This window comes from Puma concolor, chromosome A3 (genome assembly GCF_028749965.1).
Source record: "Puma concolor isolate L17-30 chromosome A3, mPumCon1.1.hap2, whole genome shotgun sequence".
Taxonomy (NCBI): Eukaryota; Metazoa; Chordata; class Mammalia; order Carnivora; family Felidae; genus Puma; species Puma concolor.
In genome coordinates, this window is record NC_141669.1 from 139,968,155 (window position 1) to 140,031,007 (window position 62,853).

General features: G+C 63.3%; 1 protein-coding gene and 2 long non-coding RNA genes across 5 annotated transcripts; 1 reads left to right on the plus strand and 2 right to left on the minus strand.

The window, feature by feature from the left end:
• Positions 1-21,469: 21,469 nt before the first annotated feature.
• Positions 21,470-24,307, minus strand: LOC147582869 (uncharacterized). Its single transcript, XR_015249589.1, has 2 exons — positions 23,334-24,307; positions 21,470-23,201 (listed from the first exon to the last, which is right to left on the minus strand). It is a non-coding gene; the product is annotated as an uncharacterized LOC147582869 (long non-coding RNA).
• Positions 24,308-32,467: 8,160 nt separating this feature from the next.
• LOC147582870 (uncharacterized) lies at positions 32,468-34,799 on the minus strand. The gene is made up of 3 exons (XR_015249592.1): positions 34,431-34,799; positions 33,334-33,849; positions 32,468-33,024 (listed from the first exon to the last, which is right to left on the minus strand). It is a non-coding gene; the product is annotated as an uncharacterized LOC147582870 (long non-coding RNA).
• Positions 34,800-34,821: 22 nt separating this feature from the next.
• Positions 34,822-58,004, plus strand: SLCO4A1 (solute carrier organic anion transporter family member 4A1). 3 transcript variants are annotated; one of them, XM_086702658.1, is made up of 12 exons: positions 34,822-34,954; positions 44,856-45,718; positions 46,740-46,830; positions 47,720-47,841; positions 48,041-48,152; positions 51,283-51,437; positions 52,671-52,866; positions 53,811-53,976; positions 54,067-54,239; positions 54,507-54,571; positions 54,987-55,135; positions 56,852-58,004. In XM_086702658.1, exons 1-12 carry the CDS (start codon positions 34,881-34,883, stop codon positions 57,014-57,016), a joined length of 2,331 nt encoding a protein of 776 aa, XP_086558784.1. In that variant the 5' UTR covers positions 34,822-34,880; the 3' UTR covers positions 57,017-58,004. The 3 variants fall into 3 exon arrangements, 1 of the variants encoding a protein (XP_086558784.1); XR_015249591.1 differs by lacking the exon at positions 56,852-58,004 and having other exon boundaries at positions 54,210-54,320; positions 54,987-55,123; XR_015249590.1 differs by lacking the exons at positions 54,987-55,135; positions 56,852-58,004 and having other exon boundaries at positions 54,067-54,320.
• The last annotated feature ends 4,849 nt before the right edge of the window (positions 58,005-62,853 follow it).

Below are 62,853 nucleotides of genomic sequence, written 5' to 3' on the forward strand. Positions count from 1 at the left end.
GAGGGGCACACCTGCTCCGTGGGTCCAGGGATTACTTTAGAGCTGGGGAAACTGAGGCCTAGGGGGCCCCTGCATAGCTCCTGGGCTGAGGCCAGGATGCACCTCTCTCCGGAGAACAGCGGAGCCCCGGCCAGGACACAATGGGGGGCGTGCAACACAGCTCTCACCGGCTGAGCCCCTGCGGGACACGCCACACCCCCGGCACTGGGGTCCCCGGGCCAGAGGCTCCGCCCCCTGCTCAGAGTGGGCGGGCCCGCGGAGGGCGGCCTCTGGGGCCTGGCCCTGGGGGCGGGGCTTGGGTGCATCTGGGCCACCACTCAGCCCTGCTCCAACCCCTTTCCCGGGGGCGGGGGGGGGGGGGGGGGGTACCTTGCCGGCCCATTAGGAGCCTGGGAGCCTCGCCAGACCCAGCAGCCGCCTGGAGGCTCCTCTGGGCCCGGGCCCCACGGCAGCGGCCTCCCCTGCCAGCGCCGCTGTCCTAGCTGTGTTGTGGAGGCAGCGTGAGCACGTCCTCAGGCAGCCACCAGTACAGCCCCTCTCTGGCCCAGACAGGATGTGGCCACGGCCTCCCCACGACGGGGTTCAGGTCCTGCTCCAGCCCCAGTGCTGCCTGCTGGGCGCGCTCCCCCTCCTCCTGGTGCCTCAGTTTCTTCCTCAGCACAACGGGCAGCAGGACTCAGTGAACAAGACAGACAGAGGAGGTCACTGCTCCCAGGGGTCACGTCCTAGTGGGAGGGGCCAGGGAGCAGCTGAGATAATGTCAGAAGGGACTGAGGGGCGGGTCAAGGAAGACCCCTCCTGGGGAAGAAATGTCTGAAATGGTGCCTGAGCCCCGGGAAGGAGCAGCTACAGGGCCTCATGGGGGGGGGGGGGAGGGGAGGGGGGAGTGCGGGGGAGGGGGGGGAGCACTGCAGAGGCAGGAGCAGCAGGTGCAAAGGACCTGGGGTGCGTGGGACGGGATGGTGGTCCTCGCCCAGGAGGGAGGCCCTCACGGCTGGTGACAGGTCTCAGGGCCCTCGTGGGTCCCGGTGTGGCGCTGGGTCCTCCGGGTGCTGTGGGGCGCCCAGGCGACAGGGCCTGGCCCCCGTGTTCATAAGACCCTCTGGCTGCTGTGGGGAGGGGCGGGTGTGCGGAGCCAGAGGGCAGTGAGGAGGCCGGGCTTCAAGACCATCTCTCAGGAGACGTGGTGGGACGGGAGGGGAATTTCAGATGTATCTTGGGGGCGAAGCCGCGAGCTGCAGACTGACGGGTGTGCGGTGACGCTGAGTTGGGGGACACCGAGGCATCGACGGCAGAGCCTGGGGCAGCCGGGCCCGGAGGGCTGGTGGACAGGGCCACCTGGCCTCACCCAACCTGGGCCGCCTGCCGGGCCTTCACATGGGTGAGCCGGTGACCGAGGACCCAGACAAGCTGGCACGTGGGTGTGGACGGGGGTCATAGTGCACGGGTGATCTCTGAAGCGTCAGGACTGTCTGAGGCCATGGGGTGCGGACGGCTGGGAGAAGAGGCCGAGCCCTGTGGCCTCCAACCCCGTGACCCGAGGAGGGGGGCGGGTGTGGGGGGAGGGCCCAGAGGGGTGCATGTGATGTCAGTAAGGTATCGTTACTTGGCTCAGAGTTTGCTGGTCAAGAGACGGTAGTCACCTGCCTCCGTCCAAAGCAGCAGCGGATTTGTTCCGGGGTCACCTGTGGAGACTCCCCCCCCCCCACCGCCCATCATCTGCAAAGGGCAGCCGGGGCTCGCGTGAACACACTGGGCGACTTTGTGGGCTGGATCAGCGCCCAAGCGGACCTTTGCTCGCCTCTGGTGTTCTCTCCCTGTGAGGCCCGGGGGGCGACCCGGCTGGTTAACCTGACGGCGGAGGGGGGGGGGTCCAGCATCTCAGTTCCTGGTCCACAAACGAGCAGCCTGGATTCCTGAGATTTCCAGGCTCCGCCTGCCACGCAGGGCACCCAGTGTGCGGTTAGCAGAGTACACAGAGGGTCTCCATGGCGAGGAGGTGGGAGGCGCACAGCCGGGCTACCCGTGTGCTGACGCCCGAAGCCCCCTGCACACCCCGCACCCCCTTCCCGGCCAGTCCGTTCGGCACATCTTTCTTTCGGGCCGGTGCCCTCAACCCCACAAAGGCCCCAGTGGGGTTCGAGTGAATCAGGGAGGCAGGACCACAGGGTGCCCTCCTGCCCGCAGAACACTTCCCCCCGGAGTAGATGCTGTGACCGTTGACCAGGGACAGAAGGGGCCCTTGGCCTGTGGAGGCGCTGGGCTTGGCGGCCGCACTGCCCTGGAGAGGGATGCGGTTCCCCGGGGGGCAGTGGTTCTCAAACTCCCGCGAGGCGCATCCGGAGGACTGAGCTCGGCAGGTCTGGGGCGTTGAGGATGTGCCTTTCCATGATGTCGCTGGTCTGGGACCCCGCTTTGAGGACCGCTGACTTGGGGGTTCCTGCCCTGCCTGCATACTAAATCACCCGCTGAGCTGAGGAGCACAGGTGCAAGCCATGTGGTCGTGCGTGCCGTCTGGTCCCACGCAGCCTCTACGAGGGGGGGCCGGTCAGGGCTTCCCGAGTCGGGTGGACCCAGCAAGAGGGCTTGGTGAGAACGGATGCCCCGGCCAGCCGCCCAGAGCCCCCAGGGAGCACCGGGGGTGGGGCTGTGGACCCGATTATTGGGGGATCCGTGGGATAAACTGAGACCCGGTGGGAAACACAGGTGGCCGGACAGTGCCTTCGCCTGCCAGCATTGCACACGCACACACGGACACACACATGCACACACACGCAGAAATACCTCCCACACACTGCTTGTTTCAAGCGTCACCCACCTACCTGTGCGCAGGTGAGGAGGCTCAGGGAGGCCGCTGGGCCCAGGAGAGGCAGTCTGCGGCCTGTGTGATTGGCAGTGTGCCAAGGACAGGGGCACCACTGGGCAGAGGGGGGTGATTCCTTGCCCCTTTCCTTAGAATCACCTCTCTGACTTTCACTTGGGTTTATTAATGTTTGTTGAAGCCCCCAAAGACAATGTTGCCTGTGCTGGGGTGACCGTACCCGCCTCCCCTCGGCCCTGATATTAACGATAAAAGCCCAGCAGGAGAAGAGGGGAGGCTGGGGACATCCGTGTCCCAGGCAGCTCCTGGGGCCCCCTTGGGCGGGAGGCTCGGGTCCCGAGTCAAAGCGGCCGGCAGCCCCTTTGGGCGGGCCCTGCTCATGCCGGGACCGTGACCCGACCCGTCCATCGCCTGACGTCCGGCAGACAGCGAGTGCTTGAAAGCCGCCAGCACCCCGGGCCTTGGACACAAAGCTGTTGTTGGTGCCAAGCAAGGCAGAGGCTTGGCAAATGACCGGAGCCCGGATGACGGGCACAACACGCTCTCACCCCGAACTAGCCTTTCCTGCGCCAGCTCTCAGCAGCGCGGGGGAGCCAGTCCCGGCCTCCGAGGGGCGCCGTGCGGGGCGGGGCTGGGGTGGGCGTTAGCGGGGGCCCCCCGCCTCTCCTCCTCACCCCGTGGAGACACTGAGACAGACGGCAGAAGTGAGGGGTAGCCAGTGGGCCGCAGAGAGACAAGAACCCGGGGGGGCACCGGGCCCCTCGCACCCTGCCCTCACCTGCCCACGGCCACCAGGTCACCCACGGAGAGGTCCCTCGGGGCAGGTAGGTGCCAGGTCCCTGCCAATGCCGGTGGTGGGGCAAGAGAGGGCCTCCCGTGGGCGTCTGCCCTGTGCCGCCCTCACTGTGACCACGGGGCGGGCCCGTCGTCACACGAGGAGACGGGGGCTCCCGCAGGCCGGACGGCCCCAGCCCGGTGGAGGCAAGGACACGTAGCATGAGGACAGCGGTCTCGCCCGTTGTCCTCTGGGTGCGGCGCCCATCAGGACAGGAGCCCTGCCCGGGGCCCGCTCCCAGCACTCACATCTGGTGCAGACGAGCAGTGACAGTGGCCCTCCAACAGCCAGGGGGGGAAACGGGGCTGGTGGGGCCCCCCTGCCCGCCCGCCCCCACATCCTTGCTCTGGTTGGGCGTGGGTCCCGGAGAAAGAGTTGCATTCGGCTGTGGTGTGCTGACGGGAAGGCCAGGCCGCATGCACGTCAGGGCTCTCTCGGCCAGCTCAGAAGGCCATAACTGGCAGCTTAAACGACAGAAACCCCTCCCCTCACGCTTCCAGAGGCTGGAAGTCTGAGACCACGGTGCCCGTGCCATCTGGTTCTTGGTGACGCCTCTTCCTGGCTTGAGACCGCATTCCGCTCCCTGTGTCCTCAGATGGCCCCTCCTTGGTGTGCATGCGGATAGAGTGACCCATCCTACAGGGCACAAATCCCACTGGGAAGGCCTGTCCTCACGACCTCGTCCTCCCCTAAACACCTCCTGAAAGCCCCACCTCCAAATACCATCACGGTGGAGTTGGGGTTTCAACATAGGCGCTTTGAGGGAACTTGGCCGGGGGCAGGAGGGTGGGGAGATAAACATTCGGCCCATAACAGATTCAAAAATCTTCAACAAATACTAGGCCATGAATCCAGCAAAAATAAAAATAAACCAACCTAACCAAGTGGAGTTGTCCCTATGGTGTGTGGCTGGTTCCGGACTCAATACTGCAGTCACCCTACCAACAGACCAAAGAAGAAAACCCATGAGAACATCTCAGTAGATGCCGTAAGAATATTTAACTTCTCTTCGCGATGAAAACCCTCAGCGCACTCGGAAAGGAAGGAAGCCCCCAACCTGATTAAAGGCATCTACAAAAATTAATAACGGTAGACAAGAAACCGTATGTATCTAACGTCATTTTATTAAATGCTTATTTATTTATTTTGAGAGAGAGGGAGAGGGACAGAATCCCGAGCAGGCTCCGTACTGTCGGCGTGGAGCCCAACACCGTTCAATCCCCTGAACCATGAGGTCACGACCTGAGCTGAAATCAGGAGTCAGGATTTAACCGACTGAGCCCCCCGGGCACCCCGGTAGCTAACATCGCTTTTAATGGTGGAAGGGCTTAGACAGTGTAATGAGGCAATGACGAGCCGGGGGGACGCCACATTGGCCGGAGAAAAGACACACACCTGACTCTTCCCACGGGTGACGTGAATCCGTATCGAAAGTCCCCAAGAACCGACAAAAAGCTAGGAGAACTAATAAGTGAGCTTTGCAAGGTCCCCAGATACAAAGTCTCTGTACAAAAATCAGTCCTATGTCTGTATACCAGCAACGAGCAATTGCAAACTGAAACTTAAAAACAGGGACGTCTGGGTGGCTCAGTCGGTTAAGCGTCCGACTTCAGCTCAGGTCGCGATCTCATGGTTTGTGGGTTCGAGCCCCCCCGTCAGGCTCTGTGCCGACAGCTCAGAGCCTGGAGCCTGCTTCAGATTCCGTGTCTCCCTCTTTCTCTGCCCCTCCCCTGCTCATGCTCTATCTCTCAAAAACAAACATGAAAGAAATTTTTTAACAAAAACAGTACCATTTACAACGGCACCAAACACAGATGAAATACTTAGACTTAGTAAGTCTAATGAAACGAGTGTAAATTTTGTAAGTTGAGGACCACAAAACGCTATTATCGAGGTCAGCTAAAATGCACATAAATGGAGAGATGAACCATGTTCATGGATCGTTACCATGTTCGTTTCCCCCAAACTGGCCTATGGATCCAATGGGAGGCCGAAAACTAAAAATGAAAGGGAAAGCACAGAATGTTTTTGTGTGGAAGTTGGAAACCCAATCTTAAAACTTACAGGGAAAGGGAAAGGAGCTACAACCACCGAAAGAAGGGTTTGAAAAGGAAGAACAGGGGCGCCTGGGTGGCGCAGTCGGTTAAGCGTCCGACTTCAGCCAGGTCACGATCTCGCGGTCCGTGAGTTCGAGCCCCGCGTCGGGCTCTGGGCTGATGGCTCGGAGCCTGGAGCCTGTTTCCGATTCTGTGTCTCCCTCTCTCTCTGCCCCTCCCCCGTTCATGCTCTGTCTCTCTCTGTCCCAAAAATAAATAAATGTTGAAAAAAAAATTTTTTTTTTTAAATAAAAAAAAAGAAAAAGAAGAACAAAGCTGGGAGATTCTAACCTGATTTCAAGTCTTACTGTCAGGCTACAGTCATTACGAGCCTGTGGTATTTATGACACGATAGACACGTGGACCCACAGACACGTGGTCAATTGATTTCAGTGAAGATTCGAAGACAATACAGCAGAGAAAAGAGAGTCTTTTCAACAAATGGGGCTGGAACGATCAGATATTCATACGGAAAAAAAAAAAAGAAAGAAAGAAAAGAAAAGAATCTTGACCGACACACTGCAGTGCATACAAAAATTAATTCAAATTGGTTCATTGACCTAAACAGAAAGTCTGCAACCATAAAACTCCTGGAAGACGGAAAAGGAAATTCTTGTGACCTTGGGTTAGGCAAAGATTTTAGATATGACACTTAAGAGCAGTGATCCATAAAAAAGCAAATTTGTAAATTGAACTTAATAAAAATTAAGAACTTCAGCCTTTTCTGTGGCAGTTGAGACAAGGAACAGAGGAGCTGACGGGGAGAAAACATTTGCCCTTCCCATTACCTGATAAGGAACTGGAATTCCGAATGTATAAAGGGGTCTCAAAACTCGGTCATAAACAGCCCAGCTTTTAAAATGAGCAACAGATTTGAGCAGACGCTTCCTCCAAGAAGGTATATGGGCGGCAAGTGAGCACCTGAAAATATGTTCAGGATCCTTAATTATCAGACAAACGCACGTTAACGCCATAGTGGAGATGCCAGCACACGTGGGAAGGCTAACTTCGTGTTCGTTTTATTTTAGTGTTTAGTTTTTTTTTAAGTTTATTTATTTATTTTGAGCGAGAGAGAGAGAGAGAGCATGCGCGGAAGGGGCAGTGAGTGAGAGAGGGAGAGAGAATCCCAAGCAGGCTCGGCTCCCGCAGCTGACAGGCATGCAGAACACGTGAGACGCGGGCATCCCTGGTGGGAACAGCCCCTTTGGAAAATAGTTCGGCTTCTTGCCCAGCCGGGCCCACGCGTGTCGCGCTGCACACGACAGCCCCGCTCCTCGTGAGTCGAGAAGTGAAGGCATGCTCACCCACATACTCACAGGTGGGTGTTTGCAGGGGACCTATTTCGCATCACCCCGGGCTGTAAAGGACCCCAGTGTCCTGAGAGTGATTGGGCGAGCAGGCGGCCACGTGACCATGCGGCGACCTACTGACCCACCAGGAAGGAGCAGGCCACCGACGGGCGTGATCATGGCGATGGATCACAAAAGCGTCACGCTCGCTGGAAGAGGCCAGACCCACGATCCCGTCCAGCGCAGGTCCTCTTACACGACATTTTGGAAGAGACAGAACCACAGGGACGGACAACAAATCAGTGGATGCCGGCCCCCGGGAAGAAAGGGGATTCATCGTAAATTAGTTCAAGGGGGTTTCGGGTAATGGATCTGTTTCCTTTCCTTTTTTTTTTTTTTTAACCTTGTTTTATTTATTTTGAGAGGGAAAGTGCGAGCGGGGGAGGGGCAGAGAGAGAGGGAGAGAGAGAATCCCAAGCAGGGATTTGAGCCCCCAACCCGGGGCTCAGACTCACCAACCGTGAGATCACGACCTGAGCCGGAACCACGAGTCGGACCCTTAACCGGCTGAGCCACCAGGTGCCCCCGGTCTCTGCCTTTTAATGGGAATGTTTAACCCATTAACCCTTGATGTAATTATCCACTGGCTGAGTTTAGGTCTGTCGTCTTCTCCTTTGTTTTCTGCCTCTCTCCTCTGGGTTCGTTTATTTGTTGTAACGAATATGTTGCTTAGCATGGCACGGTCAGGCATTCGCCGGCGTTTCGGCTGTCTCTTCTTCTGTCATTTTCACTGTCAGTACCCTGCGTCTTTACCCCCTCCCGTAAAATAGAGTGGGCTTGCGGATCCCGGCGCCTTCCCCCCACCCCCCGCCCTGGCCCCGCTGGCCGTCGAGGTTGCCGCCCGTGTGTCCTCGACGAGGGCTGACCATCTGGCCGCAGTGCGGCCATTTTTTCAAAGGGGGAGGGAAGCAGACTCCTGTGTTTACTCAGGGAACCACATTTCTGTTGTGAAGGCGGCTCCCCCCACCCCTCCCCTCCCCGGCGCTGCTCGCCACCAGCCTGGGGAGCCCCCGCGCCATCTCGGGAGCAGACGGTCTGCGGTGGGGGATTCTCTCGGGCTTCTTTCACCTGGGATGATCTTTACCTTCATTCCTGAAAGAGGTAGTCACCGGAAATGAAACTTGGCCAAAGCGCTTTTCTTTCCGCATTCCAGGCGCCGCTTGCCTGCGCCTCGTCCCCGAGACGTGCGGCGACTGAATCACCGGACGGTGACTGCAACGTGTCGTTTCTCTCTAGCTGCCTCCAAGACGTTTTCTTTGGTTTTCAGGGATTATTATGTTTCTCAGTGTGGTTTTCTTTAAGTTCATCCTCTTTGGGATTCTCTGAGCTTCTTCAACGTTTTGACGCGTTTCTCTCACCAAATTGGGGATGTTTCCCGCCACTATTCCTTTGAATCCCTTCCCCACCTTTCTTCTCTCCGCCTGGACTTTCTGAGGTCGTGCCCGCTGGCCCCTGAGCCTCCACTCAGCTGTCACTTCCTGTCTCTCTTCTTCAGATTGGGTCTTTTTTGTTTATCTTCAAGTTCACTGGCTTCCTCTTTCATCCTTGTTCTGCTCTCAACTCCATCAGGGGGTTTCAGACCTTGCATTTTTGGATTCGAAAATACTCATTTGATTTTTATGTTTCCTACCCCTCTGCTGAGAATTCTTATTAATTTCTTATCATACAGTGTGTGTGTGTGTGTGTGTGTGTGTGTGTGTGTGAGAGAGAGAGAGAGAGAGAGAGAGACAGAGGTCTCACAAAACACAGTCCGGATGCCAGCTGTAAGTACCTGGTCATACCCAGGGCTGGCATCTGGCCATCCATCGTCCCTCCTCCTGAGGATTGATCTTTTTCCTGTTTTTTTTTTTTTTTTACATTTATTTATTTATTTTGAGAGAGAGGAGAGTGGAGGGGCAGAGAGAGAGGGAGAGAGAGAGAATCCCAAGCAGCCTGCATGCTGTCAGCACAGAGCCCGACACGGGGCTCGATCTTAAGAACTGTGAGATCATGACCTGAGCCGAAATCAAGAGTCAGACGCTTAACCGACCAAGTCGTCCGGGGGCCCCCATTTTCCTGGTTTCTGTCGAGCGATTTTGTTTCACATCATGAGCACTGGAATGCCGTGCTGCATAGATGCCGGGTCCTGTTTTAATCCTCTGGAGATGCTGGCATTGGTGGCGTGGAGGCGGGTTCACCTCACCTTCTGTGAGCCTCACACGTGCACCCTCCGGGGCTGTTCTGAGGTGGGTGCGGGGCCAGACACGGAACTAGGGGACCCTCTTGTCGGCTCCCTCCCTCCCCGGGTCCTCGCCACCCCCCCCCCGGCCCGCAGGAGCCCCTCTCCCTGGAAAGGGGGGGTTTCTATCACAATCAGAGCCTCTCGCGTGGCCGCGCTGACCCGAGGCCGGGCCTCGCCTCCTGGGCAGAGCCGCCGGGAAAACCCAGAAGTTCTGCGCACTTCACCGCGTCCTCGGCAGAAGTTTTCGTTTGCATTTTGCGTGGATTTCCGTTGTGATTAGTGGAGGGATGGGCTGTCGCCCAATCCGCACCTTGGCCGCGTGGGAGACGCCACCTCTGTGCTCCTTCGAGGGTTTCCTGCCCGTGACGCTTGCAGGAAGATCTTTCTGAGGCCCGAGGGCGAGTGAGCGTGGGCCCCCGCTGGGTGCGGCCCCCCCCACCCCCCCCCGGGCGGTGCTGGCAGCTCAGGCAGGTGGTGAGGACTCTTCCTGGCAGTTGGCTGGAGCTGACCCGCAACTGGCGGGGAGGCTGCGGCCAGAGGCCGGGTCAGGTGGAGTGGGGATCGGCCCCCTCGTGTCCACACGTCGGGCCGGCATCCTCAGACGCGGGCAGCCCGGAGCGGCACACCCACGGCCGTGGGGACGGGAGGCGCAGGGCCGGACTCGGAACCTGAGCTGGGGCCTCCGGACCTCGTCCCCGCTCCGTCGTCACACGGAGGCACTGCCCCGGCCCCGCGTTCTCTGAGCTCCTCCAGCCGCTTAGGCCGGCTGAGTCCTTGCAGGGAGGACCCGGTCTCTTCGGCCCCACGCCGCCGCTCCGGGGCGGCTCGCTGATGGCGGGGCCGGTGAGCTCAGAGCTGGGGGGCGGTCTGGCCGGACAGCGGTGACTCAGTGCAGAGGAGGAGACGGGAGGCAGAGGCGTCGCACACACACGGGGCAGGAAGAAGGACGTGAGACATATGGAGCGTGACAGCTTAATGGCCTTTGGCTAAAGCGTCCCCTGAGTGTGCCAGCGCGGGCGAGGCTCTGTGCGGACGCGGACGACAATCCCCGTCACGTGGCGGCCGGGCGGGGACGGTGTGGCAGCCACAGTGCGCACACACGTGCGGGCCGTGCCCCCCCTGTAGGACCTGCCCAGCCTCCGAGGGACGGTGGGCAGGCCGGGACGGAGGGCACATCCGGATGGGGGTGAACCTGGCCCCTCCCTTCCTGTTCACTACGATGCCCACCTCCCCTGCGGGCCCCTCCCTGGCCCCCACCAGCAGGAGCCGGGAAGAGGGGACAGCGAGGGCCCGCGGCCCCAAACCACACACTGGCCATCTGGAGGCTGCAACCTGGGCCACCCACACACTACAGTCCCTCCAGATCTGCTGTCCCTTTTTGGGGAGAATAGTGAGGTCAGGAAGGACCTGGGCATCCCCCCCCCCCGAGTCTAGAATAAGGCCACGTCCCCCGGGCAGCGTTCCCTTGGGGCCAGGGCCGTCCTTCTCCACAGCTGCAGCCCCGTCAGCCCCCATCAGCACCAGCCGGCATCTGTCCCCCAGTTGTCGTCACCCTTACTCTTGCCTCCGAACTCAAGGCCTGAGCATCCGGCTCCCGCTGGCCCGTCCGCTAGCGATCTCAGGGGCGCCCCTCAACCCGTGTCCCAGCCCACTCTGCCAGCTCCCGCACCCCCCGTCGGGGCTCCCCCGCCTGGGTCTCCTGCGGGCGAGAGCACCCCCAGGCAGCCCTGCCCCCCTTCCCTCCCCCCTTGTCACGGACACACAGCACCCCACCCCGCCTCTGGGTGGAACCCTCTGATCTGCTCTGATGAGATCACTGGCTGCCCCGGGGCCCCGCCAGTGCGTCTGGGCCCCCTCCCCACGCCACCCCCGAGCTCCCCTCTGCAGCCCCCGAGAATCCCGTGCCTCAGCGCCCCTGTCTCCTCTCTGGGGACCCTGGGCCGGGCCGGCTGCACGGTGTGGGTCTGCTCACGGGTAGTTACGTTCTCACCTTTGCGGTGACCGGTGACCAGGGAACTCCCCCGCCCCCCACAGAGCCCTTGGCACACCTGCTGGGGTCACACAGCCCGAGGGGGCCCCTGTCCTGATCCAGTGTGACAAACCACATTCCCTTCAGAGACCCATGTGTGCCGACTTGAAACCTTGAACGGTAGAGGGGCAAGTGCGTCCTAAAGGTCAGCTTTCCAGAGAGTGCTTCCAAATAAAAGAAGCCTATAAAACAGGCTCTTTGGGATTTTGGCAGGAAGCTCTCGTCCCAGGGGTTAGCTGTCTTGGGGGAGAGGGGAGAAGGCAGTGTCTTGAGAATTCTCAGGTTCAGGATCTCAACGAAGAGGTCAGCCGCGGACTGAGGACTCACAGCGTGGTGGGGGGAGGTCACATCCTGGCAGCGGAGAGGCTGGGGGACCCAGCTCCTCTGGGCCGTGAGCTCTGGAGGCCAGGTGGGAGGGCGGGGCCCACGTTCAACCACAGACACGGAGGGACTGGGCGCTCGGGCCGCATAAATGTCACTCCATTCGCTTTTTATTCGCAAATACAAAGTAAGGTCCTATTATGTGCCAGATAATGTCCCCAGCAGGAAACAGTAGGCACAGACCTGATGGGAACAGGAAGAGTTTTGGGGTACAGGGGCGCTGGATAATGGAGGCCCTCACCCATGCGGGGTGAGGGGAGCTTTCCCCAAGGCCAGACCTACGTGTGCAAAGGCCCTGTGGCAGGAGACGCACCATGTACCCAGAGCACGTGTGGGCGAGGTTGGAGGGAGGTGAGCCCCCAAGGCCAATATTTGCTTCAACCAAAGGATGTCAGCTAGGCTGCTGCAGGAGATGCTTGTCTAGCAAATGCCACTGTAAGACCCCCAGGGCCTCCCCCGACAGCCCACCGGGATCAGCCCCCAGATGTCCCAGGGCCTGCCCCCAGACCTCAAACGTTGTTCCCATGACTACCACATCACAAGCACCGAGACTCAGGTTGTAAGATGACCTCGTGTGTTGCTCTCAGAGTCTGTGGGCCAGGGCTCGGACAAGCCACACAGGGACCTCCTTCCTGGGTGGGGGTGGGCGCTGAGCCACTAAAAGGGCCCAAGTTCCACCACGGTCCCACCAACTGGCTGGGCTGTCTGTTCCTTCCATTTCCAAGGTCTGTGCTCAGCAGGAGCGTGATTCTTCAACCATGTGCCCTGGGGGTCAGGGGGACACCCAAGGGGACACCTGTAGGAACATGTGCCCCCCCCCTGAGGTTGGCCCAGGACCAGATTGGGACCGGGGACCCCCGGCTCAGAGCCTGGACGCGGGAAGTGTGTGCACAGCAGGCTGAGCCAACACAGGTCAGACTCTCCTGCAGCCCCCCGCCAGGTGTCCCAGGTAAGCGCCCCTGCCCCACCAGCCCGGGCAGACCTGTAGGTCACAGCAGGTCACACACTGCCCATCCTGGCCCAGCAGTGAGGGAGGCGGAAGGAGGGCAGGGTCTCAGCCCAGGGTGGAGTCGGAGGGCAGGGCAGTGGAGAGCGCGGGGTGGGGGGAGGCGGGGCGGGTTGGGGGGGGCTAGGGGGAAAGCCCTGCTGGCCTTGATCCTGGAGGCACAGGCCCTGAAGCGGTTTAGGACTCGGGACTGCAGGGTGGCGGGGCCTCCAGGGCGCTCCTGCCCCACCAGCCGCGTCCCCTGGTTTCCTTTCAGTGCCGGGCAATGCTCCGAGCCCCTCACTCCTCCCCCTGCAGCAGGCTCTATGCTCAGCAGCCCTCCTGTCCTGGACGGTCCCCAGGGCCAGTCCCCTGCACCAACAGTGCTCAGTGTCCAGAGCAACCCCAGTGTAGCCAGCTCCAGGCACCGACTCACAACCCTGTCTGCAGAGGGTAAGTTCCGGGAGAGGCTCAGGGGCGGGCAGGGGAGAGGCAGGGTGGGACGGACAGAGGTGGAGTGGGCGGGTGGAGAGGGAAGATGGAACTGACGGACCCTTCGGCCCCGGACACCTGCCAGCTCCCGTCACGCCCCCACCTGGGACCCTGTTGGGGTCCGATGTCCCTCCCCAGCCACCCCTGCACTTCAGCATCTCTCGGAGATGGCCTGTCGTCCACTCCTGGGGTTGGCACTTGCCCAGGCTCTGGGCCAGGTTGCCCCGCAGGCCGGTCCTTGTCCTCGCGGGGCAGGGACATACAGACCCAGCTCCATATCCGGCGGGCCGCAGGGGTGAGTGGTCAGGGAGCCCAGCGGGTGGCTGGGGGAGCCCACAGTGGCCCTTCTGAATGACATTTCTCGTACTTACCATCCGCACTTCTCTGAGGTCACGCTGTGGCCTCCTAATAGGCCGGTGTCCCAGGGAAATTCACACTTTCCACTTTGGGGAAGTGCAGCGAAAGCGCCCTCTTCCAGAAGGTTCTTCCCCACACCTGTGGTAGCAGCCTTCTCAGACACTCGTGGAGGCTCGAGCCTCGCTGCCTTGATTTCGTGAGTGAGGAACAGAGCACTTTCGGGTGACACCCTTTTCTAAACGTGACCGCTCATTGGTTGGCCTTAACGCAAGTGCGAGACACCGTCTGCCATCCCGCCACTGGGGCAGACTCTCTGAGCCCTGCTCCGCCCAAGTCCCAGGTCATTTCCCGCTGAAGACCCGGAGGGCCGCCGTGTGTCCATTGGGCCGCACGTTTAGGTAATTTCACAAATTCATTTCCTCCTTAAATACCATTCAAGGGACCTAGCAACAGTCACCTCCCTGAAGGGTTCCTGATGGGTTACACGGGCCTCGTCCATCCTGCCCGTGCCCCGTGTCACTCGGCCCCAAATGCAGGGCCAGCCACGGCCGCGTTTGAACGTCCACTGCTCCACGTCACTCGCCTGGAGAATTATCGTGGGGGCGCGAACGCTGCGTCTCACGCTGTGTAACGATCTGGGTCGGGGCTGAGGGCACATGTCCTACCCCTGCCTCCTCGTGGCCTCCTCAGCAGAGTTCTGGGCTGCAGGCCCAGTGGGGCCAGGGCTGCTGGGAATCCCTTCCCCGCTGCAGAAGACCTTAGTGGAGGGGCCCCCCTCTTACGGTGGTGGACTGGTTTTGCCTTGGGGATCCACCGCTGCTCCTCCAGCCCACGTATTACAGGCTCGGCTGCCTGGCTGCCATCCAGGGTGGGCACGTGACCCTGGGGGGGGGGTTGATTCGGGGACTGCATCCATGTCAGTGAAATGGGTTCTTGAGGACAGAGCTGATGTGGGTGGGACAGAGAGAGGAGAAATCTCATCTTGGCAGTACATTTTAAATCCTTTTTAAATAAAATGTTTATTTTTGAGAGAGAGACAGAGCATGAGCAAGGGAGGGGCACAGAGAGAGGGAGACACAGAGTCCGAACAGGCTCCAGGCTCCGAGCTGTCAGCACAGAGCCCGACGCGGGGCTCGAACCCACAAGCTGGGAGATCATGACCTGAGATGAAGTTGGACGCTCAACCGACTGAGCCACCCAGGCACCACACCTTCTAAACCCTTGATCAAGCCGTACCTGAAATCAGCATGCCCTGACCTTCCGGGTTGTGTTTTCCGCCACCTGCAACCTAGGGAGGCCGGCCAGCCTGTGTTCAAGCTGAAGGGGGCAGGATGGGGCGGCGTGGGCTCGCTGGGCCCACGCCAGGCCGCGGAGAAGATGCCATGACCCCATCGTGAGACAAGCCTCTGACAAATCCAACTTGAGGGACATTCTGCAAAGCACCGGTCCAATCCTCCTTACAGCTGCCAAGGTCGCCAAAAACAAGGAAAGTCCAAGAGTGTCCCAGCCGAGAGGGGCCCAAAGAGACGTGGTGACCAAGCGTCATGTGGTCCTGGCACAGAAGGAGGACAGTGGGACGTCAGCAAAGCCCATTTCCCATCACGGGTTCACACGCTCCTTCCCTGTGACAGACGTACCATCGTGACCCAAGACGGGAGCGGCAGGGCATCTGGCTGGGGGCACGTGGGGACTCGCCACCCTCTCTTTGCAGCATTTCTGTAAATTGAAACCCTTCTAAAATTTTCCATGTGTGTTTAAAACAGGAAGGAGAAAAATAAATCACAACTTGAAAATTTACTGAGGAGATACGGTTTCGCAGACACCAGCGAGCCTTCGGTTTGATGTTACACGTTTCAGCTCTAGAAGAAGGGAGGGGCTGGGAGGCGTGCGGCTGCCCCGTGTGGGTCTGGAACTTTGTTACGTGTGCAAGCAGTCCACGCAGCCACAAAATCCCACAGCGAGAAAAATACAGGTTCCCGGGCCGCCCGAGGATGAACGGGCAGGGGTTGTGTGGGCAGACACGCAGTCGGGCTTGAGAGCCCTCGGCCATGAAAAGGATGACGGTTTACCTTAACGGCTGTTGTATGGAGAACAGCCAGGGACAGGAGGTGGGTGAGGTCGGGACCCCCACCGACGCCGGGCTGGGGCAGGAGAAGCCACCTGAGAAGGCACCCCCGCCCCGCCTGGGGCCGGCAGGCTGCCGGTGGCCTCTCCGGGCCGGCATGCGGGTCCCGGCTCGGTGTCCCCGAGCGGCTGTGGAGACGGGCCCGTGTGGGTGAGGACCGGGTGGCAGCTGGCCGGTGTGGACTGCCCGCCTCGCTCAGGACACCGGAGGATCCGCGGGGTCGGCAGGAGTGCGGCATGAGGGGCCGTGAGGACCGTGGCCTCCGTCGGGGGCCCTGCCCAAAGGAAGACCCTGGCAGCCCCTCTGGCTTCCGCTGCACACGTGCAGGCGCCCGAGCCCCGGCCCCGCAACCGGGGACCACGGCCCAGCCGTTCCCCCGCAGCCCTTCGGCTGGGAGCGGAGGGCAGGCGGGATGCGGGTCGAGGGCAGGGGGCGGCCCGGTGCCGGAGTGCAGAGGGCAGCTCGCCAGTCGCTGTGGGGTCTGCTCCTCGGACCCGGAGGGGCTCCCTGCCGCTCGGTTCGCGTCTCAGGGAAAGGAAGGGGGTGGGGAGCGAGAGAAGCCCACGGACACCGAAGCCTTTAGGAGCCGAATCAACAGGCGGGCACCAGGAACCTGCCGGCCAAGCCGGGCAGCGTGTCAGTCACCCGGCGCCGGGTAACGAGCGTCCCCGTGGCGGGTGGGAGAGAGCATCTCCTTCCCGTTCCCGTCCCCCTTAGTCTTCCGGGACCGGCGGGAGCCCAGGGCCCGTCCTCGTCAGGTGACGGCCAAGCACGAGCACACGGGCCAGACGCCCACACTCGGTCCGGGCCTTGGCTTCACGGTCACCAAAACTCCGCGGGCTGGTGGACGCGGGGGCCCCCCTCGAGGCCCCTGCTCACGGAAGCGGGTGATGACGCCGCACGACCTCTATCGGGGGCAGAAGGGAGCCTGGCGCAAGGATAGAGCGACTGGTCAGCTATTTTGAGGCCCCCGCCCCAGCGCAAACCCGGCCCAGCGATCTGACGTCAGTGGGAGCCCCCGCCCCCGTGGCAGGGAGGTCCTGAGGCATCGGGCCAACACGCCTCAGCTTTTGCCCTACGGGTCCCCCCGGCCAAGGTGCTCAGGAGCCGGGAGCTGTGCGAACCCCAGTCACCGAGCCCCCGCCTGCCAGGCCCGCGGCCACCACGGCATCACAGTAATTGCACCGACGCTAAACGTGGAAAGATTGCTTTCCGGGAAAACTGCTGATACCCGGGACTCTGGCAGAGACAGCTTGAGGGAGACCGGCCTCCCGGATCCATACGACACGTGACAGCTCAGATTTTAATCAATTTTCAACCCTCGACACGAAAATCATCTTGATTTATGAAATCCCACGAGTCAGGTCTTTTCCGGACAGCCCGGCGTCGCGAGCAGGGGCGTCCTCCCAGGCGGCTCCGCCCGGTGCGAGGCGGCCTTCACTCCGGCCCACACCCTCCTGGGGGCCCGCCTGGCCCCCGGGGACTGATCTCCAGACGCAGCCACGCAGCCCAGGCCACACTCACACCGGGCCTGCGTGCGAGGACGCCGCTTCGGGCTCTTCCCTTCCGTCTGCGACCTCGTGTGTGTGCGTGGGGGGCGGCAGTGGCCCTGAGACAGACCCCAACCTCAGGGGTCACTGCCCAGTAGCTGAAAGATCTCCGGTTGGGGGAAAATCATTGTCTCCAACCCCACGGACATGGACAAATGAGTTTATTCAGGGCTGTCGATGAAGATCTCTAGAAAACATTAGCCTCTATCCCTTTCAAACCGTATAATTACACGCGATCTGCGATCGTGGGTCACCAGTGCCAGACCCTCAGCTAATTATTTAAATGTGCAGTTGGAACCAAAGTTCAGAAGCCTCACGTCACCGTATACCCAAATCCGCCAGACAGATAAAATAACAGGGACACAGTGAGTTATTTTATTGCTCTGGGATGGTGAGTCCTTTCCAAGCACCACAAAAGGAAAGACTCATATATTTGACCACATAAAAACGTAAAACATCTGAATGGTTAAAGTTGCCATAAACCAAAATTAGAAGCAAATGGCAAGCCAGGAGAAAGTGTTTCAATATATGTCACAAATGGTTAGTAATAATCTTATAAAGCAATACATTTTTAAAAATTTTTTTTAAATGTTTCTTTTTGAGAGAGAGAGAGAGACAGAGCATGAGCAGGGGAGGAGCAGAGAGAGAGGGAGACAAGACTCCGAAGCAGGGTCCAGGCTCTGAGCTATCAGACCAGAGCCAGACGAGGGACTTCGACTCACGAACTGCGAGATCATGACCTGAGTGGAAGTCAGATGCCTAACTGACTGAGCCACCCAGGCGCCCTTAAAGCACTACATTTTTAAAGGACAAGTGCACCCACAAGAAATGGGCAAAAGACTTGAACAGGCAGTTCACAAACTGCACTGTGGCCAGTGAGCTCATGACCAATGCTTCACTTCGCTGGAGTGAGAGAAATGCCACAAAAGCATCGATGGCGTTCAATTTATCTTCTGGCAAACAGTGTTTTAAATCATAAAACCAATTCTGGCCAAAGAACAGAGAAAAGACCCCTTATGCCCTGCGGCATGGAGGCTGGGGTGGGGGCAAGGCAACGGGGCACATTTAGATACAATGAACCGAAATCCTAATAAAATTCATAGAAATATGTCCGTAAAAAATGCATTCCCGCGGGAAGATTTGCATCCAGCACCGTCGCTCCACATAGCACCTGAAGCTGGAAATGGTCTCCGAGCATAAGCAGGTTGTGGGAGAATCGTACACAGCCACTGAAATGCTGTAAAAGAACGCTCACTGACGAAGCATGTAACCCCGAGCACGGCCGAGTGGGGTGAAGAGAGTTCCAGAAACAGTGGGCAGATGCGCACGCAGTTCTGTAAGAGTCGGACAGGCGGGCGGCCCAGGGCCCAGGGCCGTCCCCACCCGTGCCCGGGGTGAGCAGCGGGCCTTCCTAAACTTACTCGCGGCAAATCAGAAGAAATTACAAGACAGGCCGGTCAGTGTCCTGCTGATGACTCCCCTATCTGTTCCCACTGACTTTGTTCTATAAATCACGTCCAACGGAGTTATTTAGGATCGTAGTGCAAGGAGGCACACACCCGAATGGGGCTGCAAACACAGGGAAGACGGGCATCCGCTTAGCAAGCGGGTTATTGTCATAACAGAGGAGGAAAGAGCCGGGGCGCGGTGGAACAACCATTACCATAGTCCTCTTGCAATTAAAACCGATTTTTTACAAGGCAATGCGAGTGATGGAGAGGTAAATGATGGGAACGAAGACTGTTCACCTCAGCACCAGCGCCCAGCGGGTGGGATTCAGGCTCCGCGCTCACTAGCGATGGACTCAGGGCGAGCCACCTGACTTCTCACTTTATCCTCATCTGTGACACCACAGAAGTGATCGTGTCTGCCCCCTCGATGCACCTCACAGGGTTGGGATCCGCTTTGGAAGGACTTGATAAACACCCATGCTACGGCTAACCTGGGTATTGCTGCTGTATGTATTCGAGAAGAACACAGCCTCTTTCCAAGGGAACGTTGCTTGGCACGGATCACACAGATCCAGGCGAGGCACGTACGTATCCTGGAGCCACAACGCCGCGGCACCCGCTTCCATCAGAAGTGCACACGCGGGCGCGCCACTGTGGCCGCTCCCGCAGGCGTGGCGGTGCCGTTCGGAACAGCCCCAAAGTGGTAGGAGCCCAAGTGCCCGCGAACAACTCAATGGGTAAACTGTGCGTGTTTGGACAATGGCCTACAGCAAAGCGAATGAATGAGCGGGGCCCCTCCCTCTGGGCAGCAGGCGTGTGCATCATATGCCTGGAGAGAGCCCGGCGCTGGGGGGACCCGGCTGAGCATTTGCCTTCCCTTCTACTCTTTCTCAAACTGTCAGAAAGGTAGCGTTTATATGTAGAGAAGACCCCTAACCATGCCCAAGTTGCACGCACAGCCTGTGAGAGCCAGCAGAGAGGGGGTCCAGGCCACAGGGGAGGGAAGGTGCCAGAAGGAGGGCCTGCAGGCCCCACGGGGCCCTGGGCCAGACCTCGATGCCACGCCTCCCCGAGCCAGGATGGCAGCTCCGCAGGGCCAGGTGGTGGCAAGCCCTCGGAAAGGCCCAACTGGGCACCGGGAAGGGTGACGGCAGCCATTGTCCACACCCGTCCTGCCGCTGCGTCGAGACGCACACCTTCGAGTCGGTGATGAAAACAGCAGCACAGCCCAGGCTTTCTTTTTGAAAAATGTTTGGTTTGGTTTGGTTTTTAAGGCAAGACTGAGGCATTTGTGCTGCCTTTGCTGTAGGGACTGTGGGGTCCGGGAGTGTCTGCGCCTGGGGTGGGTGGGGTCAGCTGGAGCACCTGCTTTTCCCCCTGCTTTGCTGTGTGTTCTCCCCAGAGAAGGGCGGGCGCGGGATTCCAGAAGGGACCGCCCCGCCTCCTGCGCGCAGCGATCTTGCGGTGTGGGCGGTGGAAGCCACGCGTAGGGAACCACCGGTGACCGAAACCCCCGCAGCGTGCAGCCAGGCTGCCGTCCCCCGGGGTCCCTGCCCGCGATCCGGGAGGGAGGCGCGGGGAAAGCCAGCTGCCTGGAATCCGCGGCGTGGAGAGGCTGCCGGTGCCTCCCGGGGGCGTCCCCAGGCTCGCCGGCCTCCAGGGGGCAGAGGAGGGCGCGGCGCCTCGGTGCACCCGGGACGCCGGAACTTTCCAGGGGCTCCCCGGCCCCGCTGGACGCCCGTCCCGTTGCAGCCCGCGGGCTCGGAGCCCCTTTCCGGACCGCGGGCGCGGCCCCTCGGTTTCCCGCCCGCCCCCGGCCACCCGGGGCCGCACGCGAACGCGGCACAGGCCGGAGTCTGGCGGCTCGGCCCCCCGCGAAGCCCGGGGAGTTTCCCAGGAAGGATTTACGGCTCCTCAAACGTTTCCACTCCAGCTCCGGGTCACAGTCACGGTGGTTTCACTGTGACCCTGCGTCACCTGCCGTTTCCTGAGCGCGGAGGCCTGGGCTGAGTCATGCGGGGTCACGGTGCGCCCGGAAGTGGCCTTGATGGGAGGGTGACGAAGCCAAGCCGGGACCTTCCCCGAGGGGGCGGGAACCGCACCCCCACCCACCCCCGCCCCCGACGCAGGGCTGCGAGCCCCGCAGGGGGATGGCCTCCTGCCCAAGCCCCACGCAGGCACTGGCCTCCCGCTCGGTGGGCTGGGGGGGGGGGGCCTGGGGCGGCACAGGTGGGGTCGGCTGGCACGAGGTGCCCCGTTCGCGTGCGGCTCCGGGTGGCAGAGGGCGGGTGGGGAGACGGAGGCGCGGTGCCCGCGGTCCCCGGCTCGGAAAGGGCTCCGAGCCCACAGGCTGCAACAGGACGCGGAGGGCAGCGGGGCCGCTGGAAGGTTCTGGTGCCGGACCTGGTGCCCGCGTCCCGGGCGCCCTGAGGCCCAGGCCACTGCACGCGGCTGGTCCCCGCTGCGCCAGCCTTGCTGTTTGCAGTTGGCTTCGGGGTTTGCAGGAAAGGCCTCCAGCCCCTGCGGCGACGGTGGCCGGACTCCCTCTCGGGCGCGGGGACGGAGCCCTGCTCTCCCCACCCCGCCCCCGGGGGTCGCACTCCGGCACCCACGCGCCGGCTCTCCAGAGAACGCACTCTCTCCGCGGTTCCACTAGGTGGCGCCGCAAAACCGCCGGGCTTTGCTTGGGTTTTTTACACTTGGCGCACCCGGAATGAAACAGTCCAATAAAAATATAATGGAGCCACGTGGGTAATTTTTACATGAAATGGGCGAAGTTAACTGTAATAATACGTTTTATTTACCTGGGCTGAGCAAGATCTGTCTTAAGGGAAAAGAGAAAGAATATCTTATTTAATCCAACAGAGCCAAAACTTACCACTTACACATGTGATCAATATAAGGAATTATTGGTGGGATACTTTCCTTTTTTTCTATAAGTCCTCAAAGTCCAGTGTCTTTGTTACACTTACAGCACTTTTCAATTTACTCGCTAAACTTGTTATCAGATATGATTGATTGTACTTACATTTCATAAGATTTATAGTCCAAAAGGGACATTTACCTAAGTTGTTCCAAACATACATAAAAGTTTTCAGTAACTGAACTGTCATTAAAACCTAAAAAAAAAAATTTTTTTTATTAATGTTTATTCACTTTTGAGAGAGAGGCAGAGACAGAGCAGGAGCAGGGGAGGTGCAGAGAGAGAGAGGACCCAGAATCCAAACCAGGCTCCAGGCTCCGAGCTGTCAGCATAGAGCCCGACGTGGGGCTCGAGCCCCCGAACCGTGAGATCATGACCTGAGCCAAAGTCGATGCTTAACTGACTGAGCCCCCCAGGCACCCCCTGTCATTAACATTTTTAAATCTGACCTAATTAAAGTCAGATTAAAGCACTCTGTGGTTGCCGGATGGGACTGGGGTTTCAAAACCCATGTTGCCAGCCCCCCGCCTGCAGGCAGCCCACCTGGGTTAACGGCCATAAGGTGACACTCGGTGTTCTGAGGGATGAGCAAGGACTCCAAGGCCGCGTGAGCTGGCGCACCAGGCCGACCCGGCCGCTCTCGGAGACCCACTCTGATGGGGAGCGGAGGACGCGACAAGTCCTACAGCGAGGGTCCCGGGAGCCCAGAGCTCGACTCTTCTCTATTCACCGTGCTTCTGTGGAGACTCCATGCCCCCCACCCCAGGCCTCTGCCCCCAGGAGCCGGAACAGACAAGGACCCGGATTCTCTCCTGGAGCTTCCGGAAGGAGTTCCATCCTGTGGACACCTGCAGCCCGGTGAGGCCGGGTTGGACTTCGGCCCTGGGACCGTGTGTCGTTTTCAGCCCTGGGCTCGCGGTGATTTGTCACAGCAGCAACAGGAGACTCACGTGGCCTTTGAGGGAAGGAGCGTGGGTGCTGAGTGCGGGGAGGTTCCCGGGAGCGTGGAGGGTTTGAAGCAGGAAGAGATACAGTCTAAGTCTGTGTTTCTTAACTGTGAGCACCTGCTGGGAGGGTGGCCCCAGGACCCTTGCGGACGGCTCACGCGGCCCCTGCCCCTGGTGGCACAGCCTCCTTTGCTCTCCCTGCAGCGCGGCTGGGTCCCCATCTTACAGATGGGCAAACTGAGGCCTGCCTGCGTACTGGCCCTCCCCGTGGGTGCTGGACGGCAGAGCAGCTCAGACGGGTGGATGTCACCCTGCAGGCATCCTCGGGTGCCACGTGTGCCTCTGTCAGCCGGCTTTCTCTTTCAGTATCAAACTTGGCCTCGAAGCCCCTTGCTCGGGGGCCCCCGTCAGGTTGCTGGGGTTGTCCACAGCTCCGCTCATCAGGTTCGCGTGCTGCGTCCAGGGCTGAGCTGTGCATAACTCCTCAGTGGCTTCTCCTCAGGAGCGTTCGGGAGCCTTCCCCGGAACTGTGCGCCATGCGACACCCACGTGGGCGCGACAAACACGCGGGCCAGCGGCAGAGAGACAGAGGGGGGGAGGCGGGTGTCCAGATCAGTGGTTCCTACAGAAGCGAACGACCTGTGCCGGGCGGCGAGCTCAGTCAGTGCTGGGCCTGCCCCTCCCGGAACCCGCAGCCTCTCTGGGCTGCTCGGCAGCTGTATTTTCTGTTCTAATGGTTCAACTCGTATTTAACCTGCTATCGGTATTTACCTGACTCTCAGGTGCGTTGAACACAAAGTTTGCCTAGGGAGGGCTGGGGCAGGGATGTGCCTCCTGGCCGTGTTTTAGTCACTTCAGGCCGTCACTGGGGGTTCCCGTGCTTTCTGGAAGGAGTCCGCTTAGAGTCTCCACCTCTCACAAAGGACCGAGTTTCTCTTGAACAGACTGGCTTGGGTCCACGAGCGCAGTCTGGGACACAGCCTTCCCGGCTGCCCCAGAATGAGGAAATCGGTTCTAATAAAGGCTACCGGGTGGGGCTCCTGGCCGGCTCAGTCGGTGGAGCATGCCACTTTTGATATCGAGGTCGTGAGTTCAAGCCCCATGCTGGGCGTTGAGCCTACTTAAATTAAAGAAAAAAAAATTATAAAGGTTGCCAGGAGTCAGTATTTCTCCTCGCAGGCTGGGACCAACCTGGGAAATTCCTCTGTCAGCCTCCCCAGGGCAGAAACTTCCCTTGCTTCCTGGCCTGGTAATTTTCCAGAGCTGCAACTTTCCTGTCAAGGGGCAGGAAGGACATTCAGCTGCTGACAACCCAGCCAGAAGTCGCAACTGCCCAGAGTGGGATCCGGGACGTGACTCAGCAGCATAAGGGAAGCCGGCAGAGCAGGGTCAGAGGCAGCTCTTGATGGGAGGCAGGGGCCGCCGGCTGTGGGGGCGGGGTGCCGTCCCAGGACGCATCCAGAGCCATGGCAGGTGGGGCGCTGGGAGGTCTGGCCGTCCCCCCCTCCCCCCCCCCCCCGCCACCTTCAGACCACGTGCATCTCTGGCCACACATGAGCATCACTTCCCAGGTACAGAACATTCCGGGGGGCAGGCCCAGGTGGCCAAGAACTCAGGACCCTGGCCGCAGGCGGGAGAGAGGCCAGCAAGACGTGACTCCTTCCCAGCTCCCACTGGCGGGAGAGCGCAAGGAAACGGGTATCAGATGCTGCCACCCTTCTCAGCCCCGAGGTCTCAGGACTCCCACCCACCGCGGGCAGGCGGCAGGGGCTCCGTGGCCGAGCTCTGCCCCCGTTCCCCCAGAATGAACCTTGAACCGGACCCAAACCACGCCGCACCAAGCGAGGGGCCCTCCTCCAGCTTCAGGCACAAGGCAGGAGGTCACCTCCGCCCGCCAGGGGCCCACGTGGAGAGCGACAGGATGTGGCAGTCTGCAGTTTGGACGGGAGACCTCAGGACTCGTGTGCGGCTCCCCAGCTCCTCCTCCCCTGCCCTGGCTGCACGGCACCCAGAGGGGCTCCCGGGGCCGAAGCCCGGGCCCGGGGACCTGTTCGTGTGGGCCCGTGCCGACCGCCCCCCTCAGAAGCGGATGCTGCCCCTACGCGCCCCTGAGCGAGCCTCGTCTTCTACAAAACCTCCCGGCAACTCTGCATTTGGATATTTTTAAGGGCAGTTCTTTATTATTATCCAAGTGTGTGACTATCAAAAAAGGGAAACGCCGTCCACACCACACTCCTTCCAGTTTCTCCAGGAAGAGCGGACTGTGCTGCAGCCGGTGCCCCCAGGGCATGGCGAGCCCCCCCACCCCCCACCCCCGCCCTGCCTGCCGGGACAGGTCAGACTCTGGCCCCACAGCCCCTCGTCCCCGCGTCCCTCCCAGCCACCGAGAGTGACACAGCATCGCACGGGGCACACACGGGCCAGCAGTTTGGAGTCACCCACGTAGACGCTCCAGCTCTTACTTCCTCCCCAGAAACGAGGTCAAAGAACGCTTCATGCAAATCCCCACCTTACGAGCTCAGTTTTCGTCATGAACCATCCTCCCATTTCCAGGTAACCGCCTGTGGTGCAGAAAGGAAACACGGAGCGGGTGCGTTAGCCGCGCACAGCATGGTCCACGTGCGGAGCGCAGCCAGGCCACCGTCTGGGCCCAGCAAGGGACGGCGGGCCGGTCACTCTCTGGGCCCAGTGAGCATTCTCTGCTCCACCGGGCACGATGGAATCCTGCGGTTCTGAGTCTCTGGTTTAGAGCTTAATGTTGCTTCATGTTGCCCTAAACGAAGACAGAACAACACACAGTCCTGGGCGGGCCACCTTCCCGCCCACCCAGCCGCAGCGCCCAGGACGAAAGCTGCCGGAATGCACTTCCTCGTGGGGCTGGTCCTGCCGAGGGTGTGGTCGGGACGGGGAGCGGTGCCGAGGGAGGAGGAGGCCGGCCACCCTGCCGTCCCCAGGCATGCGTGCCGCCAAGGGCCACCCGGGCTCGAGACACATGATCATGAGGTGGGATGTCAGAGGAGACTAGAAAGGCAGGTCCCTCCGCTCTCCGTGTCCCAGACACCCGTCCTTCCCAGTCTCCTCCCTGCAAACCCCACACAGAGGGCCCTGGCCTTGGTCTGAGATAAATACCACGTAAGTGTCACAGACAACATCCCATTTTTGCCCTCCAGCCTGACTGTTCTCAAAACCCAGAGCTGTATGCCCAGCTGCTGACCCACCATCACCACCATCACCGTTATCTCCACTCTCACCATCACCATCATCATTTTCCTAGTTTGCCTAGAAAGGGAGGGAGCCTCTCCCTACATGGGGGACCCAGGAGGCAGAGACACCCCCAGACAGTGTTTCTGTCACTATGAGTGAGACCTGGACACAAGGAAATTAACATCTCCCGGGCCATGTAGAGACATAGTTAACGAAGGTTGTAAGGAAAATACTTATTCACATTCTTGGGGTTTTTCCACCTCCCTGATCTAAGGGAACTGGCTGTGAGTTAAGCAGGCCTGGCAGCCCCAACCTCACTCAGCCAACTGTGAAGCCTGCCATCTGGAACCCCACCCCGTGCAACTGCCCCACATCGGCCCCGTTAAGCCCGAATACCCCACTGTATGGACACACACAGCTTGTTCGCCTGCTCCTCCGTTGACGGACATTCGGGTCGCTTCCACCTGTCGGCTGTTGCGAATAAGGCTGCTGTGAACGTGGGTGCGCACAGATCCCCCCGAGTCCCTGCTCTCAGGGGCATACGCCGAGAGGTGGGGTCGCCGGCTCGCACGGCAATTCCGTTCCGAATTTTCCGAGGAACCGCTGGGCCATTTTCCCCAGCAGCTACACCACGTCCCATCCTCACCAACGGAGCTTGGCCCGTGTGTTTTTCAGAAGACCCCGGAAGGAGAGGAGCGGTGGGTGTGCTCCTGAGAGATGCCGCCACATGGCCTGAGAAACCACGTCTGGGCCAAGGCAGCCCAGAGACAGCTCTGGCCCCGGCGGGCGCCAGGCTCCGCGTCACCTGCCGACATGGAGAGAGCATCCCACACGCGCCGAGCCCAGGCGTAAACCGGGAGTCCACCGTGGTGGGGGAGGGGCTTCCGGCCAGGGGCTGACTTCGGGCCCACGGGGAGCAGCGGGGAGAAGGGGGCTTGCCCGCCGAGAGCCGGGCCCAGGGCGCCTGGTGGGCGGGCACCTGCGCCTCCGCCGTCTCCGCACGAAAGCTGTGGCTCCCGGCACATCAGCCGATTTCCTACCTGAAGGCACGCTCTGTGCCAAGGGGGTTCGCTTGCCCACCTGGGGTGGCCCCTTTCCCCGGGACTGGGGCCTCTACCCAACCAGAAGCTGCCGGGGGCCCCCCCTGTGGAGCGTGGGGTAGAGTGGGCACCTTCTCTGGGGGTCCTCGGCCTGGGGTCCGGGGAGGAGGGAGCACCCTCCTGAGGGTGCGGACGGGGACAGAGGGCAGCCCGTGTCGGAGCGGAGGTGGCAGGACCGTGTTGGAGGCTGTGCTCATAGATGAGGAGGACAGCCTAGGACATGAAGGTGGGGTGGGGGGGGCAGAGCCCAGGTGACCTGGGTGAGGAGCCAGGTGGAGGGAGGGAGAGAGGAGGGAGGAGGGAGAGAGGAGGGAGGACGAGGGAGGGAGGAGGGGGAGGGAGAAGGGAGGGGGGAGGGTTCGAGGAGGGAGCCGGCCCCCCGCCCGCGTGGGCGGCGTCTTGCCCGAAGACCGTGGCTGCCCTGGCTCTGGACGGAGACGCGTGGGAGGTGACTGAGGTGGTAATTGCCCGATGCGGGAGGCCACCCAGGGAGCTGGCGCCAAGGTGGAGGACGGAGCCCATCCTCAGGAGCACGGCGTCCTGGCCCCGGCCGTTCACCGAGTTCCCTTCCCCCGGCTGCTCCCAGGGGGCCACACTGGGGGCATCTGGCCTCTGCGGTGCCTGGGCCCTCGTGTGTTTCTTAAGACAAGGGAACATGAGCTCCATGGACCCAGCCGGGGCGTCCAGGAGAAGTCACACTGCCCCCCTCCCTCCGCCTGCGGCCCCAGTGCTGACAGCGGTCACCCTTCCCCACCTTCCGCTAAAACAGGTGCGCGATGGAGGGACCCACCGCGCACGAGCGTAGTGCGGACCCGCCTCCGGCGACACCAGCCTGGCTCTCGCGTGGTGGCTGCAGGGGGAGGTCCCCGGCATCTCTGGGTGTGGGTTCCGTGCCTTCCAGGCCCCAGCAAGGATGCTCTGCCGGGCTGTTCCCCGAAGGCCGTGGCGGGGACCCACCACCCGTGCCGACGTCCCCCGGGCCACATGTCCACACAGGCATGTGGCCATCGGCAGGAGGACAGTGCTGACACCGGTCAGGGGACGTGTCCACGTGGAGGCGGTGTTGAGGAGAGGCTGCCTCTGGAGCTGTACCTCACCCACCACGTCGCTGGCCGAGGCCAAGAGAAAACAAGAAAAATAGGGAAGACCAGCCACTGTGCTCTCGTCCCGGGGCCGGGAGCAAACTTCTGTCCTTTAAACGTTCCCTGTGACACTGTTGCAACGTCGCTTTGGCAATAAATAATTTCCTGAGACAAAGGAGGAGGCAGAGAGATAGACACAAATGAGACAGAGACACAGGGACAGAGACGGAGAGACAGAGAGAGACAGTGACAGAGACGGAGACGGAGAGACACATAGATGGAGACAGAGGCAGAGACAGAAAGACAGAGACACAGAGAGAGACAGTGACACAGAGATGGAGAGATAGAGACAGAGACACAGAGACACAGAGATGGAGACAGAGAGACAGAGATGCAGAGACAGAGATGCAGAGGCAGAGACAGAGAGAGACAGAGATGGAGACAGACAGAGATGCAGAGACAGAGACGCAGAGACAGAGATGCAGAGACAGAGACAGAGAGAGACAGAGAGCCAGAGACAGAGGTGGAGCGCGAGTCATGGAGGGTGGGGAGAAGAAAGCCTGGCAGGGAGGAAGGGAGGCAAGACCCGGGTGGGATAAACGGGCCGAACGGAGGGTGTGGGACGTCCTGGCCGAGGGCTCTGGGGTCTCCGGGAGCCCTGGAGGTGGGGCCCTGGGGAGGGGCATGGATGTGACCGTGAACAAGGTGGGGACAAGGTGGCTGAAACGCCGAGGTGTGCAGGGGGCTGTCTGCACTGGAGCCCAGCACGGCCCCCGGAACGACGGCAGGGAGGCTGGCGTTTTCCGAACACACGATGATCCACCGGGGGGCTGGCAGGGACAGTGGCAAGCAGCGGTGACGGGAGACTGGAGAACCCGAACGGTCTGGACAGGTCCCTGGGCAAGACGAGCACACCGGGAGGGAGCCAGTCGAGGCCCAAGGAGGAGGCCCTGGGCCATGCCTGTGGTCGGGGGTCAGCCGGAGAGACCCACACGGACCCCTCCCAGGGGGGACACGGGGGAGGCCAGCCATGGGTCTTGGAAGGCAGAGCTCAGAGGACGCCGGCTGCGGGCACAGGTTTGGGGCCTGGGCCACGGCGAGCCTGCCTCACGAGTGACAGGACAGAGGGAGCAGAGAAGGACGTCAGGCGTGTAAGGCCTTGGCGGGCAGGGGGGATGCGTTCCCGGGAGGGGCAGTGATCAGTGAGGGGGGAGAAGTGAGGAGTGGGCGCTGAGGTCGTCTTAGGAGGCGGGGGTGGGGTCTGCACGGGAGGATGTGGGGCCGGGTTCGGAGGTGACCTCAGAAGGGTCCCCCGGCCCAGCCAGGAGCCTGTGGGAGGGTTTTCAGGAAGCATTTCTGGGAAGCCTCAGGTGTAACTGCAGGGAGGGGTCCCGCAGGCCTGGAGGCAGAAGGGGGGAGGCACCACCAGGGGAGGGGCGGGGTGAGGGAGGCAGGGGGCCTCGGCGGGCCTTGCCGAGCCACCCACTTCCTGTGACGGGGCAAGCCATCTGGGATCCGGAAATTAAGCCAGCTCTCCAAATCCCCTCTGGGTCTCCGTGTTCCTGAGGTTGATAGAACATTCAGGCCTCTGGGCGAGCGGGAGAATCGCATTTCAACCCCGGGATGGGGAAGGTGCCCACCGGTCCCGCAGGATGCTGGCCACAGGCCACCGAACCGTGGAGACTTTGGGAAAGATCTCACCATTGAGCAGGCTCGGGTGTTGGGAGAACTCACCTGAGCTCACCCAGCCCCCTGGTCCCCCGTCCCGGGGCAGGGTGGGTCGGCAAGCTGTCGGGGTCCTGGTGGCCACCAGGGCTCCGGAGAAGGAAGCTGGGGGACCAGAGGGCTCGCTCCTGGCCTCCCCCCAGTGGTCCTTCCAGGGGCCTCTGCGGGCAGCTCTCTGCTCACAGCCGGGGAGCCTGGAGAGGGCCTGGTCCCTTGGCCCCCCAAGCCAGGCTCTGCAGGGACATACCCCCCTCAGGCGAAGTCCCAAGGTCTCAGTCCTCCCACGAGGGTCTCCCTGGGCCCCAGGACCCCCCTCAGGGCGGTCTCCCTGCCTGCAGTGACGGCTCCACCTGACTCGTGCCCGGCAGGCTCCAGACTCAGCGTCCTGTCTCCTTGCAAATCTCGGCCCCTCCTCTGTGACTACAGCCGTCTGTCCTTCCCGCACCAGGCCCACCCGATGCCAGTGCACAGTGCCCGAGGTCAGCTGCCTGCGGACAGCCTGGCTCTCCCGCTGCACCTGCCAGCTTTGCCCTCCCCAGCCGCCCCAGAGCCGTTTCACACTGGCCGGTAGGCCTCCCGACGTGGCCTCTCCCTCCTAGCAGCCCCCCAGCACTTACTGAGAACTGCCGTGCAGCTGGTCTCCACCTTGTTGCTGTCCCATCACTAAGCTAGAAGCCCCTGGAGGTCTGTTTCTCAGTTGGGAATTTGTCCCTTATTTCCAGGACAGGGATTGGTGGGGGGGGAGGTCTGGCAGCTGACTCCGGGGAAGGGGGCTCTCAGGCCCTGCAGCTTGTCTGCTGGGTAGGAGCCATGTTGTCCTGGATGGAGGTTGAGAAGGTCAAAACCACTGGGCTTGAAGGGGTCAGCCCAGGTAGCAGTTCTGGGACCATGATGAAGCCATGCCAAGCAGAGGGGACCCTGGGGCCGGCACTAGGCTGTGGATGTCCAGGATGCCTCCCACAGCTGGGGAAACTGAGGCAGCCCCCTTGCGATCATGTCTCATGAACATGTGTCCCCCCTTCCTCACACCATCAGTGCCTCACTGGCAGCCTGAGTGTCGATGCTGGATGGCCAGATTTCTGGAAGGTTCTGCAGGGAGCATGCAGCCTGGCAGGTACCAGGGTGAGGCCTACACCCACGAACAAAGACCTACAGAGCCCGGAGATCTGGCTTCCAGGAGTGCGGAGAGAGACATGGTCCTTGAGGACCTGGAGGAGGTGGGATAGAGGTGTCCACAGTCAGCGAGGAAGGAAACTTCCAGAAACAAGAACGCTGCAAGTGTAAGGCACGGAGACGGGACGACCCATGAGGTGTTTGTGGTGCAGGAGGGTCCTGGCTGGAGTGAGAGGGCAGGCGGCAGGTCGGCCTGGGCTGTGGGGTGTGAGCTGCGGCCCAGGCGGGCGGGAGACAGGACAAGGACACTGGACAAGGGAGGGCTGGGGCCGGAAGGGCACGGGGCAGACCACCCAGCCCCACGGAGAAGCAGAGGCCCCGGCCCCCTGCATCCTGTGTCGTCCCTTCCTGTGGCCGTAGGGGCAGAGATGCCCCGGGCAGTGCCTCGGTGGCGGGAAAGGTCCCGCCCACTCCATTTGCTGAGGTTTCCAACAAAATCAAACATGAAGAAATGCCCAAGCAGGCCTACAAATAATTGTTGATAATTTGAATGTTTGCTTTAAGTGTTTCCGACACAAAAACACCCTTGATGCAATACCGTCTTCCTAGTCAGGCCAATTAAAGGATTCACAAATGACGCGCGTTACCTGGGTGGGCACGACGGCGAGCGGGAAGGCTGGACTCCCCAAGGCCTCGTCGGGAGGCCCCGCGTGCGGATCGGTGAGGCTGAAATAACAACTCACCTACCATGAGGTCATTCTGGAATGTGAGGTCTCTGCCAAACAGACCTTCTGACCCCACCTCCACCCCAGTCCGACAGGGCAGGCCCTGGGCAGGCCTGGGCAGTTCCAGAAGCCCTCCCGCTGGCAGACATTTGCCTCTGTGGAAGCGAACGGAGAAGGACCGCACAAGTGGATCCCGATGAAAGTCAAGTGATCCTTCCAGGGAAGTGCCGGGCGGCCGAGGCCCTGGGTCTCGACAAGGGCTGGACCCCACGGGTCGCGGGAGCCTGGCACCTGCCATTCGGCGGGTCCCGGAGTACCTGTGCCGTGGAGCTGCAGAGAGAGGGGCCTTCCCCCGTCTCTGCTGAGTCGGACTTTCCTGGAACTTTGGTGCCCTGGGTGTCCTCAAGTGACGTCCTCAGATCACACGGCCGTCTAGTCGGGCAGGAAAGCCTGGACTCCTTCTTTCTCCACCAGAAACTAAAGTGTCACAGCAGCTTCTCTGAGCAGTGACCTGTTCAGTTAGGAGCGGCTCCTAAAAAGAACACGACGCCCCATCTGCTGCCTGTGGAGCGTCAGGGGCACTTCTGGTTTGACCATTAACTTGTCTTGAGACGCGGGGAACGCTTCTCCCTCTCTCTTTGCTTCTGTTCGTACGAGGAGATGTGAGATGTGCGTAAATACAGCGGGCGAACACGGAGAGAGGGTGTGCCGGTCGGCAGGAGCTTACACGTCTTGGTTTCCTGGGGTGCCTCCGGAGGTGACACCAGACAGTGGTGATCGACCGTAAAAATGTAACATGCCTGTTGTGAGTCTCCTAGAGAGGCTCTGACAGGCGGTGGCACGGCCTCCATGGGACCACAGGGGGGCCGGTGCAACTTGGGCACTTTTTTTCTTTTCCTTCTAATTACTTCCTCTCCAGACAAACCTCCCTGCCACCCCCCCCCCAACTCCCCCCAGAATAAAACTGAGTTCAGAATGTTCCAGGGCACTTTATCAGGTTGGCTTATTCTCAAAGGCTGCTGTGCTCTGTGAGTGACCTCTCGAAGGCCTCATCCCTGCTCTCCTAATCCGTCCCCCACACGCTGAAGGGCAGGGGTGGCTTGTGGAGAGCAGGCCACCACCCAGTCCCACGGCACCAGTGGCCCGGAGCGTGGGCCGGCACTTTCGGCCCCGTGACACCTGCCCCGAGGCACCTGGCTGCCCCCTTGGGCAGGCCACATAGGGCGTGGTCTCGGGCACACAGGTGCTCCCAGGGGCCTCCCGAGGTACCAAGGCACCGGCTTAACATTGGAGAACCAAAGGCCCGAGTTTTGCATTAATGTGCCTGAAACGTTCCTTCCTGATTTACCTTTCAAATTGCACCTGTGGATGAGTCCTGGAGGAGGGTCCCCGGTGAGGAGACTGTCCTATGTGACCCTGGGTTTGGTGGGGCCCACGCGGAGGGCCAGGAGCCCAGGCTCCCCGGGGGGCCTCGGGGACAGTGTTTCCCTGGGGTGGGTGATGCAGACAGTGCCTGAACAAGCACGGGGACAACAGTGAGTCACAGCGGGAACCGGCTTCTCTCCCCTTCCTTGTCCCACCCGCCGATCGTCCCACACGTCCCACACGTCCCACACGTCCAGGAGACGGGCTCCCCTCGTCAGCGACAGCCCTTCGGACGCCTGTCTGACACCAGCCCTTTTTCAGGCAAGAGGGTCTGTGGCCGGAGCGCTCGGCAGACAGTAGCATCTGTCTAGAACGTAACCCCACTTTCCATGTTCTCTTATCTGCGTCCGTGCTCTCCGATAAAGATACGGATTGGCCTTTTTAAAAGGAAACTCACTCTTTCAGTGAAATACATGAGTCGTCCAAAGGAAGATCATGTGTATGTAACAGTTTCAAGGCGTAGAATCCAAAATGAACTTGGAAACAGTGAGTCCCATGCTGCTTCTGCCATCTGAGGTGCGTTCACGGCATCACTCTCGCAGCGTCGGCCAGCCCTGTTCACACACTCCCAGGATGGGGAGCTCGCGATCTCCCAAAGGCATCTCTGGTCAGCTCCCAGCAGGCTCCGCACGGAGGCTGGGTCTGCAGACCAGCTCACCGTCCTTTCCTCGGGCGGGGATCTTGGCAGAGACCGTGCTCCCACTTTCTCCCAACAGCCTCCTCTTCCAGGCAGGCCAGCGAGGTTGCCTCACAGTCTCAGAGAGACGGTCTCCAGCTGGGAGCACAGGTGCTGGGGTTTCCTCTTAAAGGGCAGTGCGGGCAGTGGAGGCTAATGCTCCCGGAGCAGCGAGACTTTGCCCCAGCTTGCAGGTGTGGGGACAAAGGCAAAACCGGGGACCCTGGGAGCGGCCCTCTGAAGGCAGAGCATTTCATAAATAACGAGCAAATGTGGACATGACCGTAAGGCCCAGCAACCACCCCCGCTCCGCTGCGGCTCTCCTCCCCTCCCCCTGCACACACAGGAAGAGGCCAGCCTCCCTCCCTCCGGGGTGGTTGCACCCACCTCGAGCTCTGGGTGCTCCCCCTCACCGGCCTAAGGTCATGCTTTGGTCATTTCTCCCCTACCCCAACCTACCTCAGGATTTAAACACACACGGTTGACTTTTGTACATTTCTGTTAAAATACATTCATTTTGTGGCAACCAGAAAGCAAAAAGTCTTGTGGTCGTGATGTGTTGTTACTCTAGGAGTTTGGCAACCCCCAGGGCGCTTCCCTTTCTTCCCGCTCAGGGTTTTCAGGGACCTTTGAGGAGCTGTTGTCATCCCCCCCCACCCCGCGACGGAGGCTCCGAGAGATTAAGCCTCGTGTTCAAGGTCAGGCCGAAGAGAGCTGGGGCAGGGATTCAGACGGAACCTCCTTTCCACGGGGATGTGTCTGGTGCCCGTCACCCCCCCCCCCCCCAAGGGCTGCCATCTAAGGAAGGGTCATTTTACCGAGAAGGCTGCAGGCAGGGAACGCTGGATTCGCCGGGCAAGGGTGCTGGCCTCACCATGCGCCGCTGGGGCGAGCCCCCCCCCTCGAGCGGCACCCCCCCAACTCCCTCGGCCCCCTGCGGCCTTTCCGAAGGGTTGGGCGGGAAACTTCACTTCCTCCACCGCGGCCTCCACCACCGCCCGGGTCCCACACGCGCGGGTTCAGGTCTGAGTCACGCCCGGCCCGGGGACTTCACCGCTGGGCTCCAGGTTTCCGACCCGCGGCGGCGGAGGCCGGGCTGTCGCGGTTGGGGAGGGGTCGGGGAGCGGCCGGGGGCGACGGAGACCCGGGGGCCGGAGAGGCACGCCCCGCCCCGCCCCACCGCTGGGGGCGGGCCCGGGGCGCGGCGCGGCCATTGGCCCGGGTAGGTGGGGCCAGTGCCGGGCGGCCGGGCGGGGGCGCGGACGCGGATGAATGGAGCGGGAGGCGGCTGCGAGCGGCCGCCAGAGCGCGGAGCGCGGCGCGGCGGCCGGACCTCGGGACGGTGAGCGCTCCGGCGGGCGCGGGGCTCGGGGCGCCTTCGTGGGGCGCCGCCCGGGCGCGCCGGCCCCGGCCTGCTGACGTCAGGAGCGCGGCAGGTGCCCGCTGACGCCGGGCTGGGGCCAGCGGGCTCGAGGTGGCGCCGGCGCGGGCGGGGCGAGACGCAGGGCACGGGCGGTGCGCCCGGCGGCCCGGCCGCCTCTGGGAAATCCGAGGCAAATGCACCCCGGTCGCCGCCGGCAGCCCGGGCGGGAAGCCTTGGGGGGGGGGGTGGGGAGGGCGACGGGCAGGGGAGGGCAGGGCGGGAGCGGCCGGGCTGGTGGCCGGACAGGTGGCTGGGCGCGCTCGCAGGCGCAGGCCCCGCGGGTCAGCTCAGGGACGGACGCGCCTCCCCGGGGTGCAGAGTGGTGGCGGGCCGGGTCCGGGAGGAAATCGCCAGGCGCAGAAGTTTCTCGCGGGCGGCCGGGCTTTGTTCGCGCGCCGGCTGCGCTAAAGACACCCCGCGGCGGGGGCGCGGGCGGAGCGCTGGGCTTTGGGGCGGGCACGCGGGGCTGGTCCCCAGCCCGGGCGTCGCCGGCCGGCCCCTCTCCCGCCCCACCACGCCAGGCGCGGGTACCCCGGCGCGAGGCGCGGGGCGCGGCGGGGAGCGCCCGGGCGCCCGGGTGCCAGCAGAGGGCGGGGTGGGGGGGATGGAAGCGAGGGTGCGGACCCGCCTGAGGCGCCGCGGGGCACCCTTGGCCCCGGACCTGGAGACCCGAGGCAGGACGAGCCGGCCGGCCGTGCGGACCCGAGCGGGGCTCCGCGGGGTCAGCGCCACGAGGGTAGAGACCGGCCGCGTGCGTGCGCTCCCTCGTGGGCGGCGGACTGGGTGGAGGGGCCTGTTCCTCTCCGCAGCCGCGGGGGAGCGCAGTAGTTTTCCACCTGAAGGAACCAGCTTAGTCGCCGCTTTCCGCTGGGCTGTTTGGAACCTGGGTTCCTGCCGTCAGACCAGACCCTGGCTCTGGGGAGCCGGGCTGGGACCCCGCGACCCGGGAAGATCTCATTCCCTGTGTGGCACGGGACGTGGCCTTCAGAGGAGAGAAAGTGTCTGGTTTGAGCCGCTGTGTGTTCGTTCGAGTCTGACAATATCAGTAATGCTCACGGGGGAGAAGCTGTTTGCTGAGCAGTCGAAGGTGCCAGGCCCGGTGCTAAGTGCTCTGAGCGTTATCTCATGTAAGCCCCACAACAACCCTGTGGAGTGGGCTACTACCACTCCCATTTCACAGATGAATAAACCAAGGCACTGAGGAGTTAGGTGACTCGAGCACGGTCACACCGCTAGCATGTGATGGAGAGGTTTTCATCCAGACTTGGGTGCCTCCGGAGCTCTCACAGCCTTCATGCTGGTGGGGAGAAGGCAACCCGGGTGACCCGGCCTGACGCAGAGCAGTGTCCCAAAAGGTGGGCCCGTGGCTAAGGGGACTGGAGCATCCGGCAGGGATGGCCAATGCCCACGGATGCAGGGAGAGGAGGGAAGGGCCCCTCTGGCTGGACCCCCGTACTCTGGGCTGCCCTGCCTCAGTACTGCCTTCCTGCTGGACAGGCCTGGTGGACACTACCTGGAAAGTTTTTATGGGGCTGCTTACCTCCTGGGTGGCTGTGACCCAGTCCGCCCTGGGTGTGGCCCCTCAGGCAGGTGCCTGGGCAGGTCCCGACCGAGTCCCTCCCGACACCATGGTGAGGTGGCCGGGGCCTGGAGGCGGGGCTTGATGGTGGCCGAGTGAATGGAAGTCTCGGGGCTGATGTTTTCTGTCTGCTGGACACCTGTTCTGAGGGATTCGGCTCAGAGAGTCTGGCTGTCCCCAGTCTGCAGTGGACCCTCGCCTTGACAAACCGCTGCGGCAGTCCGGGCTCTGGGTCCGCTTCTGGGTCCGGCTTCTAAACGCTGTAGAAGTCTCCACGAGTGGTGATCCATTTCCTGGGCCGGCACTGCTGAGCCGGTGTCAGTGCTGAAGCTCGCTGGGGTGGTTTTGGTCCGGGAGGCCTCCCCGGGTTTCCGGCGGGTAGCAGAGCGGCGCCCGGTGCTCGCGGTCAGGAGGGGGCTCGACAGCTGGCCCGGCGCGAACCCAGAAGACCCGCCCAGCCCCAATTTCTGCTTCCTCTGTTGTGGACAGAAACCACGAAAATGTTCCCTCCTGAGCCACGTGGCCTCCTGTTCTCAGGCATGGCAAAGAGCCCATTGTCTGCTTTTGGAAGGGGATAGACAATAATCCTCAGAAACCCAGCTGCTTTTGTTCTGGAACATTGAGCTGCTTGTCTGGCCTGGGCCTGGTCGCGGTGAGCCCACTTCAGGGCAGGCCCGGGGCTCCACCACGGCAGGTAACCGACAGGCCCACCAGGCCCCTGCCCGTGGGTGGGAAGGAGGCACCAGCTCAGGTCTCTGGGGACCAGAGCTCGTGTGTGTCCGTGGAGCCCGGGGCCTGCTAGCAGGGGAGGAGACCGGCCTTCTGGGCCCCGGGTCGTATCCCCTCCTCGGCTGCTCATGGGGACTCTTCCTGCTGTAGGCCCTCAGCCTGCTGTTCTCAGATACCCCTCACATCCCCTTTGTGGCCATGGTGCACCCCCTCCCACCAGCATTACACAGAATTAGCCTCTTGAACCACATTTCTTGGGGCTGGTGGACATTTTGCACAACATCATGCCTTTTGCAGACGGCGCTCACAGCGTGGCCAGGTGTGGCCCACGGAGGACCAGGCACAGGGCGGGGCTTGCTCGCCAGGGCCTGGCCGCTCCGCTTATGGCCGCCCGGAGAGTCACAGGCTCCTGGGCTGGGGAACTTCAAACACATCCTCTCCTCCCACGGGGGCCCCCTTTCCTCATTGGCTTTTTATCCAGGAAGCCTTGGGGGTACCCGAGGCCACGTCCCTCGGCTCAGTGCCCTTTAGGGCTTGGGACCAGCTGAGCTGAGGGTGGTGCCCACTGGGCTGGGGGTCTGCCTCTCAGCAGGTGCTCTCAGCCTGGTACTTGGAGCCCCAGGCCTCAGAGGCCACCGGGACACGGCCCAGCCCAACCTGTGCCTCACCCAGCACCTCCAAACCCTATGAGGGCCCTTCTGCCAGTCTCCGTTTCTCACGAGCCCCAAGTGGTACCTAGACCCACCTGAGAAGAGGCTCACACCCTCCTCCCCGTGAGGCCACGCTTATGTTTAAGTGGAGAAATTGAGGCACAGAGAGTGCAGAGAAATCCACCACTGCCCAAGGTGGGAACGCTTGCGTGGCTGCAACACATCCTATCTTCATCCCTCCAGGGATCAAACGTGGGGAACTGGAAAGACCGGTAAACTTGGACTCCCCTCTCTCTGGCTCATCCGGCCCTCCCCACACTCCTGCCCGCTGGTGGGGACAAGGTGGGTGCAGGGACGTCCGTGCAGGACAGCCCCAAGGGACAGGTCCTTGGCTCTCTCCCAGCCTTCGTTGTTGACCTCCATGCAAAGTGGCCGGCTTCCTGCTCACCCTGGTATGCAAATTGGGATGACCAGCCCAGATCTGTCTGCCACCCGCAGTCTGCCCTCTGAATAGCTTTGGCCTCGTTTTCAACAAGTGAAAGTCCCCTCGTCTCCCTCAGTCAGAGGATAAGACACCAAGATGGATGTAGGAGACCAGAAAAGAGAGCTGCCTGAAGACCTCCACAAGTCAAGGGGTGAGGGCCCAGGGTCATAGGGACAAGGCCCAGGGCCCTAGGGGCAAGGGCCCAGGGTCACAGGGGCAAGGGTCCAGGGTCATAGGGACAAGCCTCAGGGCCCTAGGGGCGAGGGTCCAGGGTCACAGGGCAAGGACCCAGGATGCAGGGGGTTAGGAGGGAGAAGGGGAGGGGACAGGGAGGGGACCCACGTGCAGGAGCTCAGGCAGAGGCCACCATGTGGGGTGGCCATGTCACAGTGGCGTGGGCTGTGGCTGTCAACCTCAGAGCCATCGGTGCAAAGAAGGGGACCTACCGGCTGGAGCGCAGAGAGGAAGCAGAAGTGACACCAGCGTGTGTGTGTCCCCGGCTGCCACGTCCCCGGCGAACAGGGTTCAGGACGGAGCCTGGGAGCGCCCCGGCCCCTAACAGGAAAGGCCCCCCTGGGGCGCTGGCTGGGCCAGAGCCAGACTGAGCCGCCAGGCGAGGACCAGTAGCGCCGGGGGCGACCTGCGTCCTTCCCGCCCGCTGGGTTTGCGGGCAGCCTCCGCGTGGGGCGTGGGTGAGCGCACAAGGCCTGAGCCGGCAGAGGGGCTTGTGGGTACTAGGGCTGCTGCAGCCCTGGGTTGAGACCAGGACCCCGAGCCTCCCACACAGGGGCCCCCGGTGCTCACGCTGCGGCCGCTGGGGCCGGCGGGGCGGGGAGGAGATGCACCTGGAGTTCCTGGAGCCGAGTGGCTCGGACTCGGAGAGCTGTGGCTGTTGGCTGGGCCGGTGGAAGAGATCTGTGTTGTCCTCCTGAGCGAGCTCACCTCCCCCACCCCCCCCCCCCACACGTGTGCGTGCGCAGCCACGCCCTTGCCCCTCCCACCGGAGCCCCAGGTGCAGAGCCTCTGGCTGGAGGCTCCAGGGACCCCGTTGTCCTCGCCGCTAATCCTGGGCACCTAATCCCACAGGGCGCGTCTCCTATGGGAGCAGGGGGAGGGCCTCTGGCAGTAGGCGGAGGCTCCCAGGGACCCGGCACAAGCCTGGAGGACGGGGTAAGGCCCCGTACAGTGGCTCCCTGTGAAGGAGCTGCCTCCTCCCTGCACAGCTGGAGGACGGGGATGCTTTGTCTCTCCTCTCGGGTCTTGGGAAGCCCTCCCAGCGTCCCGCGGAGCATCTGGAGGCCCCAGATGCGCCTCCACAGGGCTGAAGGCAGCAGAGCAGCAGGGAGGGACGGCCCAGCGTGTGAGCAGGTGCTGCAGGGGGTGGAGGGCACCAGACGGAGCCCCCCAGTCCACTCCAGTCGCGGGGGCTCCTTCCTGCTGCCGCCACTGTTTGGGGGTCACGTGGCTGGGGCTCCCGTGGAGGCCTTTTCCCTCGTCCTGGGCAACACACACGGCTCCGTGGTAAAAGGACCCCCCTCCTGAGACCGGGGATCTCAGAGGTTATGTGTGCGTGGGAGAGGCCTCAGCCGGCACCAGGCTGCAGAATGCTCATGACCTGCGACAGTGGCGGGCGTCCTGCCAGATCCCACTGCCCTGAAGCCCTCCTCTCGGGGCCTCTGCTGGCCGCCTGCCTCCTGCCTCTGCTGGCTCTCGCAGCCTGTGCTGTTGTGATTGGTAGCGGGCAGTTTGCGGCTGGCTCTTAAATGGCTCCCGGGTGTAGGGGGGCTGTGAGCTCCTGGTGGATGGGACAGTGCCCCGGGGGTCCCCAAGCCCCGCTGCCCGGCACAGCCTCACGTACAGCAGGTGTCGGTGTAGAACCACCCGCCGCGGCGGCCCGAATTCTCCAGAGAAACACAGTCAATAGGAGATATTTATATATAAAGAGATTTATTATTAGAAACTTGGGCTGCACAACTGTGGAGGTTGACAATTCTCTAAATGGGCAGTCGGCAAGCTGGAGACCCAGGACACATAAAGGTGCGCTTCTGGCCTGAGGGCCGGCAGGGTGGGCTCGAGACCTGAGAAGAACAACGTGCTAGTTCGAGTCTTAAGTCAGGAAAAAGCCAATTCCCAGTTCAAAGGTAGCCAGGCAGAGAAATTCAGAGAAGGGTGAGCCCTGCCGCCCTATCCCGCCATTCGACTGGCTGGACGAGGCCCACACACCTGCATTGGGTCCACCAGTTCAGACGCTAATCTCTCCCAGAGACACCCCTGCCCACACACCTCGTGGCCCACCAGGTTGACAGGTGGAATCCACCATCATGCTGCCCTTGGCTCTGAGGCCGTGGCCGTGGCTCTGGGCCAGACTCTGAGCGGTGGTCTGGGTGGAGGAGGGGGAGGAGTCGTCAGGGGTGAGATGCCCTGGGGTCCTTTTGGGTGGGGGTACCCGCGGGCTGTGCCTGGAGCCCCCGGGGGGTGAGGGCGGCCTCGCGGCCCGTCCCTCCCGCTGTGGGGTCTGTCTGCCCCTCGGCTCCCGCGGCCGGCCTCCTGCGTCCACACGCTCCCTCCTCCACCGTCCGGCTACCTTGCCCGGCCCCTCTGCACCAGCGCCAGTGAGCACCTTGGCACTGGCTGGACCCGGCTCAGCAATCCAGTGAGGCCCGATCGGCAGGTGGGAAGCCGACACACGTTCTGTACAAACGGTTCCCAGCGGACAGAAACTAGGCACCTGTCACATGCTCACAGGGCCTCGGGAGCAAGGCTTCTCCGAGCGCAGCCGTGATATCCGGCCCTCGCCTCCACGTCCGCACCACCGGGCTCGGCCAGTGCGGCCGACTGCTGTCATGCAGGACCCCGTTCTCTAGCAGGCCTCCGCGGTGACGTGTCGGGCCTCGGGCACACACAGCAAGCTTCGGCATGGCCGTCTGTGCATCCACCCCCAGGCTTTGGCACACGATAGTGTCCAGGCAGGGCCGTGTGAGATCCTGGCATGAGCACCCTCTCCTCGCTCACGCCACAGTGCCGGGAGCGCCGGGGCCACCGGGAGGGCCGGCCTCCTCATTCCCCATCCAGAGCGTCCGTCCGGAAGGGTGAGAGCCGGACAGACAAAGAACTCCAGCCTCCAGGAGGCACAGGAAACCTGGGGCGGAGCTGCAGGCGTAAGGTTGCAAAGGCTTTTCCACAGCGTGCTGACCTGGCCGCGGACAGCAAGGAGAGGCGGCCGTGCCCGCCGCAGTCAGCCTCCTGGCGGAACCCCTGGAGGAGGCGCCAGGGCCGGCGGCCCTGAACGCTGCTGATAATTCTTACCGTGTGCGGGTGGCAGCCACAAGTGGGTCGCCGGCCAGCACCCCGACTGGCGGTTCAATTTGCTAATTTAAATAATGGGACGCATAGGATTTGGCCTGAGCCTTACACACTCACGTCCGAGGTCCGTCCACAGTGTTGGTGCAGGTGGGATTTTCCCACTGACTTGGGGCTGCTCGTGGGTGCTCGCTTGTGGCTTTTGATTTCAGATCTTGTGCCTGGCCCCAGTCACAACAGCTGGCTGTCCCGCCGCCTCCTGAACCCTGCTGTGGGCCTGATCTTTCCGGGTCACCTGCCCTGTGTCTCTCCTGCAGGGGCGGGGCGTGTGAGGCGAGCCCAGAGCTGGGGCAGCAGGCGTCTGCCCGCGGCTGGTGTCTCCGCCACTTACTGGAAACGCCGACCCACGAATAATTCCCAAGGCCCCATCCCGGCCTGTCATCCACGCAGGCTGCTGGTGGCCTCCCTGAGCTGCCCGTGGCCCCTGCTGGCCTTCACCTGGTTGAGGTTCCTCTGCTTCCGGGCCTGCCCCAGACGATGTGTGCATTGTGCGTGCAAAGGTGCAGATGGCTCTGTGTGCACGCGTGGACCCGCACGCACGTGTGTGTTGGTGCATCTAGAGGAAACCACGCCACAGCGACAGCACGGGCTGGCCTCTGGGCCTTGGCATTTCTGGGAACGTCCAGCCCTCGTGGTATCTCTCCGTGTGTCTGTTTCGGCAGCCCGCCCGTGCCGGGGCTCGCACTGGCTGCTCTCTTCTGCGAGGCTCTGCCGTGGTCCGGGCGCCTGTGCTGCGTGGGCTGGAGGTGGCCCCTCGGCCATCAGCTGCAGCACCCGCTCCGCCTGTCCTGCAGGGTCCCCAGGAGCTACCCCCTCCCCACTCTGCTCACAGCAGAGCCAGGCCTACAAGGCTGGGAGGCGCTACAAGTAACTAGCAAGGCACCTGGAACACTAGTGGCCGCCGTGGGACGACGTCGCTGTCCCTGCACGGCCTCGGGACTCGGTGTGGATGGCCTGGCGGCGCCCCCTTCACGGGGAGCAGCCAGCCCCGTGCGCGAACGCCACCATCAGTCGGGGTTCTTTCAGCACGGTGTTGGCGAGGACGGCCGTGTCGCACGCACGCGGCTCCCGGGTGTCTGTCAAGCTCAGCCGCCCCACCCCCTCTTGTGGCGTCCTCGGCGGCTGCCTTCGCCAAGCTTCCCAAACCGGGGGCTTAAAGCCGCAGGACTTCAGCCTCTCCCGGCTCTGCGGGCCAGAGCCTGAGGTCAGCGGGCCTTGTGCCGTCTGGAGGCTCCAGGAGAGGGTCTTCGTGCCCTGGGAGCCCCTGGCCTCCTGGTGACTGCGTCTCTCCGCTCTTGGCTCCCGTTGTCATGTGACTTCTCTGTGTCTTCTCTTCTAAGGACCCTTGTCACTGGATTGGGGCCCACCCCAATCCAGATGACCTCATCTCAAACCATTAACGACGTCTGCAAAGGCTTTTTCCAAATAAGGTCGCACTCGGTGTCTGGGTGGACACTGGCTGTTTTGGGGAGACCCCCGTTCGCCCAGCGCAGGGCCCGACGAGGCAGCGCCCCGTAACCGGGTCCCTGAAGGAGTCTCAGCCGGCGAAAGTGGACGGGAGGCAGCTCTGGACACCCTCGTCTCTGTGCCTGGTGGGGGCGTGGGTGGGAGTGAACCCCTGTGGCCTGATGCTCTGGGTCTGAGGACACGTCGGGGTCCTGAGTCACCAGCCACGGGGCCCCAGCCCTGGGGGAGGCCAGCAGGCGGCTCCGGGCCTCCGAGCACAACCCCGTGATGTTTCCCGTGCCTCCCACGGCGTGAGGCTCCCCAGGATGGCTGGGCCTCAGAAACACTCTGCATACAAAGTGGCCCGGCCCCAAAGGTGAAGGGCGTGGCGGTGTCCTGGGGCTGCCGGACGGCAGACCACAGACCGGACGCTGACACAGCAGGTGTTGAGGGTCTTAGTCCTGGGAGCAGGATGCCTGGGACGGAGGTGCGGCCGCGAGGGAGCACCTGCCCGGGGGACAGTGTTCTGTGCGCACGTGGTGTTCGCTCTGCGTGTGCCTGAGTTCGGACGCCGGTCACAGTGAACTGGGGCCCGCACTGACCCCCGAATCTGACCTCAGTCACCTCTTCGAAGGCCCTGGCCCAAACACGCCCCCGTTCTGAGGGGCCGGCGGTCGGGGCTGCAGCACGCCTTCCTTGGGGAGGACCGTCAGCCCCGAGAAGCAGAGACTATGTGGGGTTTGCCAGAAGCAGGTGGGCTACGGGGAGGGTCCGGCGTCTTCTCCCGCAGGGAGCGCGAGCGGGACGACAGTTTAGTTCTGGCGGGAGCGCCGGCCGCGCAGGGGGGGCGCCCAGAAGCCACCGTGTACCCGGCAGGATGTGCTGCCCTTTCTAACGGAGGGCGGGCTGGGGGTGTGGGGGCCAGGAGGGAACGGGGCTGGGCTGGGGCCTCGGCGGAGAGGAGTGTCTGCCTTTCTCCTAACCCGTCCGCGTGGCCGCACACGTGCTTTGCGGCGACATCCCGAAAAACGTGCCGTGGGCAGCAAGCACCGTGGCCGCAGAACAAGCCGGGCCAGCTGTGGCGCCCTTTTCCCCTCCCGCGTGGCCCGCGCCCTCCAAGTGCTGGACTGCAATGATGTCCCCTTTGTGCTGAGGGCACGGAAAGCTAGTGGGGTGTGAGTCTCCTGCGGAAGTGAGGCAGGACGGTCAGTGCGGAGACCGCGTCCACACGGGGCAGCCCTCCCAGCAGCAAAGCGCACGGCTCACGCCGGCCGGGCACAGGCCGGGGCGGGGGGCGGGGGGGCCATCCGGCTCGGTCCCTCTGTGCCTCAGCCCCGCTCCCCGACTGTGGCTTGCTCACGTGTGTGGGTCTGGGAGGTCCGGCCCCGGATTCAGAAGGGGGCTGGCCAGGGAAGGTCAAACCCCATCAGACTGGGTAGCGGACAGCAGAGCCATCAGCTGCCCCGAGGGACCGGGCACGGGGTGGGGGGTGGGGAGGGGGACACGCTCCCCGCGATATCCGTGCATCCGAGGGCAGATGTAAGCTTTCTGACCCGGAAACTCTTCTCACAGGACGAACCGGCCCCCGGAATACCGTTCGGCGGCTTCCGTGGCCGCCCCCGGGACCCCCCCCCCGGCGGAGATGCCTCAGCACTCGACGGGGGACAAGCCCCCGACGTCGGTGCCACAGCTGGTCCTCCCGAGCCCGCCCTCGGCCGCGGACGGCGGGAGCGGCCACAGCACCCCCAGCAGGCGGGCGTCCCTCGGCTCGCCCCCCAGCCACGACGCCCTGGGCTCCTGCAGCCAGCCGCTGTGCCAGCCGCCGGCCGGGAAGCGTGACCCCCGGGCGGCCCCCGAGACGCGCCGCGTGGCTGCGGGGCCACAGAGCACAGTGTGTGGCTGGCGGGCCTTCGCGCCCGAGTGCCTGCGGGCCTTCAACACGCCCAGGGCCTTCCTGCTCTTCCTGTGTGCGGCCGCCTTCCTGCAGGGCATGACCGTGAACGGCTTCATCAACACGGTCATCACCTCCATCGAGCGCCGCTACGACCTGCGCAGCTACCAGAGCGGCCTCATCGCCAGCTCCTACGACGTGGCCGCCTGCCTGTGCCTCACCTTCGTCAGCTACTTTGGGGGCACCGGCCACAAGCCGCGCTGGCTGGGCTGGGGCGTGCTGGTCATGGGCGCCGGCTCGCTGGTGTTCGCGCTGCCCCACTTCGCCGCGGGCGCCTATGAGGCGGAGGGTGCCGAGGGCCTGGGCGCGTGCCGGGCCAACCGCAGCCTGGCCTGCGGGGACCGCGCCTCCGGCCTGTCCGCCTACCGCCTGGTCTTCATGCTGGGCCAGTTCCTGCACGGTGCAGGCGCCACGCCGCTCTACACGCTGGGCGTCACCTACCTGGACGAGAACGTCAAGTCCAGCCACTCGCCCGTCTACATCGGTGAGTGGGGTCGCAGGCGAGGCAGCGGGCGAGCGCAGGGGCTGGCGGTGGTCCTGGCCGACCTCAGCCTGGCCCCCAGCATGTCTTGGGGGTCCGGGGGGGGCGCGCGCAGAGTAAGTGGGCCCAGGGCTGGCTCGTGCCCCGGGTCAGCCAGGCGCTGCCCTGCTGCCCCTGGGACTGGGCTCAAGCCTCACGCTCCCGCTGAGACACCCTCGTTTGTGGGGGGGAGGGGGGTGTCAGAATTCGGGGTTTTCAACCTCGTGGCACCACGTCCCCGCATCCCTCCTGCCAGGCCAGGCTTTCCCAGGGAGAGGTGCTCGGGGACGCGCGCGAGGGACCGGCCGGCGCTCCAAGGCCTGCCCTGACCCCGTCAGCTGGCTGCAGCCTGCTCGTTCCCACCTCAGACTCTGTCCCCCTAGTCACCTAGCGGTGCCGACCCAGGGACGTTGGGGTCTCCTTAGTCCAGCGACGCCCTGGTGGGCCTGTGATGCTGCGTGGAGATAGCCGTGGCCTGGAACACGGGCTCTGGGGGGCTTTGCTCTTCCGGGAGAAAGGGTCCAAATAACGTCTGCGGTCGGCTTGGCCAGGAAAGCTGTAAAATTTTTTTAAATGTTTACTTATTTGAGAGAGAGAGAGAGAGAGAGAGCGCGCGCGCGCAAGCAGGGGAGGGACAGAGAGAGAAAGAGGACAGAGAATCCTAAGCAGGCTCCATGCCATCAGCAGAGAGCCAGACGCAGAGCTCGAACTCACGAGCCATGAGATCGTGACCTGAGCCAAACTCAGATGCCCACCCGACTGAGCCCCCAGGCGCCCCCAGAAAAATCTTAAAAGCAGCCAGATTTCAGACTCTGTGAAGGCCTCCCCGACGTAAACCCTGGCCCAAAGGGTCCGTGTGACGGGGGCAGATAGGTGCAGACACACGGAGTGGGGGGCTCCTCGCAGGTGGGCTTCTGAGTGTCAGTGGCTCACGAGCCCTGGGGCAGTGGACGTGGCCGGCCTCAACCTCTCTGCTTCTCCCCAGCCATCTTCTACACGGCGGCCATCCTCGGCCCCGCCGCTGGCTACCTGATCGGAGGCACCCTGCTCAACATTTACACAGAAGTAGGCCGACAGTGAGTGGCCCCAGCTGAATCTGCCCCACGCGGACGGCACCTCGCCTGGGCGGTGGCTTCCTCAGAGCAGGACACACAGCAGGAAGAAGCTGGGCTGGCCCTGCTCTGGCGGCCCCGGGGTCTGGGGTCTGGGTGGGGGGTGCGGCCCTGGGGTCTGGGGGGGGCTGGCCCTGCTCTGGCAGCCCCGGGGTCTGGGGGGGTGGTCCCCAGGGGCCTTGGGGGGGCTGGCCCTGCTCTGGCGGCCCCGGGGTCTGGGGGTCCCTGAGTGCAGGCCCTGAGGACGGAGACCTGGAACCAGGCGAGACCAGGTCACCAGTTCTCTGATACCCTTTGCAGAACTGAGAGCAGATTTCGTGCTGCCAATGTGAGCTTCTGTGTGGGGTTTTCCACACCAGGCAGGTCTCTTCTGATACCCGTTGGGGGTCCTAAATTCAGCTCAGGTCTGACAGACTTCCCAGGGTCAGCACAGACCCCACAGGTGAAGGCTCAGCCTTAGGAGACCACCCCCTGCAGACTCCAGCCTCAGGCACTGGGTCCCCACAACTTCCGTCCCACCTGGCTACAAATCGGGGTTCCCACTGCCCCGTCCTTGGGTTTCGTGAGTGGCTAGGACAGCTCCCAGACCTCAGGAATGTGCTTTATGCACCAGATTACCGGTTTATTAAGCAGATTACGACCCAGGAGCCGCCAGATGGAGGAGGTGGAGAGGCCAGGTGTGGGAGGGGGTGCGGGCTTCCGTGATGTGCAGTGCGCCACCCCAGCACCCCCCCCCCCCGGAGCCCTCCGATCCCCTGGGCTAAGGTCTTTCTGGAGCAGCGTGCGGATGCCCGGTGTGGGCGCCCTGAGTGCACGTGGGCAGGACGCTGACCCCAAGTGTCTCCCCCCACAGGACGGAGCTGACCACCGAGAGCCCCCTGTGGGTCGGCGCCTGGTGGGTGGGCTTCCTGGGGGCGGGAGCCGCCGCCTTCCTCATCGCCATCCCCATCCTCGGCTACCCCCGGCAGCTGCCAGGTGGGTGCATCGCTCCTCTGTCCTCCTGGGGGGGCACCCCTGGGGAGTCCGGGCCCTTCGCCTTCGGGGCGAGGCCACCGTCCTGCAGGGCCAGCCCGGCCACGTGCAGCTGACCCTCAGGCGCCCCCAGGCCTGGGAGGGGGGAGCCTCAGGCAGAGACCTTGGTCCCTGCCACTCGCCGACGTCTGTGTCCTTCCAGGGTCCCGACACTACGTGGTCATGAGAGCGTCGGAGACATGCCGGCTGAAGGACAGAGGCCACGAGGCAGCCAGCAACCCCGACTTCGGGAAAACCATCAGAGACCTGCCTCTGTAAGGACCTTGTGGGCGGTGGGGGGGGGGGCGCTCCTGCCCGTGCCCATGTATCCTGCAGACCCTTGGGGGGCCCACACATGCCGGACCTTGACCCCAAGCTAGGAGAGTCCGCGTGGCGCCTCCAGGGCCGCGGTGAGCACACAGCTTCTGAACCTACTTTGTGGCCCCACGGACTCGAGGTCTCAGCCCCGAAATCCGGGCTGGGAGATTCAGAGCTGCACACAGAGCCGGTGAGGGACAGTCCCGACGGAGGGCCCTCACTCTGCTGTGTCCTCTGTCCTCTGACCTTCTCATTAAGGTCACCTGCACGTGCCAGGGTTCCAGGCTCACGCCCTCTCTCTGCCTTGAGGCCTCTGACGACCCAGGAAGGGATGGGACTGTCTCCGGCCCCCTGCCCTCACTGCCCTGCAGCAGCCCCCACTCCTCGTGTGCTCCCCTCCCTTGTGTGAGACCTGGTCTTGTTTTGTGGGCTTCAAGGACCCCTGGCTTGCTCTGGTCTCAGGGAGACTCGGGGCCCTGGGGGGGGGGGGCTCCTGGCCGCCCACACCCTCTTCACGGGACCAGGCATCGCACAGGGGGCTCTTGAGGGAATGGGGAAGGAGCCCCCAGACGGCCTCCAGCCTGATTCCTCGGCCTCGCTGAGTACCCCCTGCCCCCCAGTAGTCTGGAGCCGGAGCCCAGGAACGGCCATGTCTAACTGGCCTCGTGGGGCCAGGGGCTGTTGGTGGCAGGAATGAGCCCTCGTTGCCTACCTTCGCCGTGGGAAGGGTGGAGGGGCGTCGGGGCCGAAGGTGGCCTCCGGGGAAGCCCCGGGGCTGTCTGCTGTCCGGTGGAGAGGAGGCAGGGCTGGCGTGCTAGGGGTGGAAGGTGGACGGGCCTGCCTCGCTTCGGGCTTTGTTCTCCTGCGTCCTGCTTCCTGTGGGGCCACCCAAGAGCTGCCCGCTCAGCAGGGTGCCCCAAGGCAGGTAAGCCGCCAGGGGCCGCACCGGGCAGGGGCGCAAGAGCGTCTGTGTGAAGGCCGGGTCGCCCCGTCTCCCGGCAGCCACGGGGAGGTGCTCTGAGCTGGAGCAGGGCCACCACTGCCCCACATGCAGGGCTAGGGACCCAGCACGTCAGCAGCGCTGGGGACAGAGGGCCGAGAAGAGGTCTGTGTCCAGGCTTAGTTCCCTTGCCAGTTGCCGGTAATAAAATAAATCCTGGAACGTGTGCCCTCTGTTAACATCACGACTAGTTCTCCGAGCAAATTCAACACCAGATTTTAGCAGAGCCACCTAGAGCCTGGGACGGTCTGCACACCCTGGGGAGGGTCGCCTGCCCCCCCCCCACAAGCCTAGCCGAGCGCCCCGAAGCCTGGGCCGATCTGAACAAGACCCAGGGAAGGGGCCAGCCAGACACAGGGCGTCCCCCATACAAGGCAGGACCTTCGAGCCCCAACAGAGGAGGTCCCGGGGAGGGGCCGGTGCCCTGGGCCCCCCCCCGAGCCCCCACCCACCAGCACCCCTCTTCTTCCCTTCATGGACATGGGACCCAAATAATTAACCAAAAAGCATTGTTTTCAGTCTTCCGGCTCGAAAGTCAGTTTTGCATGTGTGTCGCTCTGGGGCGGGTCAGGTGCCACGAGCCGCGTGGAACGTCTTTCCTTCGCCTCCTCCGGCCGCCTGCTCGCGTGTCCCGGTGCAAAGCCTAGTCACGGCTGCACAGCACGTCCCTACTTCCAAGATCCAATAGCCGGCCTGTGGCAGGGCCTCGCTGCTGTCGGGGGGGCCCAGGGGGCTCCGGTGCCCCACCGCCAAGATGTGAGCAGGGACTCTGGGCTCCCTCCCAGTGTGAGCACGACCAGCAGCGGGGTCTCCGGGGCCGGGGCTCACGAGGACGGGCTTCACGTGTGGCACAGCCCTGAGCTGCAGACCCGGAGAGCTAAGCCCCGAGGGCCATTTCAGAGCCGGCCCCCACGGTGGGCTGAGGGTAGTCATTCAGTTCCAGGGTTTGCTTTCTCGTAGGTGCGGGAGAGGGAGGCGGTGACCCGGGGCTCCAGAGAAAACCCTGCCCCCAGCCCACATCACTCCCCGGGGGCCAGGGACAGAAGCGTACCGGTCTGTACCTCGGTGCCCAGGTCCAGGCACCTGCCGCCCGGCGGCTCTGGGAATCGGGAAAGCAGTAGAGCCTCAAGTGCGGGCGGCTGGCTGCCCCCCAAGGCCGAGCTTCCGAACTTGCGGACCCCCCGCGGCTGTAATTTCGTTCCCACTCCAAGCGTCGTGCCTCCACTGCCCCGTAAGGACGGTGTGCTGTGTTCTATGCTGCGTGTGTGGTCGGCACACCCGGGCGCCAGCCCTGCTCGGCCCGAATCCCCAACAAGGTGCAGAGCAGTCCGGCCAGAGCCAGCGGCCCTCGGAGAAACGTGCTCACGCGAGGGCAGGCGGTGTGGGGCAGGGCCTGGTGCCCAGCCCGTCGCTCGGGGCAGGGACACAGGCGGGCAGCAGTCAGAGCCCGCGTCGGGCACTCACAGAGGTCTCTCCGCTTCTCGGTGAGACCTGAGGCCGAGAGCGCCACGGGGCCGTGCAGGGCTCCCCGCCCTGATCCCCAAAGGGAAGCAAGGCCGGCCTCACTAGGGAACGGGCAGGTCAGGTCCGAGGGGCCAGGGCCAAGGTCCTTCCTCAGGATCCCTACGACACCACCCCCAAAGTACACACCAGCCCGGTCCACCCAGAGGCTCCTTGGAGGGCCCCCTTCTCGAGAGCTGGTGGCTGAGAAAGGACCCCAGCCTTCAGTGCCGGTCCCCATCCGTGGGGACCTGGCCAGTCCTGGACTTGGGGACAGCCGCCTCCCCCGGCCCCCGGCTCCTGACTCCCCCCACTGCCAAGTGATTCCACGGTTTTGTGGTTGCTCGGGGTCTCTCCCCACGCCAGAGCTGAACTGTGGCGGAGGCGGTGAGGAGGTTGATTTGGCGGCTTGCTTTCCTGGAGCTGGTTCTCCGCCAGCCTCACACCCCGTCCCGACCGCTCTGGGGGAGACGTGGAGGGCCCCCCACTCCCCAGCCCCCTGCGCTCCCCTCTGGAAGGGCACTTCCTCCCTGCTCTGGCCTGCTCTGACTCTCTCTCTGTCTCTTCTCTCTCGTCTCCCCATCCAGCTCCATCTGGCTCCTACTGAAAAACCCCACGTTCATCTTGCTGTGCCTGGCGGGAGCCACCGAGGCCACACTCATCGCAGGCATGTCCACGTTTGGCCCCAAGTTCCTGGAGTCCCAGTTCAGCCTGAGCGCCTCGGAAGCTGCCACCTTGTTCGGTGAGAAAACTCGCTGAATCCTCGGGGTCCTCTGACTTTTCGTGAGTTCTCGGACGAGCGAGGGGTATCCCGAGTCTCTTTTACAAGCGCACGCGGCTCCTGTACGCGCGAGGACACGCGGGCGCGTGGTCCTGCAGGGGAGGCCCCCGGAGCAGGTGCTGGGCCGTGTGCAGTGTTGCTTCGTGGGTCTGATGGTCCTTCCCGGGAGGTGGGGAGCACGGACCACAGCGTGCTGACCTCCTGGGGGGTCCACTCTGGCTGGGAGGGTCCGGGGCGAGCTCATCGCCTGTGACGCCCGCTCACCCCCTCCAGCGTCCCTGGCTTATTGCAGAAAGGGTTTGGCTAGAGGCATCCAGACCCTCAGGCCCGGTTGCACCCGGGAGCCAGGTGGCCGGCGTCCCAGGATTTCACGGGACCGTGAGGTCGGAGCCCCAGGACCCGCCCGGCCAGAGACATTCTGTGGCCAGAGCCAGGCTGGCCCCCCCGAGGAGAACGAGGGCCCTGCTTAGACCCCCTCCTGCTGCTGCCCAGAGGGCACCTGCAGCCTCACGGAGAACACACCAGGCGGGACGCGTTACCAGACAAGGGGTCGATGCCGGGCCCTGCCAGACGTGGCGTGGATCCTGGCCGGGAGGGTCAACACCCCGTGTGGAATGTGGGGACTTCTGGGCAGCACATGGGCCAGTGCAGGTCGCCCCCCGGCCCTCGGGGTTCTGTTCCGGCACGGGGCTTGGGCATTCAGTTAGGGACCCCCTCCCCCTATCTAATGCCCCCAGACACCCCTCCTTGCCTGGCCTCTCGGTCCCATCCACCAGCGCCTCCCCTTTCCCAAAGCGGCCCCCTCCCTGTGCTCACATTGTCCCAGAACAGCCACCCGCTCTGGGGTCCTCCGGGCTGCAGCCCAGAGCTGGAAGGGGTCCATGTCAGAGCCGGCTTTGGTCCTTGCTGGAGAGGCAGGCCCACCGAGCCCCACACCCGTCCGCACCCCGTCCCTGGGACGGCCTGGGAGCCGCGCGCCAACTAATCCCAGCTTCCCGTGAAATGGCGCGGGCCACGGATTTCTCGAAGGTGGCCCACAGCTGGACTCGCAGAAGCTGTGGTTTTCTGGGGAGCACAGTCCCTGGGCGGCCTCCCGGTCAGGCGGGCAGCGGGCTATTGGCCTCTCCCCCTCCCAGTCCTGCCCCGCCCCTGTGGCCCCGCAGGACCTCACCGAGCACGTCCCCTCTGCCGCAGGGTACCTGGTGGTGCCTGCCGGGGGTGGCGGCACCTTCCTGGGTGGCTTCTTCGTGAACAAGTTCAAGCTCCGTGGTGCGGGCATCATCAAGCTGTGCCTTTTCTGTGCCCTGACCAGCCTGCTGGCCATCTTCGTGTTCTTCATGCACTGTCCCAACGTGCCCGTGGCGGGTGTGACCGCCAGCTACCACGGCGGGTAAGGACCGAGAGGTGCCCGGGAGAAGGGGAGAGCCCAGCGCACCTGTCGGAGGCACCGGTGGCCCCGGGGGATGGTGGCGGTGGGGTGGGGACTCGGTCACTGTTTGGAGAGGATCAGGGCTAACGGTCACTGAAAGCCCGGCATCGGCCCTTTGGAAGCCCCGGGCTCCGTCCCAGCCCCAAGCCCGGGGTTCCCATCTGGAAAACGAGACTCCGCTCACCCAGCCGCTCTCCACGTGTGGACGTGGAAGGTGGCCCAGGGTCGGCTCCCGTGTGTGACCGAGTCACGGGAATGTGAGAGCGACAGCCGGTCAGGCTAATATCTGAAGCAGGCTGCGACGGTGGCCGCTGGGACGGGCGGCCCCTCTCAGGGACTCCTGGTGCCGCTGGCGGGTCAGGACCGCAGAACTCAAAGTGGCCGTGGGAGCACTGTCCCCCGACAGGACCGCCACGGTCCCCCCACGAGGAGACCGTGCTGCCACGGGAGGGAGGCAGGCGGGTCCCGGGCCAGCTCCCAGGGAGGGTGCTGAGGGAGGCGGGAAGGGTCCGGATGGGCATGGGGTCTTCCATCTGAGTGGAAAGAGAAGGAAGCCCGCGCGTCCGTGATGGCCACCGTGTGCACGCGCCCCTGAGCCGTGCAGGTGCACAGCTGTCACCTGAGGGGCTGGTGCCTCTGGGGGGCGCTTTGTCCCCGGGCGCTCTGAACCACCTGCCCGTCCAACCACCAAGTCGGGGGAAGTGCGCCGCGCACACGGAGAGCAGAGCGGAGCGCGGTTTGCGTGGCGTGAGAACGCCCAGCGGGTCTACGGGCAGGAGGCAGGGAGGGGAGCACCGGGAACCTCGGGAACCGGAGGCCGTGGCTGGGGGTTGGGGGCCGCGAGGCCCCAGGCTGGGCTCCCCACCCGGCCCCAGCCCCACCGCCCCCTCGTCTCCTGCCCGCAGCCTCCTGCCCCAGGGCCACCTGGAGCTGACCGCCGCCTGCAACGCGGCCTGCGGCTGCCGGCCCGAGCTCTACAGCCCCGTGTGCGGCTCCGACGGCCTCACGTACTTCTCGCCCTGCTACGCGGGCTGCCCGGAGGCGGCCGAACCCGGCCCCGGCGGCCAGAAGGTGAGCGTGGCCGCCGCCCCCCGTGCCGTCCGCGCCCCGGGAGGGCCCCTGCCCCTTCCTCCGGTAATCCGCGCTGTTTGCGCCCCTCAGGTGTACCGAGACTGTAGCTGTGTCCCTCAGAATTTTTCCTCTGGTTTTGGCCATGCCACTGCAGGGAAATGCACCTCAACTTGTCAAAGAAAGCCCCTCCTTCTGGTTTTCATATTCGTTGTAATCATATTTACATTCCTCAGCAGCATTCCTGCGCTCACGGCAACGTTACGGTAAGCCCGGGCCTGGGTTTTGCTCAGGCCCAGAACCTTCCCTTGCAGCACGCTGCGGTGGAGCTCTGCAGATCCCGCGGGGTACGTGCCGGGCCCCCCAAACGCCGCGGCAGGAGAGAGCCAACTGCCTCTGTGAGGTGCTTGCCACCTGGGGAGGTGGCCACTGCAGCCTGGGGCGTGGCCAGGACTTGGCTGCTAGCGTGGGGGGTGTGACTTGGCAGACGGCCCCACCTCCCCGGGCGCTGACGCGGCTGTCTCACGTTTCAGGTGTGTCTGTGACCGGCAGAGATCGTTTGCGCTGGGAATCCAGTGGATTGTGGTTAGAACTCTAGGTACTGTGCCCCGTGAGGAAGCCACGTACAGTTGCGTAGTGCGTTCGCTGCACAAGGGCACCCGGCCTGTGTCCCCTCACGCGGCGGGTGTGCATTCGGGAACAGCTAGTGCCCGCTTTGGAGAAGGACGCCATCCCCTCGCCGTCCACTAGGGGGACCCATGGTCATTTATTTGCCTTTTCCTGATTAGCACAAAGGGTCCAGGGGAGTCGCGGGTGATTCGGCACCTCTCCCCCCCCCCCCCCCCCCCCGGTGCCAAGTCCCCAGAAAGGAACATTTACGTCCAGTCCGCACCCCCCCCCCCCCCGCGGACACCAGTGGCTGACTGACGTCACCCTTCTGGGTCTCGTCGCTGCCCACCCGCCCCCTCTGGCCCCCCGCGCGGGTTGGGTCCTGAGTGAGCCTCTTTCTGCAGGGGGCATCCCGGGGCCCATCGCCTTCGGCTGGGTGATCGACAAGGCGTGCCTGCTCTGGCAGGACCAGTGTGGCCAGCAGGGCTCCTGCTTCGTGTACCAGAACTCGGCCATGAGCCGCTACATGCTCATCGCGGGGCTGGTGTACAAGGTGAGTGCGGGGGCGCGCTGGAGGCGGGCGGTCCCGGGTCGGCTCCAGAGGCCCCGGGGTCTCCTCCTGCTGGCCCAGGGGCCCAGGCTTTCCACCGGGGCCTTCCAGCCGCTCGAACCCGGGGCCCCGGTTCCCAGAAGCGGCCTCCTTCCCAAGTGAGAGCCCGGCCCCAGCCCCACGAAGCCCCTGCCTGCCGGGGCCTCCCCCCTGCCGCTGGCCCCGGACTCTGGTCCCCTAGGGCTTTGCAGGGATAAGACCCCGCTCCGTCCTGCGAGGGCAGATTCTGGCGGGCCTGTCGGTGTCTGGGGGCTGTCGGGGCGGGGCTTATGGACCCCTGAGCAATTCCGCTTCCTGACCTTGAGGTGCCTGGGGCGCTGGCCCACCCTCCGCCCGACCCTGGGAAGAGAAACTGCCCGCTTTATCACGTGTTTCGTGTCGTGTGGGGAGAAGCACGGTATTTATAGTTTGAATTTTCCCCGATGGGAGGGACACGGAACCTTCACAATAAAGTGAAATCCTGGGGCCAGCCTGTAGGAGTGTCTCGATTTTCTTCTCTGGGTGGGGGGGCTGCTCAGGGGTCCCCCCCTTGCCTCACGTTTGTCTGGAAGCATCTCGGGGATGGCGAATCCTCAGCCCCCTGGGCTTATCTCCACACGGATTAGCATAATAATAGCCACGTGTGAGAAGGGATTTGCGTGACCCCAGCAGAAGGCAAGGGGTCAGTCGGAGGGGGACATGGCTTCCTGGGAGCTGCCCCCGACTTTTCCTCTGTGCCCCTGTGCCCGGAGCAACAGGCCGGTACCCGGGCCGTCTGTCCACCCAGACGATGAGCCCTCTGCGTCAGCACAGCGGTTACGGTGACTTCTCAGGTCAGTGTTAGTTTCAGCAGGAGTAGCAGACAGGTTCTCAACGCACCCCCTCTGATCCCTGCGCCAGAGTGGACACGGGTGCCAGGCTTCTCAGGCTGGTGATGCTCCCAGAAACGCTAAAACCCAGCATCTGCACGTTAAAACACACACGTGTACAGGGGCGCCTGGGGGGCTCAGTCAGTTACGTGTCCAACTCAGGGTCAAGGCATGATCTCACAGTTCGTGGGTTCGAGCCCCGCGTCGGGCTCTGTGCTGACAGCTCGGACCCTGGAGCCTGCTTCAGATCCTGTGTCTCCCTCTCTCTCTGCCCTCCCCCCCCCCCAAAATAAACAAACTTTTTTTTAATTACAAAAAACCCTGAAGATCTTTATTCCTCAGTTCTGGGAGCCAGAGGTCCGAAATCCGCACGTCAGTTCCTTCTGGGGGCTCTGACGGAGGGTCTGCTCCAGCCCCGTCTCTGCCCCTGTGTTGCGTGGCCTTCCCCTGGGTGTCTCTGTAAAGCCACTGTCTCCTTGCTCCCACGAGGACACCTGTCACTGCAGGCAGGCCCACCCGACACCCAGGATGATTTCATCTCAACCTTCTGAACTTAATTACACCTGCCAAGACACCGCTCCCACGATAGGCTCTGGGGTTCCACACGGGGGGACACTGTTCAGCCCAGGACGAACCCCCCCACCCCATCCAGGGCCAGTATGTCGTCAAATGCTGGTTTTCATTCCTTCACTGACAGTATGGGTGTCCACGCAGGGGCGGGTTATGCAGGAAAGATGGGTCTTCTCTCCGGAAGCGGGGTCCTCGGGACCTCGGGAGCAACCGGGCCGCCTGGCCTCTTCCTCTCTCCCAGGTACTGGGCTTGTTGTTCTTTGCCGCCGCCTGCCTCCTGTACAAGCATCCGTTGGAGGCTCCCAATGGCCTAGAAGCTTCTCTGCCCAGCCAGTCCTCGGCCTCCGACACCCCCATGGACCTCCAGGACACCCCCTCGGCCCTCCAGCTCCAGAGTGACGTCTGACCGCCCACCCGTCTGCCTAGGGACACGAGCCAGCAAGCACTGTCTGATTTCTCCCCAGAAGGGCTGACCCCTCGCCGATTGATACCCCAGGGCTGAGGACCCTCCAAAAATCTCTCCTAGGATCCTGAGGGTACTAAGCTGGTGGGGGCCGCACGTCCGAGTCTCAGAGACGCCGAAGAGGAAGAACGCAAGGCATGGGGGGACACGGCGCGCCTCCCCCCTAGCCCCGGGGGAGAGTGTGACGGTCCCTCTGGCTCAGGAAGACCGAGGCCCCGCAGCCCAGCCCTTCTCACAGTCCGTGAACGGACAGAGCCGCGAGGCACTGGATTTTGCCCGGGGGCCTCGAGAACCCCGGATGCGTCGACAGCTGTGATTTTCAGCCTCTCTATGCGATCTGAGCTGCACTGTTACAGAAAGTCCAGAACCACCTGCCGGCCGGTGTGAAGCTGGCAGCCGCCGGGGGGTTCGGAAGTCACCGTTCTGTCCTGGAGACTGGAGAAGCGCCCATCACTGCCTGTGGCGCGCACACGGGGCTCGTGCCGCTCCTGTTCATCGTGACACCGTCGACGCCGCGGGGTGGGAATTACAAAGCCCTGACCCCCGCCGGGGCGTGTCACCGGCCGTGCTCCCGAACGGGCCTCATTTGGCGCATCTGGGGACCAGCCTGGCTCCGACTTCCTGTGTCTCTTCTGATGCGGGGCAGCTGGGCGGGCAGCCGTCCCCAGGGGCACGGTCCCTGCTGCCCCCTCCCGTCCTCAGAGCTGCAGCGGGACGGGACGCGTCGCAAAAGCAGATATTTATGGACCAATATTTTGCAGAACCTTATTTATAGAATTTGTCTTTTACCTGCTCGTGTGGTGGGCATAGCGGCCGGCTCAGCGGACATTCGTGAACTCTTCCTGGAGGACACTGGGACTCCAATGGAATGTTCGCGGGTGTCCTCAGTCAAAATTATGTGTAAATAAATATATTTTGATATTTAAAGCAAGCTTCTCTGGCCAATGTGTTTTCTTTCTACGAAGGTGCAGAGTTTGATGTTTGTACACCCCCTTCGTGTGGGTTTTTGTGAGTTTGCGCCCCAAAGCCAGTGTCGGGCTGCCCCGGGGACAAGCGCTCCGTTGGCCCTGCGCCCTCCCGGTTGGCCTCTCGCCACCCGCCTCGCCAGTGACCCCCGTTGTGCCCCAAGAGTCCCCTCCCTTGGGGGCCCAGCGCCAGCTGGGTGGGCCTGAGCCCTCCACCCAGGGTCCCACTTTCCTGAGGGACCCGCAGCACCAGGATTCAGATGGGGACGGCCGGATTCAGCAGGTAGCTCGGGAAGGGTGTGCGTGTGTGTGAGAGGGGACACAAAGGGAGACACCCCCCCCACCCCCACTGGGCTTTCTCCCTGGGTATCCAGATCTGACGCAGTCCCTCCCAGGTGGAGCCCAGAGAGTCCACAACTACGGCCCGGGGGGGCCCTGGGGGCAGCTCACAGGTGTCCTGGACACCAGTCTCACCAGCCGGCCCACGTGGACCCACGTCCCGGACGGGCCTTTCCTTCCACTCCCCACGCTTGAATCCTGACCCGGCCGCTTTCGTTGGCCAAGGTTTACGTGGTGAGCAGGAAACGGCCTCCCTGGCCTTCTGGACCACGTTCGAGAATTGACGGGGCACCTACTGTATCCCAGGCCCTGTGCTGAGTGGCGGGGAATGGGGGAGACACTGCCTGAGAGGTCCCCACGGCAAACCCAGGCCGGGTGGGAGGGCAGCGGGCCCGGGGACACACAGCCTGGCAGGGGCGCTGGGACCCTCTTAGGTGCGCCAATGCTCTCTCCCCAGAGGAGGAGGCCCTCAAACCCCCTTCATCCTGGTGGACGCTGGTACCTCTGGATTCCCTCCACCCTGTCTTTGCCCTTGAAGAGGGTCCAAGCTGGGGTGGCGCTCACTTAAGCTCATGTCTTTTTCTAAGCAGCTTTATTGAAATGCGAATCACCCACTTAAAGTAAACTAGGGGCGCCCGGGTGGCTCAGTAGGTTAAGCGTCCAACTCTTGATTTCGGCTCAGGTCACGATCCCAGGGTCATGGGATCGAGCCCCTTGTCGGGCTCTGCGCTGAGCACGGAGTCTGCTGGGGGTTCTCTCTCTCTGTCTCTCTGACCCTCCCTCTCTTCCTCTCTCTGAAAATAAATAAATAAACGTAAAAAAATAAAGGAAAACTCAGTGGGTCTTGGTCTGTTCACAGGATTGGACCAGCATTGCCAAGGCCGGCTGGAACGTTCTCCTCGCGGAGACCCCCCTTGGCCTGCGCCCCCCAGCTCCCCCCCCACCCCTGCAGCCACGAATCCACTCTCCTCCCTGTTTGCCTCCTCGGAGCATTTGCTGTGGGCGGGACCGCACCGATGGCGTCTTCCACGCCTGCTGTGCTCGCCAGGTGCCGTCCAGGCCGTATCCCGAATCCTGTCTAAGGTCGAATGACAGTCCGCCGTGTGGACGGGCCCCGCTGCGTCGGTCACATTTCTTACAGAAGAAACAAAGGTCCCTGGCTTCTCCCCGTCCTTTCCAGGCTGAACTACAGTTTTGCTCACTTCGATGCTGGGATCGGGGTAATGGCCTCCAGCAGGGCTCTGACCGCGAGCCGCGCTGTGGCCGTCGCGGGGACACAGCATCCTCCGCGCACACGCGCACCCCATAAGCACGTCCTGACAGCCGCATCCACACCGGTCTGCCCTGCTGCGCCCCCGGCCCGTGGGGTCCCCAGGATGCGGTCCGCCAGGCTCACCCGGGTGACCTCTGGCCCAGGCCGGCCGGGGAAGGGCATCCGGGGACACGGAGTGCCAAGCAGTCAACTAGCAGGGGCAGGTCTGGGGGGCAGAGTGCCCGGGGCCGAGCAGGCCCCTCCCACCAAACAGGAGATGGGCCTTCGGGCTGGAGGTGAGGCTGGCGGAGTCACACTGGAGATCCCGCGGTGGTCCGGCCTGTGGGCCAGGTGGTGACGAGAGGCTGGAGGGGCAGGTCCCGGGTGAGCCCCAGGAAGAGGTCTCACTGCCCGCGACGGACAGCAGCTTCCATCAGAGAGGAGCACGGTTCCTATGTGCAGGCTCCTGGGCAAGGGGCTGCCAGGGCCTGACCTTGTGGCCCACCCCCTCCCACCCCTTACACCCCTTCCCACCCCTCCCATCCCTCCCCATCCCTTCTCGCACCCTCCCACCCCCTCCCACCCCTTCCACCCCTTCCCACCCCCTCCCAACCCTCTCACCCCTTCCCACCCCTTCCAACCCTTCTCACCCTTCCCACCCCCCCACCCCTCCCCATCCCTTCCCACTCTTTCCTACCCCTCCAATCCCCTCCCACCCCTTCCCACCCCTTCCCACCCCTTCCCACCACTTCTCCCTCCCATCCCTCCCACCCCTCCCCACCCCTTCCCACCCCCGCCCACCTCTCCCCATCCCTTCTCACCCCCTCCCACCCCTCCCCATCCCTTCTCACCCCCTCCCATCCCCTCCCACCCCTTCCATCCCTTCCCACTCCCTCCCACCCCTCCCATCCCCTGTCACCCGTCCCACCCCTTCCATCCCCTCCCACCTCTCCCCGTCCCTTCTCACCCCCTCCCAACCCTCCCACACCCTCCCACCCCTCCCCATCCCTCCTCACCCCCTTCCATCCCCTCCTACCCCCTCCCACCCCCTCCCATCTCTCCCAATCCCTTCCCACCCCCTCCCACCCACTCTCACACCTTCCCACCCCCTCACCCCTTCCCACCCTTTCCATCCCTTCTCACCCCTCCCACCCCCTCCCACCCCCTCCCCCCCCACCCCTTCCCACCCTTTCCATCCCTTCTCACTCTTCCCACCCCTTCCAACCCTTCTCACCCCCTCCCACCTCCTCCCACCCCCTCCCACCCCCTCCCACCCCTCCCCATCCCTTCCCACCCTTTTCCACCCCTTCTCACTCCCTCTCACCCCTTCCCACCCCATCACCACCCCTTCCCACCACTTCTCACCCCCTCCCACCCCCTCCCACCCCCTCCCACCACCTCCCACCCTTCCATCCCTTCTCACTCCCTCCCACCCCCTCCCACCCCTTCCCACCCCTTCTCACCCCCTCCCACCACTCCTCACAACCCCACCCCTTGGCACCCCGCGCCATCTCTTCTCACCCCTCCCACCCCCTAATACCCCCTCTCACCCCCTCCCACCCCCTCCCCCCCACCCCTCCCCATCCCTTCCCACCCTTTCCCACCCCTTCTCACTCCCTCTCACCCCCTCCCACCCCATCACCACCCCTTCCCACCACTTCTCACCCCCTCCCACCCCCTCCCACCCCCTCCCACCCCCTCCCACCACCTCCCACCCTTCCATCCCTTCTCACTCCCTCCCACCCCCTCCCACCCCTTCTCACCCCTTCTCACCCCCTCCCACCACTCCTCACAACCCCACCCCTTGGCACCCCGCGCCATCTCTTCTCACCCCTCCCACCCCCTAATACCCCCTCTCACCCCCTCCCACCCCCTCCCCCCCACCCCTCCCCATCCCTTCCCACCCTTTCCCACCCCTTCCCACTCCCTCCCACCCCCTCCCACCCCTCCACCCCCTCTCACCCCTTCCCACCCTTTCCATCCCTTCTCACTCCCTCTCACCCCCTCTCACCCCATCCCCACCCCTTCCCACCACTTCTCACCCCCTCCCACCCCCTCCCACCCCCTCCCACCACCTCCCACCCTTCCATCCCTTCTCACTCCCTCCCACCCCCTCCCACCCCTTCCCACCCCTTCTCACCCCCTCCCACCCCTCCTCACAACCCCACCCCTTGGCACCCTGCGCCATCCCTTCTCACCCCTCCCACCCCCTAATACCCCCTCTCACCCCCTCCCCCCCTCCCCCCCACCCCTCCCCATCCCTTCCCACCCTTTCCCACCCCTTCCCACTCCCTCCCACCCCCTCCCACCTCTCCCGCCCCCTCTCACCCCTTCCCACCCTTTCCATCCCTTCTCACCCCTCCCACCCCCTCCCACCCCCTCCCCATCCCTTCCCACCCTTTCCCACCCCTTCCCACTCTCCCACCCCCTCCCACCCCCTCTCACCCCTTCCCACCCTTTCCATCCCTTCTCACCCCTCCCACCCCCTCCCACCCTCTCCCACCCCCTCTCACCCCTTCCCACCCTTTCCATCCCTTTTCACTCCTCCCACCCCTTCCATCCCTTCTCACCCCCTCCCACCCCCTCACACCCCCTCCCACCCCTTCCCACCTCTTCCCACCCCCTCCCACCCCCTCCCACCCCTTCCCACCTCTTCCCACCCCCTCCCACACCTTCCATCCCTTCCCACCCCTTCCCACCCCCTCCCACCCCTTCCCACCCCAGTGTTCCAAGATGGCAGCCTGGCTTCGGCATCTGGACCAAGAACCCAAAGAAGGAGTTGGGGCAGAGTGTGTCAGGGGGTCAGTTGAGTCCACACGCTCACACCCCACAGCATGAACCGTGTCCCCTGGCCCCACTGCATCCTGCCAGAGCCGTGTGGCCTCAAAGCTCCCAGTGGACATGTCCTGTGCGGCAGAGATGAGTCCTGGGACCCAGGCCTGGAAGGGCAGGAGGAAGAACGGGGCGAGGGAAGATGGGGGGACGGTGGGGAGGGTGGCCCCTGTGCCCAGAGCCGCGTGTGCCCATCTGCAGGGGGGTGGAATTGCCCATTTTACTGATGGGAAGACTGAGGACCCGACCGGCCCCACGGCGGCACACTGGCAGAGACAAGTGTCATGAATCGAATGTTCTCTTGCTGAGGGCCTGGCCCCCGTGGAGTGGCGGGGGGCTCATCACGGGATTAATGTCCTCATGAGAGGGCACCCCGGAGCCCCCACCCTGCC

Bases quoted from the DNA above. Each gene is read 5' to 3' on its own strand.
- SLCO4A1 (XM_086702658.1), top strand. From the start codon at position 34,881: ATGAATGGAGCGGGAGGCGGCTGCGAGCGGCCGCCAGAGCGCGGAGCG. The intron at 45,719-46,739 runs GTGAGTGGGGTC...GCTTCTCCCCAG, and splicing joins CCACTCGCCCGTCTACATCG to CCATCTTCTACACGGCGGCC. The intron at 55,136-56,851 runs GTGAGTGCGGGG...CCTCTCTCCCAG, and splicing joins TCGCGGGGCTGGTGTACAAG to GTACTGGGCTTGTTGTTCTT.